Source organism: Oryzias latipes, chromosome 1 (assembly GCF_002234675.1).
Source record: "Oryzias latipes chromosome 1, ASM223467v1".
NCBI classification, from domain to species: Eukaryota; Metazoa; Chordata; class Actinopteri; order Beloniformes; family Adrianichthyidae; genus Oryzias; species Oryzias latipes.
Genome location: NC_019859.2, coordinates 32855787 through 32927107, shown reverse-complemented (window position 1 = coordinate 32927107; position 71321 = coordinate 32855787). Strand labels below are relative to the sequence as shown.

At 40.2% G+C, this 71321-nt stretch overlaps 4 protein-coding genes and 1 long non-coding RNA gene across 7 annotated transcripts in view; 2 read left to right on the top strand and 3 right to left on the bottom strand.

The window, feature by feature from the left end:
- Positions 1-21609: 21609 nt before the first annotated feature.
- Positions 21610-22277, top strand: LOC105354947. The gene is made up of 3 exons (XR_909459.3): positions 21610-21789; positions 21907-21941; positions 22130-22277. It is a non-coding gene; the product is annotated as an uncharacterized LOC105354947 (long non-coding RNA).
- A 2901-nt stretch (positions 22278-25178) lies between these two features.
- On the bottom strand, positions 25179-30721 carry LOC111948313 (zinc finger protein 697-like). The gene is made up of 4 exons (XM_023960754.1): positions 29722-30721; positions 29505-29638; positions 27624-27732; positions 25179-26866 (listed from the first exon to the last, which is right to left on the bottom strand). The coding sequence occupies exons 1-4, from the start codon at positions 30005-30007 to the stop codon at positions 25701-25703; spliced, it is 1695 nt and encodes a 564-aa protein (XP_023816522.1). The 5' UTR covers positions 30008-30721; the 3' UTR covers positions 25179-25700.
- A 1579-nt stretch (positions 30722-32300) lies between these two features.
- Positions 32301-40480, bottom strand: LOC101166450 (zinc finger protein 35). 2 transcript variants are annotated; one of them, XM_023960749.1, is made up of 4 exons: positions 39805-40480; positions 37733-37851; positions 36386-36491; positions 32301-35404 (listed from the first exon to the last, which is right to left on the bottom strand). In XM_023960749.1, the coding sequence occupies exons 1-4, from the start codon at positions 40058-40060 to the stop codon at positions 34257-34259; spliced, it is 1629 nt and encodes a 542-aa protein (XP_023816517.1). In that variant the 5' UTR covers positions 40061-40480; the 3' UTR covers positions 32301-34256. The 2 variants fall into 2 exon arrangements, with proteins under 2 accessions (XP_023816517.1, XP_023816513.1); XM_023960745.1 differs by having other exon boundaries at positions 37733-37866; positions 39805-40479.
- An 8036-nt stretch (positions 40481-48516) lies between these two features.
- Positions 48517-63120, top strand: LOC105354939. Of its 2 annotated transcripts, XM_020706046.1 has the most exons (6): positions 48517-49117; positions 56276-56451; positions 56544-56631; positions 56737-58358; positions 58392-59516; positions 59600-63120. In XM_020706046.1, exons 1-6 carry the CDS (start codon positions 48859-48861, stop codon positions 61334-61336), a joined length of 5007 nt encoding a protein of 1668 aa, XP_020561705.1. In that variant the 5' UTR covers positions 48517-48858; the 3' UTR covers positions 61337-63120. The 2 variants fall into 2 exon arrangements, with proteins under 2 accessions (XP_020561705.1, XP_020561703.1); XM_020706044.1 differs by having other exon boundaries at positions 56737-59516.
- Positions 63121-70136: 7016 nt separating this feature from the next.
- The window catches only part of LOC105354936 (von Willebrand factor A domain-containing protein 7), a 16027-nt gene continuing 14842 nt past the window's right edge, over positions 70137-71321 (bottom strand). The window contains exons 17-18 of the mRNA XM_020706039.2: positions 71007-71166; positions 70137-70827 (exon numbers count right to left, since the gene is read on the bottom strand). Of these exons, the coding sequence (XP_020561698.1) occupies positions 70447-70827; positions 71007-71166 (541 nt within the window). The 3' untranslated portion in view covers positions 70137-70446. The remainder of the gene's footprint in view (positions 70828-71006; positions 71167-71321) is intronic.

The following is a 71321-nucleotide window of genomic DNA, read 5'->3' as shown; positions in this document are numbered from 1 at the left end:
CATCTGTGCCCGCTCCAAGAACTCAAATTCACCTCCCTCTGGTCATCTGCTGCCTCTGACTATACCTAGTCGCCCATGGTCACACATCGCAATGGATTTCGTTACAGGGCTGCCTCCCTCCCAGGGGCACACAGTAATACTGACAGTCATTGATCGTTTCTCCAAAGGCGTTCACTTCATCCCTTTGGCTCAACTCCCCTCTGCTTCTGACACTGCTGACCTTCTTGTCAATCATGTGTTTCGCTACCATGGCATACCATGCGACATCGTGTCTGACCGCGGACCTCAATTCACGTCTCAGGTGTGGAAGTCGTTCTGCTCCGCCCTCGGTGCCACGGTCAGTCTAAGCTCAGGATACCACCCCCAGTCCAACGGACAAGCCGAAAGAGCAAACCAGGAGTTGGAGGCGGCTCTCAGATGTCTGGCGGCTCAAAATGAATCTGACTGGTCCAAGTATCTCATCTGGGTGGAATATGCTCATAACACTCATCCCTCCTCTGCTACAGGCATATCCCCCTTCGAAGCCTCTTTGGGGTACTCACCACCTCTGTTTCCTTCTCAGGAACTCGATCTGGCAGTGCCCTCGGTCCAGCTTCATCTACAACGTTGCCAGGACATTTGGCGTCAGGCCAGGGCTGCTCTCCTGCGCACCAGGGAGAGCAACTGTCAGATCGCTAACCGTCACAGGGTGGTGAGTCCCGCCTACCGTCCTGGGCAGAAGGTGTGGTTATCATCACGCAACATCCCCGTTCAGGCGTCATCACGTAAGCTGGCCCCCAGATACATCGGCCCTTACGTGATTGATCGCATCATTAACCCCTCCTGTGTCCGCCTACGTCTGCCTGCTGCTCTGAGGGTGCACCCCTCGTTTCACGTCTCCCAGATTAAGCCTGTCAGCGAAAGCCCTTTGTGCCCGCCGTCCACTTCCCCGCCACCCGCCCGGACCATTGACGGCGCGCCTGCCTTTACCGTCAGTCGGATATTGGACGTTCGCCGCCGTGGTCGCGGGTTCCAGTTTTTGGTGGACTGGGAGGGGTACGGTCCTGAGGAGCGGTCATGGATCTCCCGCTCCCTTATTTTGGACCATTCCCTGATTGATGACTTCTTCCGCGCCCATCCGGATCGTCGCCCTGGACCGCCTGGAGGCGGTCGTTGAGGGGGGGGTACTGACATGGTGCCTCTGTCAATTACCTTCCCCCTCCCCCGTTCCTGCTCTGCCCTGCACGCGACCAGCTGAGTTCACTTACCTCATCATCATCCCCGCCTACTTAAGGAGGTCCAGGACCTGTTTTCAACGCCAGTCCGTTGTTCCTTCCACGGTGCTTACGTCTGGCCAGCTCACGTTGTGTGCCCTTGTTCTAGTCCAAGCTTCGTTAACGTGTCATCTCTTCTCCACCCTCAGGAACTGTCCGCTTCACGGGTGAACCTCAGGTCGCTGTCCACCGCTCTCGCTCTCCTCCTTGGATTCTGCCGAAGTCTCGCTCTCTGGACCTTCCTGCCGCTTACCTCCAGTCAGCCGCCACGCCACGTCAAGACTCCTAACTACTGTGAATTAAACCATCTTAATCTTACTTCCCGACTCCTTGTGTCCTTCTGGGTTCCAGCGTTTGGGTCTGTCCGAAATCCCGCGAGATCATGACATTAAATCAACTAAAGGCTAAACTAAAAAGGGGGGTCTTGAGCCTCTTCTTAAAAACCTCTACAGTCTCTGCGGCCCTGAGGTTCTCCGGCAGGCTGTTCCACAGGCGAGGACCGTAATGGCAGAACGAAGCCTCACCATAAACCGTGCCCATGGATTGTTAAACCGTGTCCACAGATTAATCAATTTTGCTAGTACTGTTGTGCAACACGTTGCATGTGTCTGAGCAGAGCAGCCGGACTCGTAGCTTTGTGTTTGCAGGCAGGAAAGGGGGCTTTGTTACTGTGTGCGCAACAGATGAGGCTTCGGACCGCAGGCTGCTCTGCATGAGCCAGACCAATATCTTACACTTCATCGAACCAACGTACAGCCAATCAAATTATGTGAAGTCATCATTAGTCGCAAGCCGTGTTCGGGGGCCAAACATTTGGTCTGGACAAATTGGCAGTTCTTGTGTTTTTGCACTAAATTGGAAAATGACATTTTTATTCGTGCGATTTTCATGAAATTGCACACACATACCACCAGATCGAGTCTACAAACACCACAGAAGTTTTGTTGACCTTTGATCTTGGGAAGCGCCCGCAATCTTGAATTGACTAGCTTGGTTAGCATAATCAGCATCTTAAGCAATGTGTTTTTCTGAGTTAGTTGATGATGCTGATCGCAATGCTAGCAATTTTAGTCACATACAGCTCAGTTAGCCTTACAGAAAGAGAAGAGGGATTCAGATGTGCATAGTGGCTGCTTAGCAAATGGGTCTGGTCAAAGGTGGGTGGTGAAAGCGGCGGTAGTGGCTAGACCTGGGCAGCAAGGGCAGTGGTGGTGCGTAGAGGCGGGTAGCAAGGCTGAGAGTGGGTAGAGGTGGGGGGCGACGCCGGTGTAATAGCGCCTGCTGGCCATACAACAGCGCTCGAGGCTTTAATTGCAGTTTAGCTTTTCTTTAGCTCTTGATTTACAGAAGAAAGCTATCATGTTTTGTGTCCATGTTTTGAAGGAAAAGAAAAACTGATAACATAAAGTCCCATAATAGACGATTATCTTTGTGCAACTTTAAAAAAAGAGATAAGAATAAGTCACATTGTTAAAAAAGGGAAGCATTACTTTAATTACTTCAGGTCCTCAATGTGGGCTAGCATTGTACAATGTCAGTGGGAGTGAGTTGAATTAATCGACTGGTCAATAATGCCTAAATGTGTGGTCACTAAACTTTCATGATTTAAACAATGAAAATGTAAGTAATCAAATGTGTTAGTAAAATCATTATTGATTATTAATTTTTTTAATCTGTGTCATTTTCTAGGGCATAGTTTCTGCAGAGCATCAGCAGTTTGTTAGAAAATTACCGCTAAGTTGTGGGCACGGCGTAAGCCCGCCCACGTCTCATCATCCATTTGTTTATGTTCTCTTCTGTTATGCTGCAGCCCCTCATTCCCCCAACCTAAAATGAATGATCCAACAAAAAATGTGAGCGTTATTGGAGCTATCCAGCCGTACCGTTTTGAGCCAGATTCCAGCTCAGACAAGGAAAATGAAGACGTACCTGAATCTATTTGTCTGCAAGTGGATGCATCAGAAGGGAGCTGAGCACATTTTCTACATCAAAACTATAAAATTCTTACTATTTTATGTTTATTTATTTTTTGTCTGCTCTTGATTCAGAATGATTTGAATAAAAAAATACTTAGAAATGCAATTTTGAGCCTAATTTTCTTATTATATATCTATTATCTCAAAAACTCCATAAGAACATGTTCAAAATGCCCAAAACACTATTTTCATAGGAGTGTTTTGTATCTGAAAAGATACAAATAATCTACAGTCCAGACTAGATGTGCTTGACCATTCAAACTGCACATAAACTGTAGCTAGTTTGAAAAAATAAACTTAACTACACTCAAGTCTAACAAAAAGTCATAATATCTTCACGTTTTGTTTAATGAGTGTTATAAACGTCTCACAAAAATTAGGCCAATGTTATCCCTTCAAATGGGTGAAGTTCTTCAGATGACAGTTCTGTGGTCTGACAAACTTCATCCTTTAAAAAAAGAAAGCTATTGTTTGATGCTAGTAAAGAGCAAGAAGAAGCTCAGCGGCTTAGAAAAGTCTCATGCGACTAGCAGATGGCCCATAGTGTTTTCTAATTTCCCACAAGAGCACATTTCCACATGAGACGTATCCCATCGCATTATCAAAGCAGAAAAGCGCTAGGGTTCTCATTTAGACAGGAACAAAGACATCTGTATGATTAATGAACTCACTGCAAGTCGTAAAAGAATTTAAAGTGTTCAACTTTGAACCAGTGAAACCGTGAATAGCGTTTACATGAACACAGGTAGTTCAGTTATGCATGCACCACCAGGGCTGATACTCCGTCTCAGTCAAAGACATGGTATGTCTAGAGTACAATAAAAGAAGCAGAGGGCCTCCATGTGGACATGAGTATGGATCCATCCCAACCTAGCATTGCTGTGCCCCTTTGCTGGACAGAAATCCAGATCCAGACTCCTCCCACTCTCTTTTATTTAGACTGTTGCCTCTTCATTGCTAACTCGTTTCATCATTTTCTCTCATTTGGGCAGATAAGGACTAGTGGAAAGTGAGTGTGTGTGTGTGTGTGTGCGCAAAACAACTCCTCGGTTTTTCATTTATGCCTGCGTGTGAATGCCCACACTCTGAGGTGCATCTTCAAAAAACATGTAATTCTCTTAAAATCGGCGACCGGCAGCCATTTATTTCTTGTTGTGACTCATACTGCAGGCTGAACGGATGAAGAAGAGATGGTGGGATACAGTGATGAAGGAGGAGAAGAAGGCCAAGAGAGGGAACCATGTGACGGCGGGTGGTTTAAACAAGCTGCCTAATTGGGCACAAGAGGCCTCATGTGTTTGGTGGCTGAACACTTCAAAAGCACTTTTCTAATTACTACACATCAAGGAAATTGGTACAGATAATTACACATAGCTGGAAAAACAAAAACACATGCTGACTAGCAAATGCCATGTGGAAATATTGACATGCTGGAGTCTTGAACTTGGATGTTAATATTCAATGTGACAACAAAACACATATACACATTAGCAAGAAACCAATTCAAAGTTAGGAGATGGAGGATTTTTACCCTTCAGTGACACGTGTACATGTGTAAGCTTCCCCGCACACACAGATTTCCTCTCTCTGACACACAAGCTTCATGTTACAGGAGTCCCTCAGATCTCATTGCACTTGCATTATTTAACAGTACAGCTAGGATAGCCTGCAGTTTGTGTCAGTGTGTGTGTGTGTGAGAGATTCTCATCTTCCTGCTAAAAATACACCTGCAACTGAGAATCCCCCTGTTCACACACTGCTTCTTCTCCTTCTTCTCCTCTCTTTCTTACCCTTCTCCAAACCTCATCGCGACTTCACGCTTCACTCTTTTTCAGCAGCATTTTAAATGCATTTAGGTTCTGTCCAACTTTTTTTTTTTTAGATAAATTAATGTAAAAATTAAACAAATCCAGAGAGAAAAGGGTTTGTCAGCGTTTCACTTTTAACATCAAAACAGAAGTTCCCCCTTTTGTTTCTGTGCAGTACATGACACTCAATGGAACGCCCAGCATGAGATTCAGACTGTATTCTAAAGAGACTTTGAGGTAAGTGCCTAAATAAGAGTGTGCACCACTTGTACGTTTTCCTTCTTTACTTGAAAAGCTTGCTGCTGATTCATGAGCACAGCACCCCCTCCCCCCTCCCCCAGCCTTTTCCTCTGAAGCATGAGGGGATGTTTAATTGAGCGCATAATTTACATACTTATCTCCGGCTGGACAGGTATTTTTCACCGTTGCTGCAAAACAGGCTCACTAAAAGCAGTTCATTTCCCCACTAATGTGTTTCCACAAATGACTCTCATGTCTTGGGATCTTGTTAAAAATTATAGCAATCCGACGGCGGCGGCCATTTACCATGACAATCAACTCTTTCTCGTGTTAAAGACGGCGGCAGGGCTGACGGCTCAGCCGCTGACAGACGTGTCCCCAGAGGGGAAGGAGGAGTGCCGCTAGCTTGCTCCTTGTTGGTGTTGTAGAAAAGTTGAACATTTGCAAAATCTTCGCATCAAAATGTGACAGTGATCCATCTAAGAGTTGTCACTAAAAACGCACACTCCTTCCCAAACAAGCCTGACAGTCAGAAGTGCAGTTAGGAGATCTGTGGTGCCAATGGATGTCAGCAGACATCATCTTCTGAGGTCCAGTACCAGTTGCAGGCATGTGATAAAAACTGCTGAGAGATGGACCAAAGCATTTCCTTGTTGACAACTCACAGAGGCTTTTTTGCTTCTCACTCTGCTGTTGTTTAGCAACACACCTGACTTTCTTCAGTTTTGATCAAAAGTATCAAAAAGATGACACCACAACTAAGGGGAAACTGGCAGGTTTTGTCTTGTTAAAACACTTCATCTATTAAGAAGTTATTGCACAAAGCTGACAATTTTAACAAATCTAAATAGGTTTAATTCTTGTTTCTGAATATCTTTGGTCATTTCACGTGGGTGGCATTGCTAACTTAGTGTCACAGTGAAATGTTTAGAAATTTGCTTTCTGCTTGAACGGTGAGAAGGTTATAAATCTTGTTTTTTCTTGTACATAATTATTTTTCCTATATCATGCTTTTCTTTGCCTTTCAGAATAAACTGTATCTATATATATGATAACTTATTACCTTTGCCACACTACAGAACGTCTTTTTTATGAAATATGAGTTATTTTCGCTGTTCATTTTCTACCTGGAAGTAAGACGACTCGATCTCTGAGGCTCCGCCTTTCGCACCTTGTGGGTCCCGCCCATTTCATGACATCAACCTAAAGAAAAACCTCTGCAGCATGTCTGCATTTTACCCACGAAAATAAACATCCCAATTTTTGTAAAGATGGATGTGCAGATTGTGCGTAAAATGAAAGCACTGAGCCGATCACCGCTAGCTTCACATAGATAGTAGTAGTGTGTGTGTTAGCCTGGGGGCGGTGCTGAACCCGCTGACTGTTCTCACTTATCTACGTCACAATGTGTTCAGAAACCGCTCGTTTTTAATGGATGGGGAGGGGCTGATGCTCATAGAGCTGGTTTTTAGAGGAAATACAGAAATGCATGACTGGTTAAAAATTCCACTTTAGGATTGTTTTTACAACAGAGTTTTAGGGCCACCAAAAAAATGTAAAAAAAAGCAAAATTACGAGACGTAAAGTCGTAATTTAAAAAGGATTGTTTGTAATTACAGAAGGAAAATATGTGATAATGATGCTTTTTGATTGTTTCTATGACGATCTAGAGAAAGCCAACGAAGAGGAGTTTTGGTTTGTATGAGGAAAGCAGCAAAGTAGCAGTGTGGAGTTTTACATGGCACGTAACAGAGCAGCTAGACAGCAGTGAGCAGTGCTGTAGGTGTGACCGACCGAGGAGTTTAAGGGGAGGTGGGACTGCACCAAGAATCCGCTTTGAGCTAATTGTAGTTTTTTGTGAGGAATGAACATTATAATACGCCAAAATGCTCAAAAAGTTTAATTTGCATAACAATCCTTTTAAAACAGGCAATTTTCAAACTTGGCTCATTGCAGACGTCCCTAACGCGAGACGTCTTGAGCTGCTGCGACTTATATTCTGGAGCAACCCATAGTCTGAAAATTACGATGATAAAAAAAAAAAAAAGTTGTCACCAGTTTCCAATTCTTTTGCATTTGGGTCCAACTCCCAACGATTTTTAACAACCAGGATAAAGATCAAGACTTCTTTCTTTAAAAATGTAAAGTTCCAGCTAAAATCAATTTTTTTCTAACATTTGACAAACATAACAATAAAACAAACAAAGTCAGGCACAATTTGGGAATGCAAAATTATTATTATTATTTTAATTTTTTAAGATAGTTAAGATCAGTTGGTGTCTTAGGCCCTAAAATATGGGCTCTGTAAGATCTTTACAAATTGCAAACATTTTGGGGACATTTGAAATTACCTACCATATTTTTTTACAGTATAAGTCACAAGAGCAAAAAAATGTCAAATAAGGAAGAAAAAACATATTTTCTCCAGAGTATAAGCTGCACTTTTAGGAGAAAAGTGCGAGGCTTAGATCAATTCCGCCAAGCCTGGGGTAATGCTGCTTTTACACCGAATCTCATTCACATGTCAAATTTGTGTCCGTTGCCTCTTTTGATGTGTGTCAAATTCGACACTCAATTCTTGTTTTACATGGTAATTTAAAAACTCATACAACTTGGCATCAGTCTTCCTACTGTGGCTGTTTGTTATTCCTCTGTCTGGTTCCAAGTCTTCTTTGTTGTCTTTTCAAATTTGAAAAACTGTTTCTCTTAACTACATTTTGCGGTCCTCTAGCTCAACTTGGTGTTCACATTCTGTTTGTGGATTTGTGGGCTCAGTGTAAAGTAGAGAACAGCGCATGTGTGTGTTTGTTAACCTGGAAAAAAGATGCTTCTTTCCAGATAAACGAGGTATTCTTTGGAAATCTCCTCATAAAATGATATGACAGAGTATCTTCAACTTGTAAATACAGCATGACGGAGCTCTGATGTGAGTGCAACAATGTGCTTTACAACAACAAGCGTTATTTTTAAAGGTCCCTGATGGACAGCACTCCTGTTTAGCTGCTTTTAGACATCTTAAATCATTTGCAAAGGAAGAGAAGAAAAGTTGGGCAATGAAACTTTTACTAATATTCCTTTTTATATGCACATACTGTCCTTACCATGGGTCATGTGCCTTAAGGGACAAGTTAGCGAGAGCAATCCCTGATGTCATGCTTTGCATTTCAAAATCAAACTCTGCATAGGTCAGATTAGCTTCATAAATCATGTTTCAACTGGATAAACATTTGAACAGATTTGTTGTTTGTATCTAAATATAAATATCTAATCCTTGAACTACATTCATACCAAACGCGATACACGCTGCAAGGGCATTTAGTTTCAATTTAAAGTCAATATACAGACGTGGTTGAAGGTTCTGCGGCGTGATTTGAACATAGGGGTGCGTCTAGAAGCAGCGCAATTTGATTGTCGGGTGCGATTTGGAAGTTGTGGCACAATTTAAGTTAAAAAATGTGAACTTTAGCAATGACGATGAGTTGCATCAACCAATCAGGATTCAGCTTTGTTATAAACTGAGACGTGTTCAGTGATGCAATCAGTGGATGGAGTCCAAATCCAGTATGGGGATAATCTGAATAGTCTCCCCCTGAACTTTATGATATTCTTCCTATTTTCAATGAGGCAACGTTTAAATGTTCTTCTGATTTCATTCTTTTTTTTTAGATTTTTCCCCTTGTCAGACCTATGCGGGACAGCAAGTCTTCAGACTGGGTCACAGAGTGATGGAAACGCCGCAGAGAGCGGTCGTCAGCTCCTGTTGTTAAGGTGAGGCTCATCGTACTGGTAGAGTCTGAATGATCTCATGAACCCAGACATGGAGACGTGATTACTTTTTGAATGAATGAAGCTCATCTCTCTACATCATCCGTGCCTTCCATACTTTGTAAATGAGATACACACAGACACTGCTCTATGTAGAGATCAGTCTAAAAATATTTGGTGGTAGCTCTTCCCACACGCGTCTGGGGCGTCAAGCTTATGTACACATTTTTGGACAGGTGTCGACCAGCAAATTCCGCTGACGTGAAGTTGATACGCAAACCGCGTTCAGTGTGAACGCAGCATTATTGACATGTTTCAGTTTTTTCCAAGACAATATGTTTGAAAACATGATGGCCTTAGCCATATATATCATAAATGTACAGTGGTGGACAAAACTGTTGGTACCCTTCAGTTAAAGAAAGAAAGTCCACAATGCTCACTGAAATGACTTGAAACGTTCAAAAGTAACAATAAATTAAAATTTATTCTTGGACCCCTAATCATACATCATCAGTCTGACCAATCAGAATTGGTTAAAGTCCTCACTTCCTTGTTCCGATTTAGCTCGTAAAGTCTCTCAGTTTCAACAAAAATATCAGCGAAAGCTCGTCTCTAGCGGTGTAGCTCTCCGTGGGATCCGGTATCAGACCGTGGAAAAAGTGAACAATATTATAAAGCTGAGAGACGTGAGTCTGTCTGACATCACTACATCTCCCATGATGCATTGTGTTAATGTGACAGCGTCTCTGCGCTACAATGAGTCTTCCCTGTTAAACGTCTTGAAACCTCAACAAACAAACACACATAAAACAGTTTTTAGAGCCTTCTTGATGAAATCAGAGGTCAACAGTTTAGTTCTCCTTCAAGGTTTGTGTTTATTAACAGCCAAACATCCCAGAGTTTGGTCCAAGTCATCTTACTAACTGAAACACTTTTCTAAGAATGTCTAGATTGAAGGACAAATTCGCTTTCAGACTTTAGTTACTTTTAAAAAATGAAAAGTTAGGCTTAAATAGAAGTAACAACGACATTAAAGACACAGGATTAAGGTGAAGTGACCAACAGACACAATTAAACTAAATTCCAACAATTTAATCATCTAAAAAGAAATGAAACATTTTTGTTAAAGTTTTCAAAGACTTTATCTTTGATTAAGACGAAAGAAAAACTAATAAAACTTGAACTTGTTCACTTTTTGTGTAGCTACAGAAAACATAAATATAATGATAGTTTTTTTGTGCAAAATGTATCAAATATATTGTGATCAGATAATTGTTCAAAAATTACAGTTGCCTTTGTACCAACATTAAAAAAAAAAAAAAAACATTTATCATTATTTAGAAAGAATGTATTTGTGTTTTTGTGAGGTTACATAAAATTGCATGTTAATAAACTGAAGGGAAAAGCAACCGCCAGAGTAAAATGTCAAATAATTTAGTTGAAAATTATTACTGAAAACTAACTTAACTTTTATTACAACTTTTAGAAAAAAATAGCTGCAACTTCCAGCTTTTTCTGCCATAATCATCACAAAATGCACGTGAGATCATGGAGGGACTGTACATCAATACAGACTATAGAGTTTCTCCTTTTTTTAATTTTTGGATGCTGGTGTGCCGCGGGATTTCTGTCAAGGATAAAGGTTGAAAAACACTGTTCTACACCTTTCCTTTCATTTGAGCTATCACTCATCACACCGGACACTTTTCTCCGCCCATTCCAACCTGACTGCACACGCCTCTCCACCTCTTTCCCAGACTTTCTGTTTCTATTGTGCTCCCTGTAACCTCTCTGATCCACTTTAGTACATCTCCTTCACACATATACTCTGTCTTGTTGCAGCTGACCTTCATTCCTCTTCTTTTCAGAGCAAACCTCCACGTCTCTAGATATTCATCCGCTTGCTCTCGGCTCTCTACAGCTTAGTGTCATCTGCAAACATCATGGTCCACAGAGGCCCCTGTCTAGCCTCGTCTGTCAGTTTGGCCCTCACCACAGACACAAGAAGGAGCTCAAAGCTGATTCTTGGTGCAGTCCCACCTCCACTTAAACTCCTCGATCGGTCACACCTACAACACAGCTCACCGCTGTCTAGCTGCTCTGATACGTGCCATGTAAAACTCCACACTGCTACTTTGCTGCTTTCCACTCCTCTTCGTGGGCTTTTTCTAGATCGTCATTGAAACAATCAAGAAGCATCCTTATCGCAAAAAACAAAAATAAAGAAGGATTAAAATAATTATATCTAAAATAAGGCCGTTGAAATAGCAAAAAATTGTCAGTGTAATCTTAAAGTGGGCTTTAGGTTATCTGCCTCATTTTATAACTATATTATTACGGTGTACAGCCTATAGAAAGCGGTTAAAAACCTAAAGGGTAGCAGGATTTACACGGTACATCCTCACTTTGTGAGGATTGTGTCCAGTGTTTTGGTTTGTTTTCAGTGATGTTTTCTTGCCTGCTGTAATGTTTCCCCTCTCTCACGGTTTCACTCGGTAATTTTCCATAGCTGTATTTATTTCAGTTAATCATCATCGGTGTACTTAACCGTCTGCTTTGCAGTTCATGCTGGTCAGGTCAAATGCATCATCACCCTTTTTTGTCATAGTTTAGTCACATCAAAGCTGGTCTTCTGCGATTTTGGCTCCTTCAGTTCTAGTTCCTGACATCCAGTTATCCAAAATCCAGTTCCTCCTGTGAGAAACTTTGGAGTTATTTTTGATGAGGACTTGACTTTTAGTTTTCACATAAGTCAAATTTCTACAACTGCCGTCTTTTATAACCCCAACATTTCAAAGAAACCTCCAGTCTCAAAATGATGCAGAGAAAGTCATGGATTTACTTCCAAATCAGACTGTTGCAATTCTACCTGTGTGACCCTGCAACAGACTGGTGACCTGTCCAGAGTGTCCCCTTTGCCCATAAGTGGCAGGGATAGACTCCGGCAGCCCCGTGACCCTGAAAGGGACAAATGGAAGAAGATGAATGAATTAATCTTCCAGGAGTTTTACATATAAAGTCCAGTGAAGAATTTCAAGCTGATATATTGAAATCCATAAATGCGAAGTATATTTAAATGATTCATACGAAACAGATCTCATTTCGGTCAGATGGGGCACCTCACGAAAAACTCGTACAGTGCAATCCTTGAGGAAAGTGACAACCAATAAAACTCTTTTAGATGGTTTGTAGGATTAGCACAGAGCGATTCAATGTTAACGACATAATTAATAATGAATAATGGGCTTGTACCTATTCCCATTAGCAGACTGTAAGCAAAGCCACTACCAGCTGAAAGCGGGAGCAAAAATAAATAAAAAAGAACCATCATATAGAGCTGATGCTACCTAATTGGGATTTTTGGATGAACATGCCAGACTACCAGTTCAATCTAATGTGAAGGTGGTCAGGCTATGCACACTTCCTACTATTTGGTCTGAAGGCGGAAGCCGGCTGTACAGTCTCATCTGCTCGGGGGGCACAAAACCTCTCTCATTTCCTGAAAATGCCCAGAAATCTAAAATAGCCCTGATAACAAAAGTAGTCTTCACAAAAACAAGATTTTAATAGATCCTGCTTTTTTACAACCATGTACTTTTTTTCGTTCGGTCTTTTTAAAAAAAAAAAACATTTATTTAATTTATTTTTACCATTTGGCACACCGGAGGAGGCAGTTGATTCGACATGACAAGAGCACCTCCAACAGGCGATAGGCTTTACCTGCGGGCTGTCGACAAGGATGAGCATCACTTCAGAGACTTGGACTGCAGCGCACTGAAAGAGATTAGGAAGGAAAATTATTTATAAATTTCCCTTCAATTATTTATCGAGCAATTCATTTCAGGATTTACTCAGGGGTTATTAAATATTAGTCTGCAAAGCTGCTCTAAAGGCCGAATCCTCAGAGGAATCCCAGGAATCATTTTAATCCCAGCACTTACAAAATTCCAGGCTTCCAGACCAGTGTGCAGTAAAAAAAAAAAGCAGCTCTTTTTCGATATATATATCTTTTTTAAATTAACAAACAATTACATTTTCAAACTAAAGTGGGAAAAATAAGCATTAAAGCATGCATAAAGGCCTTCAAATAGAATGTTAATGACCCAGCTTGTTTCTCCTTCTCTGCATCAAGCTCCTGTTGTTTTTTTTGACCAAAACACTGGATCCTTAAAGGTGGAATGGGATACCATCTGTCTGGAACGTCACGTATTACCAAACTTATACAAAGACAGGACTCCCTTCACAGATATTTTGTTGTCTTCTGTCTGAATTTATTTGTCTAAAGCAAAGTGAAAATAAGAGTTTGATCCGTCAGTTAGGAAACTTTAAACTGCTGAAGCTGTCAAATAATTCTGGCTGACCCTCACAACGTGCTTTCACAGATGTCCTCTTTGTTTCTCAGTGCACTGAAAGGAATCACTACTTTTGGTATCTTTTGCTGTACGAGAAGAGGGAAATAAGGAACTAAGTGTCTGGGTCTGTGTGTTAGCTAGTATTATGGCTCCAGAAAAAGAAATAACAAAACGTTGCTATCATTCTTCTCCACTTCCACTCTTAGTATGAGTCTGTCTTACGTCATTTTACTTTGCGACCAGAATGATGTATTTAAATGTGTGGTAAAGACCAGGAAACCTGCAAAGAGGGCAGCAATTAGGTGGAGGTGTAAAGTAAATGTGTCATCTTCTTGATGGTGGAAGAACTTCGAGGTGTGTGTGTTTTTGTTCATCGGGTTCCATGTGAGCTTGCGGTAAAAAGGTTTACTTATCACCTCAATGAACTGGCAACAGACAGGACCAGTGGTCTAGCAATGGTTTCATGGAGCAACACTGACCCCTGCTGATCACAGCAGCCCATAGCTGGCAGTGCATTGATCGGCGTGTAGATCTGTTCCTGAAGAACTGAAGGGTTTTAAGGAACAAAGTGCTGCCAGATACAAAGGGGTTATGAGATTCAAAAGACGACTGGGCTCCTGAAAGTTGAGGGTGGAATCAGAAGTTTCCCTTGAAGTGTTTTTTAAGGGTCTATCCTTCCTTAATATACCAAAAACAACCATAGGATGCTCTGTTCATCAGTTTTAATCTGTAATCACGAGTTTTGATGAGAAGCTATAAATGTGAGGGACTTTCTTGGAGAACAGTTCTTTTTTATTTTTATTAATAAAATTCCCATTTAGCCTTTTTGGCTTCAGAGCTAAGAAAGTTTATTCACCTCCAGTCCAGCTTTCTTCAAAAGCAATGATTGTTTTGGAGGGTGAGCCAATATATTCCTTGCATTACTTCAAAGCATACTGACGACATTTTCAAATGGCAGTTTGAGGATCAGCATTGGTCTCTGGGCTGATTGAACCTCTAATGTCAGTCTGCTTTTGATTTGTGGTGGGAAGTGAGCGTGGGCTTTGAGTTAGACAGGAAGACAGCTTTGCTAAAATACCAGAAGGAGCGATTGGGGCGAGCTTGCTTAAATGTTTTCTTTTATCAGTAAATCTTCATACTAAGGCTCTTCAGGTTTTTTTTAAGGTACATCTGTATCTAGGACAGAATGGATGGGGCAATCTGTAGGAGGAGTTGAAAGTCTTTATTGCCTAGCAACAGCCCGAAAACATTACAGCTTTAGACAACAAGAGCTGTAATGGAAGAATGGGTCAAAAAAGCAGCTAGAGTGGCTACAGCTAATGTACAAATTCTTTTAAAAAAAGTGGAAATATATATATATATATATATTCTTAATATATATATTCCTAATATATATATTTCTAAAAAAAAATTCACCCTTTTTTTTAATCCAAACCATATGTGTTTTGTGGATTTGAAGAAGGCGTTTGACCGAGTCCCTTGTGGTGTCCTTTGGTGTTTCCTGTGAATATTGGACTCCGACAAGGTAGCCCTTTATCACCGGCTCTGTTCATTGTCCTTATGAGCAGAATTTCTAGGCATAGCCAGGGCCCGGAGGGGGTCTGGTTTGGGGACCACAGAATTTCCTCTCTGCTCTTTGCAGATGATGTTGTCCTGTTGGTTTCATCAAGCCAGGACCTGCAGTGTGCATTGGGGTTGCTTGCAGCCTGCCCCAGGTGGAAGAGTTTAACCCTTGTACTATCCTAGGCACTTTACCGTTGGGAGTTGGGTCATCTAGACCCACTAGACAGTGCGCTGAACCTTTTTTCTTCAATGATTTGTGATCTTCACTGGTGTCCATGGATTACATGAAATCTTTCCACCTTTATCCACCTTTATCATGGTAGGGAGAACACGTCAATGTAAGGGTGGGGGTCATCTAAGATAGCACAAGGGTTAAATATCATGTGTGAGGGAAGATCGGAGTGTGAGATTGACCAGGCGGTTTGGAGCAGTGTTTGTTGTTAGGTGGTAGCTGTACTGGTCCTGTTAGGACCCTGGTCTCCTCCCACACCTACCGGGGGATGATCTCCACACCTGCTACCCATCAACTCATCAGCCTGCAGCCTTCGTCTGGATTCCTCAACCTTCAGCCGATGTCAGTCCGTCTGCTTCCTGCGGTAGAGTACTGACTCATGCTAAGCTTTCAAGCCAAGCCTTATGCCAAGTTTTATGCCGTGTGCCTTGTGTTTACCTGCACACTGACCCACTCTATGTTTTGCTCCTTCAGGAATGACTACCAGCTTCATCTCCACCACTGTCATCCAACGGGACACCAATCAAGGCTCCACTCTATACAGTCTTCACAGCTTCCACCAGACCAGCAGCTCATCCTTTCTGTCATCCATCCAAACCACGAATCTTTCAAGCTAGGACCCTCCACCACTACTGGGACTCAATAAAGATTATTATTTCATCCACCTTCAGTTTCAGTCTTGCTTATGGGTCCAGCCTCATTGACCATAAAAGGTTTGTTGTGTTGAAGATAGAGCTGAACCAGAAAGCGAAGCTCTTAATCTACCGGTCGATCTTCGTTCTGGTCATGACCTCTGGATCATGACCGGAAGAACAAGGTCCCGTATACGCCTGAATTGAGCTTCCGCCGTAGAGATAGGGTGAAAAGCTCGGTCACCCAGAGAGAGCTCAGAGTAGAGCCGCTGCTCCTCCCCATCGACTGGAACTGGTTGAGTTGGCTCGAGCATCTGGTATGGTCTGGTCCCAGGGAAGACACAGGACACGCTGGAGAGACTGTGTCTTTCGGTTGGCCTGGGAACGCCTCGGGTTCCCCCCTAGAGGAACTAGAAGAAGTGGCCGGGGAGATGAAAGTGTGAGCATCTTTGCTTAGATTGCTGCCCCCGTGACTCGCCATCCGTGTGTGAATGGGTGAATGGGACTGTGACTGTACAGCACTTTGAGCCTTCAAGGAAGGTAGACAAGCAAGTATACGCTATTTACCCCGGGGCAGCCGTGATGCATCGGTAGGACAGTCGATCCCCCAATCGAAATATTGTAGGTTCGATTCCCACCTTGCCGGCGCATGCGTCAAAGCACAAGGAAGCCGACATTGAATCCCATCTTACCTTGGAAGGTTGGCACCAGTGTTCAGTAGTTTGGTTGCCACCAGTGTGAGGCTTAAGTTTATGAACCCATTTTTTGGACAAGCGTCGAGACAAGCGGAAGATGTGAATTTAACCATGGAATCGCATTTGCTGTGAAGTCTGTCAGTCTGTTTGTCAAGTTGTGATGAGCATCAGCTGTGAACTGATTTGTACATTTTAGGAACAAAATGCTCTGTGGTGTCCATGTGAATTCCACATGCTGATGATTGTTAAATGAAGTTGTCAGCGTCCTCCTTTTCTTAGTTTGAAACATCAAAGGCTGTGAAACTTTTCGTTTTGTTCAGGAGAACTCCTTGTGAGTTGTCAGCACTGTTCCTGGACACCACCGCGCTCTGCTCTGCTGCACTCAATGAGCAGGACTTCCAGCAAACACTTGACACAGGGAGTTATTTATTTATGAAAAAGAATTTTCTATCAGAGAAGAAAGAGTGATGCATGCCAGTGGGGTTTACACTGTCACTGACTTTTATCACTGTGTGTGTGGAATAATAGCTGCTCTGGACCTGCTCCCATATCAGTCTCACAGTTTGACGCATGTTTGTCCTTCGAGTCTGACAGAACCTTTTACAATCGTATAAACAGTCTTGCTGTGGGTGTCTCCTACACTCAACAAAGTACCAAAAAAAAGAACATTTTTAACAAAAAAATAAACCTAAAATATTTATTGAATCTTCTCTGCCAACAAATTAAAAAAGCTTACAGAATCATTTTTAAATGGGAAACTGAAAATGTGTTTTAATATGGAAACGTTTTTAACATAAAACAAAGGAACTCTTGAAGATTTTTGACATTTAGATATAATTTAAGACTACTTGCACAATGCATTACGTGAGGACTAAGGATCGTGATAGTTTAAATGTTCTTTTAGTTGTTTATCTGTACACTCAGACACACTTATAATTTTAACTGCCACTTTTGTAATTGCAACTTTCCTTTAAGCAGCTATGTTATAGTTAAAATCTATCACAAAATCTTACACAACAAACATATTTATCACATTTCATTAACCCTTGTGCTATCTTAAATGACCCCACCCTTACATTGACGTGTTCTCCCTACCATGACAAAGGTGGATAAAGGTGGAAAGATTTCATGTAATCCATGGACACCAGTGAAGATCACAAATCATTGAAGAATAAAGGTTCAGAGCACTGTCTAGTGGGTCTAAATGACCCAACTCCCAACATTAAAGTGCCTAGGATAGCATAAGTGTTAAAAAGGGAGCCGGTAATATTCATCATAGGTACACTTCAACTGTGAGCGATAGAAATGGTAAAAAGAATACAGGAAATGACATTGAAAGATTTTTTTTAAATGAAATAATTTGTCAATTCCTCAATAACACAAGTAATTGATCACCCACAAACAAAGCAAAAATGAATAACCTTCCTCCCTAGAGATTGGGTGAAAAGCTTGGTCACCCAGAGAGAAATCAGAGGAGAGACATTCTTTTCAGGCTGCCAATCGCAGGCTGTGATGGTACTGCAAATATCAGGTCCACTGAAATGCCATGATCCAGACAGAGTATCAGTGCAAAACAAGTTTACTGGTGCAACTCCTGAAATGCAAAGATGGAGGACTACAGGACAAAGACAAAGAGAGGGTTCTAGTTTCATTTTTGAGAGCTGGTTAGGATAGCAAATTGTGTTACGAGATGCTCTTAAACCACTAGGGGCCTATATCATGCTGTTTTTAAGCCTTTCAGAGTAAACTATATCCATATTAATGACAATATGTTACCTTTGGCGCACTTAAGAATACATTTTTAATGAAATATGAGTTATATTTGCAAGCTCGTTTCCTACCTGGAAGTAAGAGGACTCGATCTCTGAGGCACCACCTTTCGCTCCTTGTGAGCGACGCCCATTTCATGACATCAACCTAGAGCCAGGCTCTGCAGTGTGTCTGCATTTCAACCACAAAAATAAAATAAAAAAATCCAAACATTTGCACAGAAGGATGTTCACATTGTTCATATAGAATAAAAGGGTTTAGCCGATCACTGCTAGCTCCAAGGAGGAAGTGGGTGTGTTTGTTAGCCTAAGGGCGGGGCTGTTAGCTCAGACTCTTCCTGCAAGGGGCTGTTTCTCACTTATCCACATCACAATGTGAGAACCCACTCGTTTTCATGGATTGAGAGGGGCTGGTGCTAAGAGTGCAAATTTTTAGAGGAATGCTCAGAAATGTGTTAACGGATCAAAAATACCACTTTGTGGTTGTTTGTAGTGAGGAGCTAACATTAAATTACACTTAAAAGCTCAAAAAAACTCTATGTCACTTTAAAGGCTCGTTTCCACTGAGCGGTCCGGTAGGGTAACGTCCAGTATTTTGAACACTTCCATTGTGAAATGGACTTATTAAACCAGAGGTCTCAAACTCAATTTACCTGGGGGCCACTGAAGGCAGGGTCTAGCTGAGGGAGGGCCGCAACTTTAACACACACACACGCAACTTTTGAGTGTCTGAGAGCCAATAAATTTGTATGGAACATGTACTATACTATTAACTATACTCTATTATTAACTGTTTTCTGTACAAAATATACTCATAAACTCTCATTCAAATAAAATAAGTAAATAAAAAAATCAATAAGTAAATAAATCAGTAATACATTTCTGTTTATTTAGTCTTCTATATCTGTTGTTTTCTGACTTAACGTCCTTATTAACACAGTTCAGTTAACACTGTTGAATTATAACTATTAAACACAAAAGAAGACTCCAATTCTACAGTTCTGTAACCTCTATCAATGGGTTCTTCTGAACACGGCTTCTCTTGTCTTCTTCTTACTGATGGACACTTGGCAGCACTTCCTCTCCAACAGCTGAGACCCTCAATGTGGTATAAAGATGATTGTCTGTAAATCTGGACTGTACTTTTTGATATTGAAGGTGGAGAAGTCAGAGAGTATGTGCTCCCAATTTTGAGTCTGTGTTATTGTTAGTGTTATAGTTATTGTAGAGCAGCCGGTCAGCCACTCCTATTTTTTTTATAAAAAACGGATGGAAATTCATCTTGGCGACACCAAATACTAGGTGCAGCCAAGATGCACAATAAACGTGTTTGAGATCACCCATGTGGCCGAAACGCTGCGCAGATCACCTGGTGTGAAACGTATGTTTTTGCTCCAACATCACCTGTCAATCATCACAAAAATATCAGGAGAAAGGGGCGGGAGCAAGGCCCCAACCTGAGCGAACGCAGCTGGAAATGTAATACTCCACTGACTGCAAGCCGCCAATAGACTACAAAACAATGCATTGTGGGAAATGTGTTCTGACGTTTTTTGTAGGTGAGCGATCAATTAAAACAATTTAAAATACCTATTGATTTAAAAAAGGATACATACATTACAAAACATTAAAAATAAATATAAAAAATATAATAACACAGATCATACTAAGGGGGAGAGGCATATTAAAACTAAATTGAATGTTAAGAACAACTCGAACTTTCTGTTCTCCTTCAGTCTCGCTGTAGCTTCGGTTTCATCTCAAACACGTCTATCGTGGCATTTTCCCCACGTATTTTAGTGTGTCTAAGACTACATGTTGTTGCTCGCACGTGTTTAATGTCAGAGCCCCGTTAGCTGTCACGCATGTAGGTGTGTCACATTTATTCTCAGCAGCGACCCATCTCCTGCGGGAGCGGAGAGAACCGTTTGGTCGGGGTTGATACGCCGCCGTTCGCCTAACCGTAACCATAACCGTAACCCTCCTCCGGCTCCGTGCGACCCAGAGAAAAGTTCAGCACGGACTGCATGTAATTAGAGAATTACGAGCGAATAAATACGTTCTAAAAAGGATAGTAAGGAACTCCTTAATGTGGTCCGGGGAGGGGGCTGTCAGGTGTCCTGCCTTAAATGTTTCCCTGCGTTCAAGCCCGGTCAATGTCACGCCCCCAAGAGTCATTTACCCCACTGTGATTGGTTGGTTGGTCAGCTCCACGCACAACACTGAAAAGGTGTCATTAATACAGACTTTCATATTAAGGCGGGGGCCGCAAAATTCCATCTTGGGGGCCGCAAATAGCCCGTGGGCCGCGAGTTTGAGACCCCTGTATTAAACAGTACCGAACCATACCTCTTGCGGGCCCCCATCAGTTATAGCTCCATTGAAAAGTGGAACGGTTGTGGCAGAGCCGCTGTAGCCACCCGTTGATTTGCAGACAATGATAACGACATTAGAAAGCGTCAATTTAGTCCTCTTTTAAGCTAATGTTCCTGACGTTTGTAAGCATTCACGTTTTTATGGTTTCATGTGTACTCTTTTGGCCCTAAGTCTATAATGAAAATGCCGGCAAACAGCAGCAAGGCCTAGTCTGTAGTGGAATGCAAATGTTCCTTGCAACCCTTGGCAACGGTGTGATGCAGGGTGAGCCTAAGGGATTGTTGTTGCTTTTCTAGTCGTAGCACTACAATGACGCAATGACACACCAGAGGTCTACACCATGCATGCGCCGGGATAACAAACCGCTCAGTGGAAGCCAGGCTAAACTAAGTGTAAATGATCGCCAGAATTAACTGGACCATACCGTACCACTCCTTACCGCACTGGACTGTACCGCTCAGTGGAAACAAGGCTTATGAGAACCAAACGTGTCCTGTCTGAATATATCATCACAATGTGACAAACTAAATGCAGCAATAATGTGAAGTAATCTAGCATATAGAGTGTAAACTTTTAAACTTTGTTGTGGCAAAGATCAAAAATATTTTGTTTTAATCTATTGATAGACTCAGCAATGAAACTAGATGTTTTCTCTACAGTCAGGTTGGTATGCGTCAAGCGCTCTGTGTAGACATATTCTCTTTTGAATTCGCACACAACACAGGAGAGATATCATCAAGAACACAGGCGCTGCCTTAAATCTTTTCTTTAAACACACAAACACACTCAAAGATTAGCATCTGCTAGTTTTTTTCTCCCTTTGAAATGAGCTAAGAATGTTATCGGTTGTAACACCTGCACAGAGCTGCTATGACTCGCTTTACAACATCAAGCTCAAAAATTAACTTGTGTAACCCACACTACAATTGGCCGACACATTACAGGAAGGAGTGTCTAGAAATGCATATGTGACAGACAGAGCTGTGGGTGGTGGTTTGTCCCTCATGGTGTTCCATAGTTTAACATTCATGGCCAGCACCTGTCTGTTGAGCTGTGATTGGCTCACAAGGCTGATAAATAGCAGCAGTGGGAGTTCCATCTAGATGCTGGTTTCCTGGTTTGGCCTTGGTGGGTGAGCTTGACATGTGGACCGTTTTTACTAAAGCTTTTAATCATTTGAGTCCTTTTACTAAAGTTTTTAAGCATTTGAGTTTGCAACATTTTAAATTCTATTTATATTAACAGGTGGTGGCATGAGTTCTGACCCTGGGGCATGAGAGGTAATATAAGGGTTTGTAAAACATGTGTTTGTCCCAGGGGAGAACTAACTTATTTTTCTTTTTCCAGCAGAGTTGCCACTGCTGTTTTGCTTGTAGTGTTTTTAGTCATTGTTTTTAATTTTCTTTTAATCAAGCTTGACACCCTTGCTTTTATCCATTTTTTTAAACTGTTCTGTGCTCATTTTTAGTATCTTGGTGTCTGGACCTGGCTGAAGGTGGCTGCCTCCTCCTTTTATCCTTATGGTAGCTGGTGGGTGCCATATATAGTATTGTGTAAGGGGGACCCCCCTGTTTTCAGCCCATAAATTAGTGGTGACCTGCTCAGGTGCACCTCTCCTGTTTTGTATTTTTTTTGTTTGCAATGGGGCAGCCGTGGTGCAGCGGTGGGGCGGTCGACGCCTGATTGTAAGATTGCAGGTTCAATTCCCGTGTCGAAGTGACACTGAACCCCACCTTGCCTCTGGTGGAAGGTTGCTGCCGGTGTTCGGCAGCAACCTGGTCTGGTCTGAGTAGTTCAGAAATATCAGCAGAAATAGACTCATCAGACCACACAATGTTTTTCCAATCTTCTATTGTCCAGTTTTGGTGAGTGTGTGAATTGTAGCCTCAGTTTCCTGTTCTTAGCAGACAGGAGTGGTACCCGGTGTGGTCTTCTGCTGCTTGAGTCCATCTGCATCAAGGTTGGGTGTGTTGTGCGTTCAGAGATGATCTTCTGCATACCTCGACTGGAACCAGTGGTTCTTTGAGTTCCTGCTGTCTTTCCATCAACGGGACCAGTCTGACCATTCTCGTCTGACCTTTGACAGCAACAAGGCATTTCCACCCACACCTCACCCACTGCTCACTGGATATTTTCTCTTTTTCTGACCATTCTCTGGAGAACCTAGGCAGGGTTGCGGGGTGAAAATCCCAGTAAATGAGCAGTTTCTGAAATATTCAGGCCAGCTTGTCTGGTGCCAACAATCCCATTCAAAGTCACTTCAATCCCCTTTTTTCCTCATTCTGATGCTCGGTTTGAACTGCAGCGATCGTCTTTACCATGTCTACATGCTTAACCCTTGTGCTATCCTATGGGGTTCAGATGACCCGATCCTTAAATTGACGTGTTATCCCTACCATGACAAAGGTGGATTAAGGTGAGGAGGATTTCATGTAATCCATGGACACCAGTGAAGATCACATATCAGGCCATTTCAGGATAGCACAAGGGCTAAAGGCATCAAGTTGCTGCCATGTGATTGGCTGATTAGAAATTTGCATTAACAAGCAGTTGGTGTACCCAAAAAAAGTGGCTAATCCGTGCATATACTGTACTGTATACATTTATTTAAACCAGAGCAAAAAGATCTCCCGTAAAAACCTTTATTTGGCTATTAAATGTCGAGAATCCAAACATGCTGAATCGGCAGTACAGAAGCTGGGGAGTCATTACGGCGACACTAATGTTGGACAGATTGTTCATTGCATCGATGGTAGGTTTGCTGCTGATCAAGTCATTTTTCCGGATGGTGACAATGATTGTGCAAGATAGTAAAGAGTTCCCTCGTCTATGAAAAAAACACCAATCAACCTGATGACAAAGGCCGAAGACAGTAATGTCAGAGGGATTCATGAGGTACTCCAATAATCCAACTCTCCATCTCAGTCGGCAGTTATGGTGGAATTAGAGCCCATGACAGCGTTCCGTCCCTAAAAGATGATCCATCATCTCCTTTATGCAGACCCTAAACCTGATTGGTTAAAGAATATTGACGATTACACCCATAAATCAAAAGAGCAAACACAGCAGCGCTGTAGCTAAAAAAATGAACACGACTTTTTACGCACTTGATCTGATCTTAAGATTACACTTTTCTAAAGAAAGGACGCTTTCACCAAAAAGAGCTCAGCATTTTTTTTCCCATCTCCATGAGATAACTGTTAAAGGAATTGTCTTTATGACGGTAAATACAAATACAATCGATAAACAGATATTGCCTAATGGGCTTATGTCAAAAGAACACTCACTGTGAAAAAAACTGTGATTTCACTGAAGAGGCTAATTATTTGATCAGCAGTTTAAGACATTTAATAAGGAGCCAGTATAGCTCGTGCTGGTTTGCGGTGCCTTCCATCCGTGAAACCTGGGTTCAAATCCGGGCTACTCCCTGTTCCCAGTCCCAAGCCCGGTAAAATTGAGAAGATTGCGTCAGGAAGGGCATCCGGCGTAAAACATCGCCAAGTTAACCGTGCGACTCGTCCTCGAAAGAGAGATTATTTCACTGTGCCGACCCCTGATGGGAAAAGCCGAAAGAGAAAGAAGACGTTTTATGAAGGTTCAGGTGTAATTATGATCCTAGAGAAATCTGTCTCTTACAGCTGTCACACAGCCACGACGTACATTTTCTACGTATAGAATATCGGATTTTTGTGATCCATGCGTGATGCACATAATTCTAAAGTGTTCATCAGTCGTTGATGTGCGAAGATGTCCGTCGAGGGCTTTAGCTGACAAGTTTTTACGTGAATTCGATTCTAAACTGTTCAAAATTTCTGGTCAGTTGAGAATTACAGTTTATACTTATACGCAGTTTTTACATAAATCGTATGCAATATTGTGTAATTTATGCGAGATGCATTTGCAAATTTTGAGGCTTTCCACGATTGTTCCACGTATGTTTAATGAACTTTTTTTTATCGCAAATGTACAACTTTTATATCAGATATACGGCACACATATCACGTTTAAATGACGTAATTGACGCACGAATCACTAATGAATTTCATAATAACAGGGCAATAATCACACACGGTTCATGTTGTATGTGGATTTATGTGTTCTTTGCATGATTTATTCGTACTTCTTCCGTGGATTGAACGTGGTACAGTCATGATACATCTGTAAAAATATCACATGAACACGACAACTTTTCTCACTTTTTCCGCGTATTTTCACGTATGACCAACTTCATTCCTGCAATAAGCGCAAAATGAACATAGCGCTGTGTGAAACGGCCTTTACTGTCAAAACTGTTGACTTGTTTTGTTAGAAAGATCCTCCCTAACAGGATTTCAAAGAAATTAAACTTCCAAAAGTTGTTTAAAACAGAATAGGATGAGGCTGGGCGTAAAAAATATTCTTCCATCGATTCTTCTGATCAAAGCATTTTTACTGTGAGATGAGAGTTCACTAAAATGAATAGCAATCGTAATTGGAATCCAATGAATTTTAGCTGTAATATTCATCAAATCTATGAATTGTTTTAAACAGTTTCTTTTATTTTTAGGCAGTAAACAAGTTCCTTGTGTTTTTTTTACATAGGAATTGACACTTTTAAGAACAGATTGTTCCACTTGTGTTCACTCTAGAGAGCTACGTATGCAAAAACATATCTATTAGCAAACCACATTGTTTTCAGAAAGGAAATCTGACAAGTAAGTCGATATTTGTTCAATCAGTCATCGAAATGAATGAGTATCGTCTGAAGAAAAACCAAATTGATGAAGTAGTTTGACCCAACGTTTTAGTAAATGTTCCTGATGCTGCGATGCAATTCTATCCAAATATTTCTGTGTAAACATCTGAGCTGACAAAAGGGGACTCTTTCTTAAAAAAATAACAAGAATTCAATCTGAGCATTCAAAACATACTTGAATGAGGAGTTTACCACTTCAACAGACACAAATGTTACGCACATACGTTATAACTTAAACATTTATGATTCACAACGCAGTAGATACAAACACCAGAGTATTTCTAGACATCTCTGCTCTCCACCATCATACATCCAGATGGATCCTCTGGTGTCGTTTTAGGTTACATTTTTGCGTGAACCTTTTACCGCAGGCTAGGCAGCAGTATGGCCTCTCCCCGGTGTGAACCCGCCGATGGGCCTTCAGGTTGCTCAGCTTGGTGAAGCTGCGTCCGCAGAGCGAGCAGCAGAATGGCCGCTCGCCCGTGTGCGTCTGCAGGTGGGCCTTTAAGTTGCTGGGGTGAGGAAAACACTTGCCACACTGGCCGCAGCGCAGGAGGTGTCTGGAGCCAATGTGAGGGTGGGATTCGGCGTGGGGGGCGGGGTTGGAGTGCTGACAGGTTGCAGGCTGAAGCTGGGATTTAAGGCCCACCCATGAGGCGTTGGTCCGGTTCAGGTGGAGCCGCTGCACGGAGAGGGCGGCAGAAGGGGCAGCTTTGGATGTGGAGGGAATCCTGTTGGAGTTACTGAGGTTTCCAACCAATGAGAGAGCTACAGACGGGGATGCAGAGGTCCGAACACTTGGGGGCTTTTTCAGCGGTCGATGGATGTGCTCTATAGCTTCATGTAAGCTCAAACCTGAATCTACTTTAGACTGAGGCTTCATACCTTCCAGCACAGAGCCCTTATTGTAAGAGCTGTTGAATTTGTGCGTTTCCAAAATCACCCGGTGCGGTTTCCCTGAATCAGATGCAGATGCCCTTCCGGGTTTTTTAAACTTTTTTTCTGCTCGTTCGCTTGGCTCAGACCCTCCTGAACTGATCAGGGCCTCCTTCTTGACAGCCACACCCAGCATGCTGCTGTGCTGCATCCTGGCTTCAGGGGAACCCGAGGATGAAACGGGATCTGCACCCAAAGAGAGCTGAACATCTGCTCTCACAGAGTCACACACCTCAGGCTCTTCTCGAGCTGCAGAACCTTTGCTTTTGACCGGATCGCATTCCTTGTCGGGTCTGTGGCTCTGCAGCAGACCGGGAAGACCAATCCAACCTGTGTCCAGTTCCAAAGAGGAAAAATGAGGCTGATCAGCGGCCGAGCGCGCCTCTGGCTGGTCCTCGGGATACTGGTATGCAGCTGATATGTGAGAGTCTTGCCTATTAGAGCTCTTCAAAAAATCGTCACCGTTTTCCTCAGCCTTCTTGGGTCTGACTTCGGCTGCTTCACATGCGTTGCTGGACTCGGGTCCTGTTCTGTCTAGAAAATGAGTGCAGAAAAAAGATCAGCCACAAACAGTGTCTAAATTATATATTTTTTAAACTTTATGTCTTTCAAAATATACACACTTTCATTTTATGCGTAAAGTATTTGTGGACTAAACAGTAAAAATACCAACTAGAACAGGAGTGGGCAAACTTTTTGACTGGTGGGCCACAGAGGGTTCTACAATTTGACAGAGGGGCTGGACCAGGAGCAGATGAGTGGAGTGTTTTGGTAGTCCACCTCATCAGAGAAAGAAATAACATGGAATCTGGATGAAAACAGGCTTGAACTGATCAAAAATGTATGTCTGTATTTTAAAACTGAACATTTCGGATGATTTTGTTCTGATTTCAGAGCCACGTGCACCGATAGATTCTAACTCAAAATGCTGCATTCATGTGCGGTTGGAATGATCAGAAACATCAGAAAAACCACATGAATCCTGAATGTCTTTCTACATCCAAGCAAAGGTGCCTTTATTTGCAGAGCAGCATTTATGAGTGGAATCCAGAATTACAGAGAAAATAAAACCTTTAGAAGGACTATCAATATTATTTTTTCCAGTTTGGCGGCCAGATTAACGGGCTGATTTGGCCCCTGGGTTGTAGACTGCCCACCCCTGAACTAGAACTATTCAAGTGAAAGGAGACAACTGAAACTGAGAGAAAACACGGACACTGAGGGAACTACTGATTTGGACGTGTTTAAGGCTAAATATCAAGCCAACGTAACAAGAATGAGGATTCCTCACCATCAAATGTACTTCCCCAACTGCTCAGATGATGAGAGGAACAGCACGGGGCGTTCACTTCTTCCTCTTTCACATCCAAAGTAGACATCTGATCCTCTGGTTTTGCAGCCTTCGGGTACAACAGCACATTAGATACTAATCATAACATATTCTTAGTAAGAAAGTCGTAGCCATTAGATGATGGAGATTTAAACCACAGATCTTGGTGAATTAAGACAACAACAGTATGATATCATTAAATATTATGAATCATTTCAGCATTCTGGGGAAAGATGTAGTAGGATGTCTGTGTTTAATATATTACCATCTTTATTAAGGCCCGTACACACCGGGACGAATATTCGCCAGGCGTTATTCGCCAGCGTTTTTCGCCACGTCTTTTGTGTTCACACCCAGGCGATTTTCGCTGACGATGAGCCGAGCGAACATGCAATTTCCTTCCCTGACATTAGATGGCGCTTAATGTAAACAGAAATACTCCTGTACACAAGGTGGCGCTGCGCAACTTTACGCTTCTTAAAATCGCTTTTCACTCAGAAGAAGAGAGCAAGTATTTACGCGCTTGTCAGAATCATACAAAGAAAATATGAATATTTCAAGCATCAGTAGCTCCAACTGGTGCTTGGTTCGGGGATATTTTAGAATGTCCGTCATTATTTCTTCGCGGCTGTGTAGACGCTACTTGGCGTCTAACTTCTTCGCTGGTATGTGTGCTCAGCAAGACAGTTTTGTGTTTGAGCGCCCCCAAGTTGTGTTTTACTGTAACTTCAGAGGCTCCAGACACGTGTGCAAAAGCGCCATTCTCATTGGTCGATTAAAAAATTTTTTTTAAAAAAAACCGAACCCGAGGCGGTTTTTTTTTTTGACGCTTTGGCGCTTGGCGTTTTTTCGCCTCGGTGTGCACACTCACATTGGTGCCCTTTGTTTAGTCACGAGGCGTTAAACGTCTGCGAAAATCGCCGGCGAAATTCGTCCCGGTGTGAACAGGCCTTTAGACTTGATTAATGCTGATAATGTCTGCGGCACATTGCCAAAAAATACCCTCCAGTGTTTTATTGCTTTGAATGTCTTCCAAGATTATGATAAAGTGAACAAACTCGTGTTGACAATATTTGATTACATAAAAAATGACAATTGTATCACTTTCACCTACCTATCTATTAGTACTATTACTAATGCTATTATTAATTCATCTTCTAATCCAATTTTTCCCAGGGTCATGGGGCTGCCGGAGCCTATCCCGACCACTTGTGGCCGAAGGCAGGGGACACCCTGGACCCAGTCTGTCAATCACTCACACCTATGGACAATTTAGACTAACTATTTAAGCTATGAAGCACGTTTTTGGACTGAGGGACAAAGCCAACGCATGAACGGGGAGAACACGCAAACTCCACACAGAAAGGTCCCCCATTGGTGTTTCAGGTCCCAAGGCCTTTTTGCAGTGGGGCAAGTGCGCTAACCACTGTGCCACCGTGCACTACTATTACTATTATTCTAAAATGTTACTCAATTTCCATGTTGGTAAAAGAACAAAAAACGTGTGTTTTTGGTGGCCTTTTCTGACTTTGAGCCCCTGCCCCTCTGAATTGCTGTGCACGTCTCTGATTGGGAGGGGCTGGTACTCAAAGAGAGCTGGTTTTTAGAAGAATGCTCAGAAATGTGTGAATGGATCAAAATAACACTTTGGGGTTTATAGTGAGGAATAAACATTATAATACATTTAAAAGCTTGAAAAGTTCATTTTGCATGAAACCGGCCCTTTAACTTTGTTTTTTTTTATCTTTGTGCTTCAAGTTTAATGAAAAGCGCCAAAAGCTTTAAATTGAATTGATGATGAACAGGTAGATCAGTCTGATCTGTTGTTAACAGCGGACTCGCCTGCTGGTCGGGGTCAGGATTCTGTGCGGCCGCAGCTTCATCCTCTGCACCCGTTCTGTCGTCTCGTCTGAGGCTGGACATCCAGCATCCAACAGAATCCCGCGGGGTTTTCACATCACAGCCAGAGGTCGTGTCTGGAAACGAAGGACATTGGTCTGGACTGTTGGTCTGTTCCACACACACTTCCCCTTCCTCCTCTCCAGGTCTGAGCTCTTACCCTCCTCGCAGTCTCCAGTTTCCTCACAGTCGCCCGCTTGGTCCACACCGTTCCCCGAGCTTTCAAGGAGAGTCTTGGATCTTGCTTTGTCTCCCCTGAATTGCTCCTCATTCCGCTGCAGCTGCATCCTCAGAGACTCCAGCTCCCGCCTCCTCCGCCTCACCTCCACCAGGAAGACGTCCTCCACCAAGCGCGTGACCTCAAACATCGCCGTCTTCACCACAGTCTCCATCACATCAGACAGCTGGGTCTGGAAGGCCACAACGAGGGCGTCCAGATCCGGCATGGTCGACTCTCACCTCTCGGTCTTGACTATCGTGTCTGTTACACTGCGATTGTTTAGTCTGCTTTCCTCTCAGGGAAGCGGTGCCTTTGCTTTGATGTAAAACGTCTCCTAGGGATTGTCGTTGTACATCCTCTTTGATGTTATCCGCTTCACAGAAAACGGGGTTTGTTTAGTGACGTGCGCATGCGTCGGTCCCAATATTTTTGGCTGTGACCAAAATTCAGACTTTTATGAAACTCAAAATCTCACAGATGTGATGCTCATTGACTGATATATTGGCTAAAATAGCTAACCTAGCGTTAGCACCCGCATGCTGATGCTAATCTCTCTTCCGGCGTCGCGCGACCTTCCGCAAACCCTCCATTCCGTAACCGATAGACACTATACGTTTATCTTCTTTAAAGTTACTCTTTAGTTTTAGGCTAAAGCAACAGCGAAACACTCAAATGCTATGAACAGAGATCAACACCCACTTGTAGCCGTTGTTTTGACTCACGCCGTCACGTGTTACGCAGTACGGTGGCCCGGAGGGATGGCACGGCAAAACGCACGTGATGTTTCAGCCACAACAATCTGTTGCAATATTTTGATTCATTATAGTCCTCACCCTAAATCAGTGTCCACTACTCCTTCTAAGCTTTTAGTACTTCAGTCTCGCGGCTCTGGTATGGAGTGATTTTTGTGCCATTAATCCAAGTGTAACACACATCGTTTAGACTTTAGAATGTTAAACATTTTGTGTGCTCAAAAATTAGCTTGCAACTGAAACAGAAAAATGCACTTGAAACTCAAAAATATGTGCAATCAAAACAATTTTGACTAAAATGTTCTCTCAATGTGCCACAAAAAGCCACCCAATTACAGACATGGAGATGATGATTGGTCAGAAATTCTTCCAATTGTGCCCAAACCTGATCCCGTCTACGAGCTGATTGGAAAACTTTCTGACCAGTCAGCATTGACTTTCTCACAAGGGAACATTGGCTATGTCCCAATTCCCATCCTACTCCCTAACTACTAAAAAACTATACAGTGTAGCACTATCTAGTGCCCTGGATTTTAAAAGCAATTTGGACACATTGCTCACTACTTTTTTTAAACGGCGGATATAACGTCATGGATATTACAAAGTTAAAATCTAATTAATATGACCGTTTTGCAACGATTATTTATGAGTCCACTGTCTTCTGAAGATAAAAGCATCAATTTATTTAAAAAAATTTAATACTTTTTTTCTGCAAAAATTGTTCTGACGAAATGCATTGTTGTCTATATTCTCCAATCTAGTGAGCATCATTGCACACTGGTCACTGATCGCAGAAACTTCAGGGAATTTTCCAGGGCACTCGATTTTGGAATTTTAGATATGGACAGCACTACAAAATGGCGAACGCACTTTATAGTGCGCTATTTAAGTTTCGAGTGTAAAACAATTTTTTGAGAACACAAAATTGTTTAAGTTTACCACTAAAAACAGTGAATGTTGCCCTGGGAAAAATGGTTTTCATCACTGTCCTATAAATGTCCTGAAGTCTTAAGGGAAAACTCTGATTTCTCTGTTCAAGTACTATGTTGAAATGATCATGTTACGTAAGGGGTAATGGGCGACAAACTGTGCATTATCAAAAATTAATGCACGCTGTGGAAGCCTGAACCGTCCGACACAAAGCGAAGGACGATTGCTTTCGTGAAGTGTGTTAATGCACACTTAGAAGGCCATTAACCCGCTTCTACCATGGTCACTTACAAAAGATTTAAATATTCAAATTTTAGTATTTTATTTGTGTTATTTTTTCCGTTTAGATCACTTTTTTAACAAAAAGTAGAATTTTTCAAACGTGGCGCTGCGCGTTGTCACAGTAAACATGAGATGGCGCCAAAGGAAATCGTAATATATGCTGATCACCACATCAGCAGGCATCAGTTCAGAGAAAGTTAACCTCTTACTGCTTCTTTTTTTGTTGAGATGATGAAGCTAAAGTTTCAGAGAAGCCAGCGCAGTGATATAGAGCATTTAGGCTATGTGACCATAACTTCTTTTTTAGTGTGCATTATCCCTTTTTAATCCACACCCAGCAACCAATCAGAATTGAGTATTCAACCAGACCATGGTATAAAATCGAGAATCCAAAGTGATAATACATGTATCAGTTCAGTCTTTCGCAGGGTGCGGTAAGTTCTCATAAAGCACACTTCGTTGGACATTATCCCTTACTATATCCACAACCGGCAGATAATCAGTATCGAGTATTCACCCAGTCTTTAGTAGAAATAAAAATAGCCACACACCGAATCCAAAATCTTCCCTTTTAGGGTTTATTCATAAAAAAAATGCAAAAAATCTAACATGTTTATCCCTTTGTTTAGTTTTTGTAAAACTTGTTTTAAATGCAAGTCACACACAATTACAGATCCTCATGTTCCTCGTGTTCCCAAACCTCTGCTGTTAATTCAATAGGTTTCAAGAGTGGTGCTTCAAATTATTTTGTTGTTTTGGGCAAAGAAAATGAATCTCGTTTGCAAAAATCCCCATCAATATATAAGACCTCAGGCAGCTTTCTAAAAATATAAAGAGCAAATAAAAAAAATAGCTGAAAAGCTGTTTGTGGTTATCTTGTGAATCTGTAATAGACTGCCTTTGATGGAAATCCTCACAGGGACAGCAACAGTTTTGGGGTGCCAGCGTTTTGGGAAGTTACCATTTATTCATAGAACCTTCTACGTTGAGATGCTGCCAAGAAGACATAAAAATTACAAAGATCTTAATCATGTTTTATTTGAAATCACATTCACAAAAATCAGGTTTGTTTGTTTTTTTGTTACCCACCACCAGAGTGTTTTATAAAAACATGAGAAATATAATACTTATCTTCAGCCTTTTTATGTCCACTAAAACTAAACAATATAGAGAGAATATTAAGTCCATACATTCATATTGAAGCCTAAAACAGACTTAAACGAGAACCTTTCGAACTTTAAATATCACCCAATACAGCTTTAAATAAAATATTGATTGGTAAATAAGCATTATTCTAAAAACAATACTTAGTAGAATCCTTATTTTGTAGTATCACTCATTTTGGGGGGTGGAATTACCGGTAAGCATATTTGGACAGTGCTCTTCATATCTCGCTCAGATTTGAAATTAGATTCACGTCTGGACCTTCCTGTTCCTTTCAGACCTAAATGTTTTTCTGGTAAAGTCCCACTGTTGTTTACGGATGTGTACTATTTGAACTGTTGTATTGAAAAATAAACTTATCTCCAATTGTCGTCCTTTGTGCTTACAATGACTGCCATTTGAAATGATTTAGAATTCCCTCCACCTTGACTGAAATAACAGGTAGCAAGATGCTGCTACCACCACCATTATTCACTGACGTGCTTTCAATGACGTGCAACGTTGCACTAAAAAGAACTTTTGAAATCAATGACCATAAAAAATGAAATGTTACGTTTTATCACACCGTCACAAGTTTGCCTTATGTGCTGTTGTGAGACGCTTTGAGTGTTTGCCAGGGCTCGGATGTTTTTCTTTTGAAAGACGAGACATCCGCCTTGCAACCTCGCTCCACAGAACAGGTCTGTAAAAAATACGACGTCACAGACTTCAGAATTAGGACTTTCCAGAAGCAGTTGCACTTCTTTTAATGTTACTGTTGGTCTGCCAACTTCCTGCAATCATTAAGCAGTTTTCTGTTCATGTTCTTATCCTAGGAGGCACATCTTCATTCTGGTAATGTTGTAACATTAATTGATAAAGTCTGCGCTCTGTGATTTATCAAATGTTGCAGAATTTATTGTCCATCGTTTGACCATCCATCTGACAATGCCAAAGATCTCTGTAAACCATACATTTTTCTGTTAAATGCAACTCAAAAGTCAACTAAAACAGCTGTCCTTTGTTTGGAATTGCCATTTTTACTGACCGGGTTTGATGTGGTTGCTGTGACGACAGCCACACCCACAGGTGTCTATTTTTGCTACTATAGCCAACCTGCTGAGACATTTGACATTTTAACGAATCTCAACAGTATTCATGTCCCATTGCAAGTGGGAAAACATTTTTTGAAGATTTATCATGGTCTCACGCTCTTATATGGCAAAACTCATGATTTAAATAGGGTTGTGGTGATTTTTGTCTTCAGTCAATGTGCCTTTTATCAGAAAATATCAACATTTTACAAACAATGGTCTTTGTGTCTTCACTAGACAAATAAACGATCAAAGCAGCTGTTGCTGTCGAGCCTCACAGGTTGATGTGTTTGCGCTGATGGGACTTCAGGTGATCCAGGCGTTTGAAACTGAGGTTACAAACAGAACAGCAGTATGGCCTTTCTCCTGTGTGGGTGCGCTGGTGAATCTTTAGTATGTCTGCCCGCGTGAAGCTTTTGTCGCACATATTGCACCGGTGGGGTTTTTCTTGAGTATGAATTCTCTGGTGCAATTTCAAATTCCAGAGGCGGCTGAACTTGTTCCCACAAACAGTGCAGCAATAAGGTTTATCCCCGATTTGCCCACATTTGTGACTTCTTAAGTCTTCAAAGGAAGAAAATCCTCTGCCACAGTGGCTACACAGGTGGAGTTCCTGAGCTGAGTGAGTCTTCTGGTGGGCCTGGAGATTACATGCTTGAGAAAAACTCTTTGTGCTCTGGTTGCGGGAGAATGGCACCCCTTGTTTGGTGCTTTTCTGTGTCCGTTTATGGGTCTTTAGGGAAACAGAATTGGGAAAGGATGCGGAACATGAGTTCGATGCATCTCTCCTCCCTCCTTTGGATGCAGTCTGATGCTGTAAAGTGTCCGATAAGTTTAACGTACCACTGCATGCATTGGAAGATTCATACAAGCCCTGAGAGGAAGACTGGTTAAATGGAATGCCTTGCCCACGAAAACCCAATAATATTCCTGCATCAGAAGATGCATGAGGTACATTCGTGTCTTGCAAATAACCCTCTTCATCAATTAGCAAACAGGTGAACGCTTCCTTTTCATTCAAGTTGGCCTTTTCAGGTGATGCTGCCGGTGGAGACGGAGCGAGTCGTCTTTTCTGGGGGATGACTGTCTGGTAACAGTGGTGATCAGCTCTTTCCGCCATTTCCATTGCGTTTTTATCAGTGCATTGGTTCAAGTCAGCCAAGTCACCCCCCAGGTGGGATGAAGACCCTTGCATGTGACTGAAACTAGCCATGCCCATCATGCTGGTGTTTTCATTGGCAGCCTCCTCCACACCCCCCAGCTGATCCATACCATACCTGCTCTGGAACAGAGCTTCAGAGGAGTAAGCAGAGTGTCCTTCTTGGCTCGGTTCTGCTCCCTGCTCAAAACCAGTCTCCCACTTTGCGATCTTCGGCTCACTGAAACGTTTACTTGAACCTTGCAGGCTAGAAGGATCCGCTTCTGCAAAGAAAAGTTTTAAGACTATGACTCTCTGGTTTCATCTTCTGCTCTGCCATTTGGCTGCTCCCCTTAAAATTTGCTACAGTGAACCATCTATTTCTGATTTGGCTTTGGTTCTATATATGATACAACTCTGCTTTCATTCGGATAAGGGAGCAGGACGTGGGAAAAACGGCAGTGGGCTGAACTTTAGGAAACTGAAATGTGAATGGATTTGCCGTGAATTCTTGTTTACTTTTTGTTTGTACACGTATTTCATTTAGGCATAAATTATCTTGCAAGAAATACAGGGAATCTGGAAAGCCCATCGAGATGACTGTTGTTTTTGGGTTATACAAATAAAATTGAATTGAATCTGGAAAACTTCACTTGCACTGTTCAGGACCAGCTATTTATCCCTTAGTCACACTGATTGAAGTATTGACTAAAGATGTCCTGGATCCATTTTAGGTCAGTGAATCGGATTGTTCAAAATGAACCAATATCGACTATGAATCGAACCAGAACCACAATTATGTTATGAATCGAAGCATTGTTAAAATAAATCGTTACAATTCTGAATTTTATGCCCCTTTTTTTAGTATATATGTCTTCCATCATCCGAAATTTTTCACAAGAATATGTTAGAAACACTAAAAACATGATTTTCAACAGAGCAGGTCTTTGACATGATGCCTTCTCTGGATGGGATGTTTAGGTTTATTGGACAGCTGATCCTAAGGATGTCAATCAGGGCTTATAGATGGCGTTTAGTCATTTGTATTTTGGATCATTGTTCTGCTAGAAGTCCTATTTTCTGAGATCAAAACTAAAACTTCAGACAGAATCCAACATTTTTCTCTCTTAGAGATTTCAATCAACCTGCCAGACTCAAAACACCCTGTTCCAGATATAGAAAACCAGCCCAGATTATAATGAAGCACAACAAGGACAGTCTTCCTGCCTTGGATTATGAGTTATGTAAAAGGGATGGAGCCTCACCTTGTGATCTCATGTCCCATTCTTGCACCTCATTGATTTCTGTCATGGTCTGCAGCGGCTCCTCCTTGAACTGCCCACCAAAATGATCATCTTGAGCATTGAGTGGCTGACAGAAAAAGGGAAAAACTGCACGTAAGACATGTCCTGTCAAAACGGGTCCATTGTGTACACAAGCACATTCCTATTAACCAAAAGAGACAATAGTCTTTAGTGCAGAAGGATGGATGAAATACACTGTCTGTCCATGAAAAATGGCCATTGTTTGGTGGAGTTACAGTGTTGTTCAGGTGTGAATAAAAAGCATTTTGATGGTCTTCAATGTTTCACATGTCCCTTTCTTAACTGGATTTTATCCTTTACTCATCATGGCACTTTGTGATACACTTTTAAAAGCCAGCTAATTTATCACTGAATAAAGTCTTATTCTGATATTATTTTTCTGTTTGAATATATATATCTCATCTCAATTTTTGATTAGAGTACATAGACAGACTTCCCAACTTCACATGAAGGTGTTTCATCGAAATGCCAAAGAACAATTTTTTTTTTGAGTCAGGCAAACTTTTCAAGGAATATCACCTTAGTCAGTTTCCTTGTCCACTAAATAAATTATGGCAATACTATAGTGCATATTAGTAGTTAGTAGTACTTCTGTTTTGCTGACCAAAAAAATCTGTAAATTCCCTAAAAATTAACTTTAAGCAAGATATACTGAATTTTTGACCAGTTGAAATCTTTATTTGTATTAAGATAGTTATTTAGCTTAAAAGGCAAAACTTGTTCATATTAAAATCACCCACTAATGGTTACCATCTATACACATCTGATATATTGATATTGCCGGCTGGTTCTGGTCACGGTTCTGCTCTGAAGCCTCTACAGTTGATGGTTCAAAAAAAGATGTTTTGTAAGACAAATGACCATTTTAGACTTTAAACATTCTCCTCAACAGCAGAGTTTCTCAGTCACACTGGCCAATCCGTGACATCAGTAACCACCTTTGATAACTCTTAGAAGAACCCTCGAAAACTACAACTACAATTAAACTTTCTTCTAGGGGATAAACTAACTATTTTAGATGTATTGAACCGGACTAAAGCATTTTTGTTTGTATTTAATTGCTTTCATTTAATGAATACCTCTGATTTATCCCGTTTCAGAACTTCATATTTTGAGAGTCAATCAAACTTGAAATAAGATAAGAAGTTCCTTATATGTTGTCCGGTTTTCTCCATCTCCCAAAACAGCAATTAAAGCATCTGATGTTCTTTTTCAGACAGAAAAGCAAGCTGAATGAAATTGCAGTTACATGGTTCAAAGTTAAAAATAAAGGATCCTAAATCTTACATGCATAGCATTTCCTGTGCAGTGAGCTTCTTCCATATCTTGGTTGTGAACTTGTGCAGAGTTTTCCAGAGATCCAGCTTCCTCTTCTGGAATCACGCTCTCCTGCTTCAGATTCTTCTCTGGTGAAGAAAATTCTGCAGGTAGATAAGCAAAAATATAAAAACTTACAAACATATACTCATCACTTACGATGGTTGTTTGCATAGCCTGCACTGAGGATCTTTGGCTATCATCAGTAAATGAAAACCAATGACTGTAAAAGAGAACTGGACTGAGTGACCCCTCCCCCTCACACTCCAAATAGGAAGTAACTGGCGGCTCCAAGATCCCATAGACTTCTATTGAGGAATAAGCAGCTATTAGTTATTATATTTGTTAGAATAATTATTCTTGCTCAACTATTTGTTTTTAAATAAACTGGCTACTCGGATGCCTCAGTAAAAGCATGCTGTGCCCACTAGCCCCCGCCTCAAACATTCAAAACATTTGACTGACAGATTCTTCCAAAGCTCACTTTGGGTGGAAGGGGTGTGGACTTCAAAAAGCTCACTCCCGATTCGTGACAGGAGCTGCCATAAAAATGTTGAAAAGGCAAAAGTAATAGCTTTATTTTATGTCAGCTATCAAGCTAAAGCCATGTAGCAGCTAGCTTACCAAGTTTATCAAGAAGTCAGCTGGGGTTGGTTGTCACATGTCACCAACCCCTTAGAACTGTGGGTCTTCAGGCATTGATATCACACATACAGTTATCACAACTGGAATTGAATGACGCACAGCCTGTTGTTTCCAGCTTTACAGTTTCCTTCCTTACAGATGATGATGTTCCCAGATGTTTAAACATAATAGGACATCTTTTAAAATACCAGTTTATTTTAACAGTATCAATATTGTTGAGAATATCTCAGATGTAGACCTTTTTCAGCTGTTTAAGCTTCTTTTTTCTTGTTGTTGGGCAGGAAGTTTTAGCACTGAAAATTGTTTTTTTTTTTCTTTTTTTACCAAAACACAAAACATTTCAAGTAACTGTTTGCCACCATTAGTCCTATTATTTAACATAAGGGGCATTGATGACAACTATTGAGTGGTATTCATGGTAAAAAGGATTTGCCGTTTATATCTTAAAAAAACCTTTTTAATGCATGTTATCTTTTAAAATCTTAATTCATCGCTAGTTGCTTTTCCATTGACGATGAAAGTGTGTAAATTGGATTTGCAATAATAAATTTGCCTAATGGAAACAATTCAATTCAATTTCAATTCAATTTTATTTGTATAGCCCAAAATCACAACAACAGTCGTCTCGATGGGCTTCGAAACAAGAAAATGAAAAAAAAGGTTTTTGAGTTGTATCGAAATTGGCATGAAGAAGACGCCGACGTCTTCTTTGATAGATGATGAGCGCTGGCGCCGTGGCCGAAATTTGAATGGATCTGTGGTAAATCATTATCCGCCGCCATGTTTTTGAAGGACTTATCGCGCGAGTTTGTTTGTGTTAATTCGGATAATTATGAATTTCTATAAAGTTTTGGATGTGTCTGATGGAAACGCAGCTGCTAGTGAAATCCTATTGAGCTTCTCTAGGGACAACCAACCCCAACGAGCAGTTGGTTGTCACATCGTATCAGAATGTTTTGGATGGTTTATTACTTCTTGTTACGATGAATTCTAAAAAAAAAAAAAGCCAATAATTTAAATACACTTTTTTTTTTTTGAAGATTAGCAATGATCAGAAATAAATTATGACTACTAACCTGTCTCCCCCTAGTCAATGGTGAAATCATAAAGCTTGAGACCGAATCATTCTTGAATCAATTAAAATGTTATATTTAATTTTTGTTTTCATGGGTAGTAATATTTGATGAATATATCTTATTATATAATATCTTCTTTGCATTTTTGTGGTTGCGTTGAGGGTTTTTTTTTTTTTAAACGTGCGTGTTAGTACCACATGTTAAAATCACTGTGAGTCAGAGTCAGACTGTGGTCTACAATTGAAAGGCCGACAGGTTGGCCCCCTTTAGCCCGGGGGGAGGGGGGTCTTCTCTTAAGACAGTAATGAGCACGTGACCCACCTGCGGCAGCGGGTTTGTTCGGGCCTGCTCTCCCGCATTTAGCACAGGTGTCCCGCGTGTCGTCTTGCTTTTCTCTGCTGCGACTCTCCGCCCACCTCAGCCGCTTTCTCAGGGACTCGACCTGCTCCCTGCAGCGGGTCACCTCCTCCAGGAAGCTGTCCTCCACCAGACGGGTGATCTCAAACATAGCAGCCTTGAACACCGTCTCCATCACTCCAGAGAGCTGGGACTGAAACGTTACAATGGTTTCAGCCATTTCCCCCCGACGGTACGCTCGACGTGTTCACGGAGAACGTTAGATTAAATATAAAAAACGACGCTGTAGACGGCGCAGCCAAGCCTTTATCAGCCACATGGATGTTAATTTGTCGTAGATGCGACACTATAACGTCTACAGGTTGGTGCGTTCACTGACTGTACCAGCGCGTTTGTACCACGAAAACCTGTTTCCTCTAGCATAAATAGCTAACGATGTTAATGCAGCTCCTTTACTGCTTTGTTAATTATTACGACGTGATATGAACTTTGCTCAAAATGCAAAATTCCAGACGCATCATAGAAGAAAACCCAAGAACGTGTCAGAGGCTTCCGCTGCAATTTGTTTTTGCTGGGCAAGTCAATCCGCGGAACATGAACCTCCTCAGATTCCGTCAACAACGCCACTTCCGATACGGATTTACGGGTCGCACTTTGGGACAATCTTCATAAATCCTCGCAATTCTCAGGCGGATTTGTGTATAAACTATGAAACCTGTCCTTTTTAACTAACAAAATTCAAAATACTACATGCAAAGCGTGGTACACATACATATAAAAGTTGAACAATATCTTATAACAAAATAAACAACCCAACATAAAACGATAATGTGAAATAATAAAAATAAAAAATGATTTAAATTAAAATCGTGGACTGGTAATTAAAAATAACAAATTTAGAAAACCTTTAATAGACTATTTTTAAGATAATTTGTAATTGAACATTTTTTTCCTATGGCCAAATATATTTTAAAATATTTTTCTTTAATTACTTTGTAGTAAAGGCACTTCAATTGACCATTTCCTTTGAGTCATCAAAGAAAAACAAAATCCTATAATGCAAAGATGCCTGTGAGATATGTCTGCAGATCCTTTTAAGAATACTTTTTACAAACAACAGGGGGAACTTTACATATTTACTGGATAACATCTACGTGCAATTTTTACCGTAAATCCTTTGATTCTGTTATTGATAATGTATTTTTAGGGTAAAAAGGATTGTATTCCACTGACTTTCTCAAGTTAAGGCCATCTATGTTGACAGAGACTAAACAGTTATCTAAATGAGTTCTAATGCTTGTACCATTATCTTTTTCTTTGGGCTTTTCCTTTCAGGGGTCGCCACAACAACTCAGCTTCCTCCATCTAACCCTGTTTACTGCATCCTCTTGTCTAACATCAGCTACCATCATGTCTTCATTCACTGCATCCATAAACCTCCTCTTTGGTCTTCCTCTAGCCCTTCTCCTTGGCAGCTCTGGACTCCGCACCCTTCTACCAATATATTCAGTCTCTCCTCTGGACATGTCCGAACCATCTTAGTCTAGCCTCTCTAGCTTTATCTCCTAAACCTCTAATACGTGTGTGGCCCCTTTGATGTAATCCTTCCTGATCCTGTACATCCAGGTCATTCCCAAAGAGAACCTCAATATCTTCATCTCTGCTACCTCCAGCTCTGCCTCCTGTCTTTTCCTCTGTGCCACTGTCTCTAGGCCCAATAACATGGCTGATCTCACCACGGTCTTCTATGCCTTTTCATTTGAGCTAAAACTCTTCCATCACGCATCGCACCTGACACTTTCTCTACCCGTTCCAACCTGTCTGCACTCACTTCTTCACTTCTTTTCCACATTCTCTGTTATTCTGAACTGTTGGACCTACAGTACAGTGTATACTTCAATTCCTTCACATTCTTTATCTCTTCTCCCTGTAACCTCACTCTTCCACTTGCATCCATCTCATACACACACATGTTCCCCGTCTTGCTGCAGCTAACCTTCATTCCTCTTCTTTCCAGGGCAAACCTCCGCCTCCATAGCTTCTCCTCCACCTGCTCTCACTACAAATCACAATATCGTCTGCAAACATTATAGTCCACGGTGATTTCTGTTAAATCCCATCTGTCAGGCTGCTCATCACTATTGCAAACAGGAAGGGGTTCAGAGCTGAGGGCCCCAATTGAAATCCTATTCTGAATTACATTTAAATTTTCAAATTTTATGTTTCGAGCTAATAAATGTGAACAAAGTGGAATTGTTGTAATAACCAATTTGAAATCTTTTTGAGCCACAGCGATGTTGTATTTATTTAAGGAATGATTATATGCGTACTAATATCCTTTATCATGAAGTAATTGATCAACAGTAATATTTTTTGTAACATACCAATTATGTAAATACAAGCGCAGAGCTACGGGGACGCAAAGCTATGCCCCCAAAAATTTTGAGTCGATTTTAGTATAAATTTCGACAAAGTTATCAATACAAGCTCTTTAAGCATAGCAAAAATAACAAAAGCAATATTTTTAAATGAAACAAAAAGACTATCTATAGTAAATTTGTTAGAAATATGTAATTTTGATCCTTTCATTTGTAATGGTCTACCACTCTGGTGTTTTGCCACCTTTCCAAAATCATCTGCCCCCATATAAACTATTCTAGCTCCACCTCTGTGTAAATGTAAAGTCTATGAGTTGTTCCACAAAAGACAACTGTGAGAAGAAAAGTTTAAATAAAAGAGTCCAACATAATAGAACTTTCTGATGAAAATTAGCTAATTTGACAGAAGGCTTCCCAACAGAAAGCTGACATTTCAAGAAGAAATTTATACCACTCATTTTACCATAGGGGGGATTTGGGAAAGTATCACATAAACTGTTTGGATTTTTAGCAAAATACTTTAATCCAATATTTTTTTAGAATTTGATTTAAGCCTGTAAATGTCAAAACACCTAAACCTGCATCAACTAAGGAGTTTGAGAGAACAGTTTTTTCTGACTTTGTGAATTTTGTTTTTCTGAAGATAATTGAATAAATCTTGTCCAAGTTGGAACATTGAGTTTTGGTGACATCTAGTGACAGGAAAACATGAGAAGCTCCAGACATCCCTTCTGCTTTACTTAGTACTCTGTAAAGTATTGATAAGTCCCTGGTTAAGCAGCCTTTAAACTTTGCTTTGATAGTCTCAGTAATAGGTGTAAACTCATCATCCATCTTTGTTTTATTTTGATATTTTAATATCTTTATATGTAACACATTTTTCACAAGAATACCACAAACTCCATTAGCAGCACATTTTTTAAAATTAGGTTTAACCCAGATACTTAAAAATGTAGTTAGGACAGAAAGAGCCAGGGGAATTTCGGGAACATCAGTTGAGAATGAGTGATAATATTCTGAGGTCCAACCATCATTGCCTGGAGGTTTGCTGGGTTTGAGAATTTTAATTCCCCATTTTATCTCTTCAATTGATCATTTTGATCACATTCCTGTTTCAAAATGTCACTTGCTTTTTTACCAAACCAACAATCTTCTGATCAGGGTCCACCGCTCTGCACCATGACCGCTCTTATCTGTTGATTTTATTATTAGCTGATGTTATTATTTGGTATTTTTTGAGCCATGGTAACAAATCAATCTTCTCGTTGTGGAATCAAAGTTTTATCTACAACCCCTTACTACAAGGGGGAAAAAAGCAATGTTTTAACTCTAAAGTAGGAATTGGGCTTTGTGACTCAACTTTCAAAACATTCTTATTGTAGTTTTGAACATATGAACAGTTGTTTAAAGTTCCACTACAAACACCTTTTAATCTTTTGTAAAAAACATCCCCAGTGTTTTTTTTATTATGATTGCGCCATTTCTAGTCATAATTAAAAACGGGTGTTGTTTTCTAGGACATAGTTTCTGTAGAGCTGCAAGAGTTCATCAGCCATTACTTTTGAGTTGTTGATTAACAGAATTATTTAAAAAAACAAACTAATGAAATAGGGCTGGACAAAAATAATGGTACCTCCATAAAAGACTGAGAACTAATTGCCGAGGGGGTCATGATGAACTCAGGTATGTCCTTTAATTGACATCACAGCTGTTTTCAAACCCATAATCAGTCAGTCTGCCTATTTAAAGGGACACAAATAGTCACGTTGCTGTTTGGTGAAAAGGTGTGTACCACACTGAACATGGACAACAGAAAGCAAAGGAAAGAATTGTTCCAGGACATTAGAAACAAAATTATAGACAAACATCGTAAAGGTAAAGGCTATAAAACCATCTCTAAGCAGCTTGAAGTTCCTGTGACGACAGTGGCACATATTATTCTGATGTTTAAGACCCACGGGACAGTAGCCGACCTCCCTGGACGAAGAGGAAGAGGAACATAGATGACAAATTGAGGAGACGGATAGTTGGAACTGTATCCAAAGAGCCCAGAACTACCTCCAAAGACATTAAAGGTGAACTCCTAGATCAAGGTACATCAGTGTCAGATCGCACCATTCATCGTTGTTTGAGCCAGTGTGGACTTCATGGGAGACGACCAAGGAGGACACCAATGTTCAAAGGAAATCATAAAAAAGCCAGACTGGAATTTACAAAAATGCATTTTGACAAGCCACAAAGCTTCTGAGAAAATGTCCTTTGGACAGATGAGACAAAACTGGAGCTTTTTGGTAAGGCACATCAGATCTATGTTGGTAGACTCAAAAATGAAGCATTCAACCAAAAGAACACTGTCCCTACTGTGAAACATGGAGGAGGCTCAGTTCTGTTTTGGGGCTGCTTTGCTGCATCTGGAACAGGGTGTCTTGAATTTGTACAAGGTAAAATGAAATCTCAAGATTATTGAGGCATTCTGGATAGAAATGTGCTGCCTAGTGTCAGAAAGCTTGGTCTCTGTCACAGGTCATGGGTCTTCCAACAGGACAACGATCCAAAACACACAGCCAAAAAACCCCAAGAATGGCTAAGAGAAAAGCGTTGGACTATTCTGAAGTGGCCTTCTATGAGCCCAGATCTGAATCTCATTGAACATCTGTGGAAGGAGCTGAAACACGCCATTTGGAGAAGACAGCCGTCAAACCTGAGAGAACTGGAGCAGTTTGCTCATGAGGAGTGGGCCAACATACCTGTGGACAGGTGCAGAAGGCTCATTGACAAATACAGAAACCGTTTAATTGCAGTGATTGCCTCAAAAGGTTGTGCAACAAAATATGAAGTTATGGGTACCATCATTTTTGTCCAGCCCTATTTCATTAGTTTGTTTTTGTAAATTCTTCTGTTAATCAACAACTCAAAAGTAATGGCTGATTTTAATTATTCAATTTTCAATAAATTTTAATTTATTGTTACTTTTGAACTTTTCAAGTCATTTCAGTGAGCATTGTGGACTTTCTTTCTTTAACCGAGGGGTACCAACAATTTGGTCCATCACTGTATCTTCTGGTCCTGATTCACCCCAATTTCAATAAGGAAATACTCAAAAATGAAGTTTTAATCTTGACTTTTGTCTTCCATCATGAGAAAAATGCTCAAAAAGCATGTTTAAAAAACAAGAACATTTTCATTGGAGTCGGTCTAAAAGTCCCATTTGTTTGGGAAACAGAGACGGAGCTTTCTTCACACTTCACAACAATCTTGTATTTAAGACTTTGGCTCAGACTAAGTTTATATTCCTTACCATTACACAACTGATAGAACAACTTTGCTCAGATTTAAGAAATGGAATTAAAAAGTTTACATTTTTAAATTTATGTCAGGCTTCTAAAATACTTTAAGTGGTTTCTGTATTTAAACACACTTCAAACAGAGCTTTTAGAGAAATAAACGTGGAATATTGAGAGGTGTACAGACACCTTGAAGTTAAGGCTGGGAGAACCTCTTGTAATATCATCACCCATCATAAATACTTTGAAGAACTTCATGATGGTCCAAGTCAGTGGAGGAAAATACAGTGGCCTTGAATCAAACCAACAAATCACTCGACACAAACATTTTAAAGATAGCAACAAAAATGAAAATAAATAATTAAACACCAGTTTAGAAAGATTTTTGAATTAAAAACAAAATTCCAGAAACCCAAAACACAATCCCCAAAAATGGAAAAAAAAAAAAAAAAAAAGGGAAACAAAAGCAGACGTTAGTAGCGGGGAGCAACTAAAACATTGTTTCAAGACCGGACCGAGGGAGCTGAGTATTGTGTCCATTTCTTCCATCGATCTTCGAGTTTTTGTGCCTCTAGCCTATGTTATCTTCTCCATTGAGAAAATTTCCTCCATAATGTGTCTCCATTGCTGCAGTGTCGGCGTTTCACTTCTCAACCAGTTTCTTGTTATTGCTTTTTTACAGGCTAGTATCATCACCTTGAACAGGTAATTGTCTTCTGGTCGAATGACGTCCATCGATAGGCCAAAGTACAATATCTGTGGGTCCATGACTATCTCACATCCCAGGATATCCCGAAAGGTTCTGACCATAATTTTCCAGAAAGGAGAAATATTTCCACATGACCAAAAGATGTGTGAATGGTTAACGTTAAAGTCCCCGCACAGCCTCCAGCATTGTTGTGAGGTTCCCAGCTGTTTACTCTTTATGTAAGGACTAATAAAAAACCTTGTCAAGTTTTTCCATCCGAATTCTCTCCATTTTCTAGAACATGTGGAGCTATGCTGTAGTCCACAGATTGAATGCCATTCATCTTCTGACAGTGAAATTTGAAATTCTGATTCCCACTTTTGTTTTATAGACAGAGAATTATATCCATTACAGTTTAACAAGCATTTGTACAGTTTGGAAATAACCTTTAAGTGTAGCTTCTTATAAGACCCCGTCAGCATTTCTATTAACTTACTTCCGTCTTGACTAAGATGTTTTTTAATCTCCGTATTGTAGAAGTGCCTTAATTGGAAATACCTGAATATGTCAGACGTTGTATTGTTCTTACAGGAAAAGCTGTATTCTGTGTTAAGAAAAATATCTAAAAAATAAAGTTACAAAAATGGAAAAGAAAAAAAAACACCTTTCGGAAAACAAATTTAATTTCCAGAAATTCAAACGAAATGTTAAAATATTAAATAATTAGAAACTGAAAGATATGTGTACTATGGGACATTGCTGAATAGACTATGATGCTTGATTTCTTTTTTTTTAATGGACTTTTTTTTTACGTGTCTTCCTTTTCTGGATTTTAATAAAGGTTTTATGATCATGTGGGGCATTTGCAGTATCGCTTCATGCCGAATAACTTTCGGTTGAAATGATGGACAAATGTCATCATCCAATCAGCAATGTCCCTATCTTTTCCGGCTTCTTTTTGGGTTTGATTTTTCAACATTTCTGTTTGATTTCTAGAAAGTACTTTTGTTTTCTAAAATGTTTTACTTTTTACAGAAACCCACCCCAAAAAATGTAGGTAATGTGGGACACCTGTGATTGGGCAATGATGTTTGTCTGTCATTCCTCTGTACTAATAATAAAACGTTTTAGTGTGCAGACAATAAAGATGTACGACGTAGTATTAGGGCCAGTTCACAATCAAAAATTTGTTTTCATTTTATTACAGTTTTAGAGTCGGAAATGTACGAGAAAAAAATCGTAACTGTTAAATTTACGACTAAAAGTCATAGGCTAAATGTATGACCTTTTTGATCATAAATTTAAATGTTTTTAGGTTGTAAATTTATTACTATAAATGTCTTAAATATACAAATTTTAAACACATCAATCTACATGAAAATAAGACATAAATTTATGAGTGAAAATTCATATATAAACGAGAAAAACCCCCAAAGTTTTCTGTTTATCTGAGCCGTGCTCAAAGATGAAAGACGTGGAGCCTTTCGTGAAGCTTTATTTCCTTTTTATTTCCTTCTGAACCTTTTGCCGACTCAAAATAAAAAAATTTACCAGCATAAGAACATTGAAAGAAATATGCTGAAAACCAGGCATCCTCAGACAGTAGCATCACACAGACTTAGAAATCCTGTCATTCGTGGAGGAAGGAAGGATTGGAAGTTGACATCTTCAGGGACATCCATGGCTTTATCAACGGGCTGCAGAGAGCAAGCCACCCGGCAATGAATAAAACATCAATAAACCGTAAATCAAACAAAGGAGCTTCCAAACTTTTGTAATTTTACCAGCAAACATTCGGCTTTCCTGTTCTAATCCGAGACAGTTTGGCCAAATTAAGCATACAATAAGTCGGTCTGCTACTGCATGGTGTTTACTGGCTGTTCTGTATGTTCACTCTGACTGTATTCTCGTAATATACGTTTTTTTTTTTTTCCTGTAGTCCTAACCTCGGAAATGTATGAGAAAAATTTGGTTCTGTTTTTGTAAAATATAATTCATCATTATTATTTTTTAATACTTGTTTTGCTTTTTTGCTGTAGTTGTAATCTTTAAAATGAGTTTTGCTTTGAGTGATGTGTTGATGTGATTTGCACTTCCCGCAGAATGAAACACATACTTGGATGAAGCTCATCTTTTTTTACATTTGGATTGTCACAGGATGAGTCTAAAAGTACAAACTCAAAACTTAAGAGTTCCTTAATAACAATCCTAATGGTAATGACAAGTCAAGCTTTTTTTTACCGGCATATTTTTACGAGTTTCATCTGGTTTCTGAAAACGATGCACACTCCATCCATAAGGGGCAGTACTGCGCCGCTTAGTTGCCAATGTCACCCGTTAACAACCCATTAGAGGAAGAAGGTGGTCTAAAGCTGCTTTGGGTGTGTTTGTTCCTTTGTCAACTGTCCTTCGATTCTTTGGCGATGGAAGTCAAAACGGACACAAGAATCCATTATTGAAAAGAGCTGAAGTTAGAAGTGTTGTTCTTTACATATTGGAGTCTGATCCAGACGTCGGATTGCCTGCGTCACAAAAGAGAGAGCGTGGCGTCCGTTCATGGAGGAGCCATGTTGGTTACAGCTCGCTGTGTTCTTGTTTTAATTAGGGCGCGTTGAGAACGGTACTCTAGTCTAACTTCAGCCCGTGGGACCCCGGGAACCTGTCAACGATGTCTGCGGAGGATTTACACAAGACGTATGCCTCTGTAATGGAGAGCATGTTGAAGAGCGCAGTGGCTGAGACCACGAAACTTTTTGAAAACATGGTGAATGAACTGAAAACAGAAATATCCCAGATGAGGAAGGAGAACGAGGATCTTAAAAAGAGATGCATCCAGATTGCGACTGCGGATGGCCACTCGAGACACAGCCTGTCCGCTCAGGTGGACGGCGACGTTTCGACAAAATGCGACAGTGCCGTCCAATGTGGTACGTTGGTAATTTAAAATAATATTACGGAGTGGATTTTGATTCTGTAGGCGCAGTAAAGGGATTTGGCGCTTTGTCGTCGATCTTTTCCGGTTGCGTAACGAGCACGTGACTGGTCTTGCAGCGGAGGCCGCAGAAAAGGGAGGGAAACCATACTGTAGTTTCGCCTGTAACAAACGTATTCGGGACACCCGAACCGGAAACCGAATAACACGTCCGTATTGCGGCGGATACGGATTTTTTTCACGCTTTTAACCTATGTGGTGATCATTCCACAATGTATTGATAGTTCCTGTCGATTGACTCCTTTTGTTTTGAACTGCATGACGCCAGTTAATCCCATTTGGCCACTCAAACCATTTATTTCTTCAAAATATGTGATCTTTAGGTGAAATAAATCTGCTTGAACAAAGGGCATCTGTTTAAAACCGAATGAAGGCCTCACATTTGTGTGATTGTTCAGTTGCAGTTTTGACTTTGTTTACCATTTTGTCGCAGTGATATCTAAAGTCTCAGGGGCAATGGTGTGCTGGTAAACTTAAAGGTTTGATAGGGTACAATGCATTTCTAATTATATGCAATAATATCACTATGTTTTCAAATTTGAAAAAAAAAGCCCATACATAAAAGACACTTAAGACTTTGTGTTTACTTTTGAAGGTTAAAATACAGAAAGTGGCTCTGGGGGTTATTCCAGAAAGCAGGATATCTAGCTCCCATATATAGCTCCCACGGTAAGTTCGAGGCTAAAGAAGTGTACAACCACAGCTTTCGGTTCCAAAAACAGAGGTATGCTTCAGGGTATGCTTAGTTCCCCTGGCAACTCATGCTTTGAACATAACCTGGTCTGGAGCAGGTTTAGTTGAAGGTTAGTTTGTTTTCAGAGAGATGAAGCAGCATGGCGTGTCCATTTGAAGATGATTTAGTGAATGAAGAAGCTCAGATAATACTTGGTGCTGCTGTTAGATCGGCACCGCAAGGAATTGTGGGAAACCATTCCCTTTGCCTGTCTGGACGGATTTGGGTTTAAGTGTGGGTTTTTTGACCAAATGTGTAGTTGTTTAGCTGTTTTATTGTGTTTTGCCCAGTTATTTGTACTGTTATATTTAATTCTTTCTGCACCATGAGTGAGAGGGAGGGAGAGGATGATGAGTTTATATCGCACCCCTACTGTGAATTGGTGTCATGATAAATTCAGAGATATAATATATGGTTACATGAATCAAATCCATTTTGTTTCATTCATTTTATTGTTATAAAAATGAGAATATCTGCAGGTTCAATTTAGACATGAGAGTTCAAGAATTACAATAAATTAAGATGGAAAAAAGATTGGAGTAATATGACATTTAGTTAGATAAATATGTAAATTTGAGTTGTAAAAAATATTGAGTTGGATAGACGTAAGAAATTAGGTTCAATGAAATTAACTCAATTACTTGTTACCTATTAAATTAAGTTGGATAAGTTTTATATATATATATATATATATATAAAAATCACAATGTTCGCGTTTACTTTGTTCTTTTTCTACAAGCAGAAGCTTTTGCTGACGCCGCCGTAATACTTTTTTGATGGGTGTATAATCTTCATACGCTGTCATTAAAACCTCACTGAAGTATAGCGCTATTTTTTTCTAGTTTTTTAGTTCAGGGTTAAAGTCAGGGTAGTTAATACATGTTTCCTGGAATACGATTGCAATCAATTTTTACCCTAGAGGCCCATTGTCTGGCAATTTTTCACCCGAGCGAACTATTTACGTGGATTTCAATATGTTTTATGTCAAGGAGTCTGTGCCTTCACAGCAGAAGTCCCATATGTCCCAACAATGGGTGGACCAAAGACAAAGTTTCCAGTATCATTTTATTATTTTTTAGGAATAAAAAATTCCTTACAGGAATAACAAAATCCTAATTTTTCAATGATTTTTTTTGAGCATGTTTCTAGGAACTTTCTGTCTTTCTCATTTTGTTACACATACTACAGTTGAGAATAATAGGAAACCAATCTAATATATCATGTTGTCATGTTTTGATCATTTTTTTTAATGACGAGCACCTTTTGTTCGTTTATATTGGGTAAAAATCACCCGGCAAAAGTGATGTACCTTTTTATAGCAAAAGTGTTTAAGGGTTAGAGAGCCTATTTAATGTTTTTCTTAAGCGTTTCAGAGTAAACTCTATATATATATATATATATATATATATATATATATATATATATATATATATATATATATATATATATATATATATATATATATGATAATATGTTACCATTGGCACTCTAAACGCAAAGTTTATATGAAAAATATGTTATTTTCTAACCTAATTTTACTACCTGGAAGTAAGACGATGCGATCTCTGAGGCACTGCCTTTTGCTCCATAAAAAACAAACAACGTCCAAACTTTTGCAAAGATGGATATGTGTATAAAATAAGTCTTTTTGTTGATCACCGCTAGCTGCACGGTGTGTGTGTTAGCCTGGGGGCAGTGCTACTGTTCAATTAATCTTGAGTAGTAGTAGTATTATTATAAGTAGTATTTTGGAGAGAATGTATTTTACCTTTGTAGTCACTTTGAATTTTCAAAAATCAGAATGAACTTTAACGAACCAAAACCTGTGTTTTCATTAATCTCTTTGCTCTGCAAGATAATCTGAACCTGAATCAAGTTATCCTGATATATCTATGGAGATTCTCATTCATCCAGATCATGTGTGTCTTCAAATCGTGTTATTGCATCTGAACCATAGTCTTATTTTTGAAGCATTTCAAAAGAAAAGACTGAACCCGATTACCATCATTTCCGAATAGTTAAGTAGTATTTATTAGTTATATAAGCCACGAATAATTGAATATAATTTTGTACATTAGCTGACAAAAGTAATCGGAATAAACGCCTGATTGGAATACAAAGGCATTACGTAACACTGTTCAGAATACTTTGCCCCGATCAGACTCATTCAGATCAAAATTTCTTCCAATCGAGATGGGTGAGTTATGCTGATTGTTGATCTGATCGTGGTGCATGTAAACAATTTAGTCCCATTGTGGTCATTACCCCTCTGGCTTTTACGTCATGCATTGATGGTGTGGCATTCCAGAGGAGGTTTTGCAGCGCGACTAGGACTGACCGACTGTTCTGCGCGAGAAAACCATGTCTCTGAGCAGAGCATCGTGTTTGAGGGCAAGGGGGGGTTCTTTGTTACAATGTGCGCTCCAGAGGAAGATTCGGAGTGCAGTCCATCCAACTGCCTGACTCAGGAGAACTGTGTCTCAATTCAATTTTTTCAATTCAATTTTATTTGTATAGCCCAAAATCACAACAACAGCCGTCTCGATGGGCTTCGAAGTAAAATATGAACTCAAAAGGATCAGGAATACAAAGAGTTCAATAGGAAAATACTAAAATGAACTAACAAACTAAGCTATACTGGCATCCCTGCCTTAGACCCCCCTTCGCAGTAAGGAAAAACTCCCAAAAAAACGGATTCCGGAAAAAACGAAGAAACCTCAGGGGTGCCCACATGAAGGAGGGATCCTCCCCCAGGACGGACAGGCATTTTACCAGAACTCTTAGAGAAGAATTAACTTATCTAAATCTACAACTACATATATAAAAGTCCAGCAGACGAGCTTCATCCAGCCGTGGTTGTGGGGACAGTCAAAGGTGCGAGTTGAGCCGGAGACAGGAACTACAGCCAGGTGTAGGAGCAGGAGCAGAGACGAGGTACTTGGTCAGGTACAGAGCAGAGACAAGCCAGAGATGAGCCAGAGGCAGGTGTAGGAGCGGGAGCAAAGGCGAGGTAAACGGTCAGGAACAGGAGCACGGATGAGCCAACTGGAGTCTGGAAGCACTCCCACTCCCCGAGGGAGGAGAAGGAAAGAGGGACAATACATGAATCGCACTGTAGCAAACAGAGGCATGGAGAACTAAATGATAAATTATGATCAAGAATAGAGGAGAGGAAGGGTAGAAGTAGAAGAGAGAAGAGGACAGAACCCCGAAGCACCATAGTTACCCCAGCTTCAACTTCTAGCAGCCTTTTAAAAGAAATAGTTATTATTAAGTTTAATTTAAACAAATTAACATTAAGTTAAATAATCTCTGAATACTAACTAGTCTGACAATAAGCCTGTCCAAAGAGGAATGTTTTCAGTCTAACTTTGAATGTAGAAACTGAGTCAGCCTCTTTTACATGAGCTGGGAGCTTATTCCATTAAACAGAGGCTTGGTGGCTAAACGCTCTACCTCCAACCATACTTTTACTATTTCTAGGAACCACAAGTAGTCCTGCATTTTGCGAGCGAAGTGTTCTCATTGGATGGTAAGGGACTATGAGGTCCTTAATATAGGACGGGGCCATTCCATGTAAGGCCTTATAGGTTAACAGGAGGATCTTGAACTTGATTCTAGAATCAACTGGGAGCCAATGGAGCGAAACTAACACTGGAGTGATGTGATCTCTTCTGCTAGTTCCAGCTAACAATCTAGCAGCTGCGTTCTGGACAAGCTGGAGACTTCTTAAGGAACTCTTAGGACACGCTGCTAACAAAGAGTTACAGTAATCCAGCCTCGACGTAACAAAGCATGGATGAGTTTTTCAGCATCATTCTTAGAAAGTATATTTCTGATCTTAGCAATATTCCGCAGGTGAAAAAAGGCAGTTCTACACGCCTGAGATATGTGAGCCTTAAATCATAACTCCTGGTCAAATAAAACCCCAAGGTTTCTAACTGTGGAATTGGGGGCTATACTTATGCCATCCAGGGAGACTATCTGAGCAGACAGAGCATCTCTGAGGTTTTTAGGACCAAGTATAATGACCTCAGTTTTTTCTGGGTTCAAGAGGAGGTAATTAATTGTCATCCAGGTTAGGGTTGTGCCGATGGACGATGATATCGTCCATCGTGATGGGTGACTGACATCCCGATGGAGAGACCACCATCGTGATGCCACGCCCCCGCCACGTTGCGCGTCGACACCATAAGCCGCGGTTACATGTACAAAATATCCTGATGGGATCAATGGTCGGGTTAGAATCCAACCGTGTAGATGGGCCCAGAAAAATGTTTTCAGAATATAAAAACGTTCACTAATGTCACAATTTCAGTCGGAATAAATCATTCGCACATGCGCAGTATTCGCACATGCGCAGTTTGAAAACCGGAAGGGGATACAACTTCCGCCGAGCGGCTTTTTTTCCAAACTTTATTGAATGTAACAATTCAATACAAAACCATAACAGCACCGAGCGGCTATACATGTCAGCTCGGTAAAATACGAGATGATCTTCTAAACGTGCTTTTAATAATGTTACGGTTATTATCAAACACCTGTTCGCTCATCATTTGAATTTTAATCCGTGTGGTCAGTGCTTTTTCTGAACGGAGCCAGGATTAGCAGTATGCTAACACGGGCTAACAACATTAGCTTTGGGTGGCGCTGCTTGCTGGCTGCACGTAAACATGTAAGAATAACATCAGCCTTTATATAGTCGGGACACGACTGGAAACACAAATCCGCGTGATTGTTTGAATGTTTTCTAAGGACTGAGCGACATTTCTGCTTTGAAGCTCAAACCGCTGTGTGTGCTGACGATCCGAGCTGTGCTCAGACACACGTTTAGACCCGGTTCTGAGTTCGGTTGCTTGTACCCCTAGAGCTGCGGGACGGATCGCAGTCTTAAATCTCCCACACATACCGCTCATGTACCCCCCCCCCCCCCCCCTCCCATCAAACGCAAAGCTTTAAGTCCGCGTGGACCGGTCTGCCGGTCCACTTCACTAATTAAGTGCGGGAGCGACTACACTTCTTTTCTATCTTGCTTGTTGACAGCAAACATCGTCAACGGCCAAATTAGGGGACATCGCCCAACCCTAATCCAGGTCTTGATGTCACTGATGCAGGCGTTCAGTTTCTCTATCTGGTCATTCTGGTCAGGCTTCATGGATAAATACAACTGCGTATCGTCGGCATAACAATGAAAATTAATGCTGTGTTTCCTGATTATGTTTCCTAGGGGTAGCATATAAAGCGTAATGAGGATCGGTCCCAAGACTGAGCCCTGTGGGACTCCATAGTTGACTCGAGTGCACTGAGAGGAATGGCCATTTACATTAACGAACTGATACCTATCGGACAGATGGTTGCACTGAGGTCCAACAGGACCAGAAAAGAAAGTAGTCCCTTTTCTGAGGCCAATAACAACTCATTAGAGACTCTAACTAGTGCAGTTTCCGTACTGTGGTGGGGTCTAAACCCCGACTGAAAGTCTTCAAAGTGGCTGTTGTCCTGTAGGTGGCAGTAAAGCTGCTTAACTACAACTCTTTCTAGGATTTTAGAAATAAAGGGCAAGTCTCCTGGGAGAATTATGCCTCTAAGTAGAGCGGCAGCTTTGGGGTGGTGTGTGAGCTGGCAGAGGCGGCTATCTAATGCAGAAATGCCATTCCGCACAGTCTTGAGAAACCGTGCAAACATTCGTGAATTTTTGTCGCCAATCTTGTGGAGACAAAATAAAGGCTCATGTTATTCATATTTACGTGCAGCCAAGTTGCACAGTGCGGCAAGGACCGCATCAATTTTAAATTCACCCAAAGCTAAGTTTTGTTGTTTGAACTAACCTAATCCTAACTAACCCTTTATCCGGGTCAGTGTGACCAGGAAAAAAGCTCTGGGCACACATATTTAGAAAATTATGAGTGAACGGGCACTTGATAATAATCATAACCATAATAAAAGCACATTTAGAATTGCTCTGTAGTCGCTATGTGCCGCAGCTTTCTTTATTTTCTTTCTTTCTTTGACTGTTTTCATTATTGTAGATAGTACTGCGCATGTCAAAATGATTTATTCTGTGTCGAAAAGTGTAGCACATGTAAACGTTTGTTATAATTGGATAACGTTTTTTTCTTGGCCCATGTACACAATTTAATTGTAATCAGATCAAAGACATTTTGCACATCTTCATTTTTTTCTCAAATGCTCAGGTATCCTTTTTTTTCATTTAAAATGCATCACATCAAAGAAGAGACTGAAAATGGAGATGAATTGATGGAAAAGGCGACAGGAGTTGTACAGTTTAATTATATATAATTTACATATAGAAGTTGTTTTTTGATTTGCCTTTTTTCCTCTTTGTGTTTAACTTTGCAGACTTTGTTTCTGATGACACAAATGGAGTGGAGCAGTGTCAACCATTAGAAAACCCTACTCTGCAAAGTGCAGAGTACCAGTGCCCCCGTGAACAGATCATATACAATTTGCAGGAGCACAACTATGTTGTTCCAAGTAACGCAATATCAGACATGAATATGGATGTCAAACAGGAGGTCAGACAATTAAATTTTTTTTGCATGTAGTTCATTTTATACCATATGATTTTTTTTTCTTCCTATAAAAATGTTTGTCATCCATCTTGCAGGAATTATATGGCGATTCTCCGGAACAGTCTTTCTTGAAGCTAGAGAATGTTGAGTTTGCTGTGATCACTGGACAAAAGAATGATACAGGTGATTGTTTTGAATCATTTTTTGACAAATTGTCTGAGTTTTCTTTTATGTTTCAAACACAAATGTTCTTATTTCTTTATTTCTTTTCTTTATTACATTGCCCAGGTTCAAAAGAGACTCCTGTCTGTGAAGCTGAACACATAGGTTCTACAACCGCGGAAACCCAAACAAAAAATGAAATTGATTTACAGGAAGCTCATAATCAGACATATGACCTTCAGAATTCTATCGTTATTTCACTTAAAGATGTATTTAGGGGTGACATTAAAGAAGAGACTGAAAGTGCAGACGAAACTATGGCAAGGGCAACAGGGGAACAACTATCAACGTCTGAAATTCCTAATTTTAACCTTCAAGACAGTCAACCAACCATAAACAAGTCAGCTGTTGATGATCATCGTTACACAAAGGGCGAGTTAGCTCATTCAACCAAGACTATAGTCAACAGAGAAGTGGAGGAGAAAGGGCCTGAAGATTGTGCAACAGAGACAAATTGTAAACCAACTTCAGCTGTTCGTGGTAAAAGAGGTCGGCCACCAAAGAAAAAAAGAAAGCAAAGAAAACAGGCCAAGTCTGTCTCATCCAAAGTTCTGCCAGTCCAACCAGACTTGGACGACCCATTAGTTAAAGAGAAGGCAACTAAGGGATTTCCTATAATTTATACAGAAGATAGTGTCACATCACAGTCTTCAGAAATGCTTCAAACCGAGCTTCAGCCAATTCAAGAGAGTTCCAACACTTTAGTCAAAAGCAAGAAAAACACTGAAGTCTGTTACTTACCAGTTTCTGTTGAATGTAACGGGAAGGGTCCTAAAAAGCAAAAACCCACTGAATCTAAAAAGGCATTAGTAGAAGTAAAAAAGACGACACCTATAATCTGTGGGATTTCATCCACTTTAGAAACTTCAAATACTCCACCGTTTAAGTCCTTAGATCTGGAGTCTTCTTCCCAAAAAGAGTGTCACACTTCTCCTAGTCTTCAAGATGCAATCTTACTAGTTGAAGCCATGAATCAATCAACTGTGGAAAATACAGTACCCCCACCTCAGAACGTGGCTCAATCACAGACCCCCGGTTCTGCCATCAAGCATACTACAAATGCTGTTGGGCAGATGGCACCAAAAATATTGCTGCAGCCTTTGAAAAGTCTGATGCTTGATGCTTCTATCAATAAAAGTGCAACAACCTCCAGAGAGTCTATTATCCCCAAGATAATTATAGTACCAAGAAGAAATCAAACATTTGCTCATGATGGCGTTTCTCCGGTGACAGTATTGCCAGAGAAGGCACTAATTCAAACCAATGCAGTGTCACAAGCTCCTACACAACCCATAAAAATATTGCAAGATAGCAGAAAAACGAGAATCATACTTGTGCCAAGGCATGACCGTGGATTGGCCTCTGCAAAGACAACTGGAGTATGTCCTTTAAAACTTTCTTCCTTTACTATGACAGATCACCAAAAGAGTGACTTGCCTGAAAATTCCACTTCTGTGGATTTACCTCTTTTACCCCCTTCCACCTCCAAAGCTCCCAAGAAAACAGTCGACGTTTGTTACAAACAAGTCTTTCCAGATGTGAATTTGCTGACAAAAAATTTTTCAACCCATCAGCCCATGGCAATTTCTCCACAACTTAAAAAGCTTGCTGTTGAAAGCCAAGCAGCACCAGACAAACCGCAGTCGTTGGAGAGCCCTAAACTAGTTGTTCAATCGGAATCATTTGAGATGCCAGAGTCAGTTCAATCTGAACCATTTGAGATGCCAGAGTCAGTTCAATCTGAACCATTTGAGATGCCAGAGTCAGTTCAATCTGAACCGTTTGAGATGCCAGAGTCAGTTCAATCTGAATCGTTTGAGATGCCAGAGCCAGTTCAACCGGAATCATTTGAGATGCCAGAATCAGTTGTTCAATCGGAATCATTTGAGATGCCAGAGCCAGTTGTTCAGTCTGAGACATCAGATATGCCCGAGTCATTGGAGATGCCAGAGTCGGTTGTTCAACCTGAGACATCAGATATGCTCGATTCATTGGAGATTCCAGAGTCAATGGTTCAGTCTGAGTCACTGGAGATCCCTAATTCACCGGAGAAGCCACAACAAGTCGAGAAACAAGAATTTGTTGATGAACCAAAGTTATCTGAGGAGACAAATTCAGCGGTTTTTACAGAAAAGCGGGATACAGAAAAAACAACTAATGTGGATGTAGCTTCATCAATGCAGTTTAGGACCACATCACAGGAGGTAAAATTGTCCTGTATAGATGATATGACATTGGTTGAAAAAGTGGATGCAATTCACAGCAGTGAGTCTTCCAAACAGACTGTTTCTCCTTCCAAAGTAGCTAACATTTCTACAGAAGTATGTTCAAGTTCGGATAAGTCGGCTGCACTACCAGGATCTATGTCTTCAACATTGTCTGTTCCCACTAAGCAAAATCTATCACCAGAGATTCGATTAACTAGACTGCCATTTTTTGTTTCACCTAAAGAGACATTTTTAGTCTCAAAATTATCATCAGACAGATTCATAGTAAGCAGGAAGGACAAGGTAGGGCAAAGCATCGTGCAGAACAATTCTGACATTTCCACTTCAACTGCCTCTCAAAAAGCCCACAAATTAAACAAGTCAAAAGTGTCATTTAAATCATCCACCACAAGAGAAGAAGCACCCATCTTGAATGTGGAGCAGGGCAAACCTTTCTCAGAGTCAATTAAAGGCTCAGTAAAATTATCCGTTGCCTGCAACAAGATAGACTCTTCACATAAACCTGCTATGAAAAAACAACCATCAAAAAGATCAGCTGGTCACCCACAGTCAACTTCCATTCCATCCAAGAAGGCAGTTGATCAACTGTCAATATCGCCAATGACAGACCTTCAAGAGGTAAACATCTTTTATCCGTCTTAGCACTATGTATGCATTTTTAAGAAGTTAATATTAAGGAATTTGTTCTGTATTTTTTACAGTCATGCACAAGGAATGCTGATGGTGCCATAAAATGCAGAAGTGGCATGGAGAAATCCCAGCAAAAATCCTCCATATTTTCTCGCCTTCAAAGTCATCTGAAAGCTCACATGGAATCAAAAAGTGCTACAAAACAACCATCATCTGACACAAAGACCACCACCAAAAACTCCAAGAAACCCAGGTTGGACAATGACTGTGTTTGTGATGGAAACACTAGTTCAGGACTTGATTGCTCTTCTAAACCAGATGCATTAGATAGCATTGCTTCCCCAGAGAAAACAGCCAATTGCCAATTTTCTGTTCACTCCAGATCTGTATTGATTGGGGATGCTATTGAAGATGGTCAATATCAATCAGATTTATGGCATCATAGATATGGGTCAACAAGTGACAGTGGGGATTTCAGGTCTAATTTAGATGAAAATGGTGCAATTTCAAACAATGTAAATTGTAAGTCTGTTGGTTGGAGAAAGGTTGAATCCACTAAAGCAAAATCAAATCACAAACATCTGGAATCAGTTTCTATGAGTACTAGACATTCTGTATTAAGTAAAGACAATAGAAATTCAGAATTTGGGAAATCTGTTTCTAAAAGTCCTGTCCAAATGAGAAATGAAACTAATCCTAAATTTGTGAAAAAAGTGTCAAGCATTCAAAATATAAAATCCAGACAGAGTCCCAAAAAGTCTGATGGAGAACAAGTCAATCCAAAAAGCAAAAAATCAGAATCTCCGACTTGTGATAAAAGGTTTAATATGGATGAAAGTTTTTCCACTTCTGATGGTCGTAATCAAGGCAGTCACAGTGATAAACAGACTACAGAAAAATGTAGTAGTTCAGAGAGGACTATCAAAAAATACAAAACAAAATCTAAAGTTTTAAACGATAAACAAGCAAAAGTTACAAACAGTATTAGTCCAAAAAGACTGGTGAAAAAGGACCAACAAGGTTCTACAGTTGTAAAGAAATGCATTGGGAAAGTGTGGTATCCTCCCACCTTGCCACCCAATGAAATGCCTTCAAGAGAGACGACGAAACCCCCTGCAAAGGTGAAAGACAAAACTCCATTTGAACCATTCAATAAAGCACCTATTGTATCGCCATTACAGCCCTTGGCTGTATTTGGTAAATTTTTGCTGAGGAATCAGTGTGGGGTTTGTGGTCGTGTCTTTAGCAGCAGTGCTGCTTTAGAGACTCACGTCAGCCTCCATGAATTAAATAAACCTTTCTCATGCTCACTTTGTGGTAAAAGTTTCCTAGACTCTGCAGGTTTGAAACGGCACGGTCGTGTACACCGCAATGGTAGGATCCATGTCTGCCATCTATGTGGAAAGGGGTTTGTCTACAAATTTGGTCTCTCCAAACATCTTGAAATGGTCCACGACAAGATAAAGCGCTTTATATGCCAGACATGTAATAAAACGTTCTTTACTAAACGAGACGTAGAAATTCACATTCGAAGTCACACAGGAGAAACGCCCTTTCATTGTAACCTTTGTGAAAGACAGTTCACATCGCAGGTGAAACTGAATGTGCACCTGCGCTGGCATAACGGTGAGAAGAGACACTGGTGTCCATACTGTGATAAAGGATTTTTAGACTACAATAACCTCAAAAGACACAAATATATTCACACAGGAGAGAGACCATGTTCCTGTCCATACTGCCCCAAGAATTTCACACAGATTGGTCACGTCAGGAAACATGTTAGAAATGTCCATAAAAAATGCATTTAAAATGTCATCTTTTTCGTTTGTATTTGTGGCTAAATATCTACAAAATATTTGTAGTGTCATTTTTTAAGTAAAAAAGCCAAGACAATGTAGAAGTTTTTGAGGAGGGAGGGGCGGGGGGTAGTCGGCCTTCCAGTAGCTCTTTTTGAAATGTTTTATTACAAGATATTTGACAGTTTTATGTATTAATGGTTTGATGTCTAAGAATATGAGTTTAAAAGAGAAAAATTGCTAAAAAAAATAGGGGTTTCTGATATACTTGAGCACGTTATTACTGATGGAATTTTTCTGTGGTAAATGTAAAATATTGGAGGGATTTACTAAAATGCTCAACAAGTTGTGCACTTCCACTACATAAAATTCGATATGGTTAATAGTCTTTAGAAATCAAAGTAATAGATGAATTATGTGTTGGCAGTAAGAAGATGTTTGCTTTAACTTTGACTTGGGTTGCATTGTGTCCTCCTTAACCGACATGGGAAAGGTAATAGGATATAATATTTTTAATCATTGTATGTCAATAGCTAGAATGTATGTTATTTGATGTGTAAATAAACATGTTTTTAAGTGTGATGCAACTTAAACGAACAATTATGAAATGAGTTGTTTCAAATGTTGGTAATCATGAAATGTTACAAATGCCATTAAGGGGTGATGTGGTTGCTTTTGTAAAATTGAGCATAAGATTTAAAAATTGTCAGACGAATGGGGCAAAGTTATTTATCTTTCGTTGATTTGATTTTACCTGAATCCTTTTTTATTTGTACAATTTTTTTAACTGTTTAAAGTGACAGTTCAAGCCATAACTTCACCAACAGGAAGACGTTTTATTCTAAAAGTAGAGCATTCATGTTCATAACAAAGTTTTATTGTTTACATGGTAGATTTAATTGAGTAGGTTTTGCTGAATAAATACTTTGCTATTGCAAGAGAATAATAAATGTTTTAAAATGTGGACTTGTTTTCTTAAACAATTTTAATTGTGTTTTTAAATGTGTGTTTTCTTTAGTCCATGAAATTACGCAAAAGTTACATTTAGTCAGTGTACTTAAACATGGTCACACTATCTGAACTATAAATTCATACCTGACTGATTTGGACGGCATTTGCACTTGTGACAGGAATTGCTACGCCTTTTTTAGGTTTGTTTTTAGTTTTAGTGCCACAAATGAAGATAGAGCTGCAGTAGGCATGGAATGCAGAAGCAAAACAAATAATGTGGATTATTAAATAGATTTTTTCCCCCCTAAATCATTACTTCATGAAAGTATGCAGTTCCATCTACTAAGTTAAATAAGACTGTTTTTAAAAGTATTGAGCTTTAGTTTGTTGTTCACCTTCGGCAAATGCGCTCAGGGTTCACCACAGCCAAGCAGCTTATACAAAAAAATGTATGTACCCTATATAATATTTTTTACTTCTAATTTGATTAAAGAAAAACAGTACATTCATCAAAGCCAATAACTTTTGTTTTAATGTAAAAAGAAAAACTGATGAATGATTTTTTAAGTGGCAATTGAACATAGGTTGTTGTCCCAAGATGCACAACATGCAAGCATCACGCTTTATTTTGAAGGGATAAAGGATTGTTTCACTGAAGAAATGTTCTAATGCGAAGCAAATGTCTTGCTTATTTGAATGTACATAAAACAACAAAGTTTGTGCAGTCTTGCAGATGTTTTAGGAAATGATTGTAAAATAAAATGAACTTGAATTTGTGTGAAAAATTAAATGTATGCTGAAGAGATTTGATGAGAGGAATTGCCAATCATTATAGACTTTGCTCAGTTTTGCTTCCATCCTTTTATTTTCACTGTCACGTCATTAAAAGAAAATAACCGCCAGTACAGTAACAAAGGTTCATGTCTCTAAAAACTTTCAAAAGGATGTTTACTAAATTTGTTTGTTGATTTTATAAACCAGTAGAAATTTAGCTGAAACCAAAGAATGATGTGAAAAAGTATCGAGTCGTGTTTCTTGCTGGCTGTTCTCTTCAGGCATCACCGCAGCGATTTATCTAATCCGTAATTTTTCTAGTAAATCTATCATGTAGACATCCATGACAATGTTTACAAAACATACATAAAAAAACAAAGTTATTGAGTTGTCAATTTTCTTCCAAAAGGAAGTTTGAGGCCACAACACATAAGAAAACAATTATGGGATTAAATTACATTACTGAAAAAATGGGGATATCATTTAGCGCTTTTGCTTTAATTTTTATTGAAATAGTGGGGTTCACCTTTTGCGGTCCTGGTCTTTCTGATTTTTTTTTCAGTGCAGTTTTGCATGTTTTTTTTTTTCACAGCACACTGGGTTCTGCATTTTGAATAGCTAATGACATTGTCGATCAATCTCCTCCGTGCCGTGTCTTAATGGTTTCAGTTTGCAAAATTTCCATAGATCTTTAATTATGATCAGATCTTTGTTTAAAGTCTATATTGGTGGACTTATACTTTTGTGAAGGTTTAAACAAGAGAAACAATTGTGAAAAAGTGTATGTCCTTAGAGGTTTTACAGCCTAAAACATCTGTAATCCTTTGCAGATTTCACCTATAGGAGGAACGAGGGACAACTGTACTAAAAAAATCTCTTTGATATTACTAATAATGAATTGTAAAGAAACGTTTTCATTATTTTGATATTTATTAACTCAAAAAGTAAGAAAATAATAAAAAATGGCCCAAATAACCTTGATAGCCACGTCCCATGCTCTTTAATAGCCTTGTTAGTGTAGCTCAGTGCTTCTCAATTATTTTTTGCGAGGTCCCCCCCAAGGAAAAATAAAATGTTTTGCACACATTAATATAGTTATGTTTAATGGCTATGAGCACGTTTTGCGGAGCACGGCTTTTCAAAGCGAGGTGTGAAGTATGACACGGTCAATGTTCAGCTGGGACTTGTACTTGGTCTTTAGTGCAGCAATAGCAATGAAGCCGATCTCACAAAGACAAGAAGAATGCACATAAATCAAATCAACCTTTATTTATATAGCACTTTTCCAACACATGTCACTCAAAGTGCTGTGCATAAAACACAATCAAAGTCAAAAGCAAAATGACTAGACAAACAATGCCGACCCCCCCCCTACACACACACAGACAAACATACATACCACGATATAAAGAGTGATAAAATGATGGAATGTAGAGACCTGGCTTTGCCCTGAAGTGGGGAAACGATATTTTGGGGACATGTCCACATCAGCCCTGAGGTTCTCTGGGAGGCAGTTCCACAGGCGAGGTCCGTATAAACTGAATGAGGCCTCGCCGTATGATTTAGTTCTAACAGAGTATCTAAGAGTGGATACTGCCTCTCTACACTCAGCCAGAATTCACTTAGTGTCTGTGATGTGAAGCTCAGTCTCAGAGTGGAGTCAGACGTCATGTCAATGAACGGTTCCTCCTCTGCAGAAGTGAAACCAGCTGGAGCTGGTGCATTGAAAGGATCTCTCAGCCAGTCATACTGGGAACTGTTTTCAGGAAAGTACTTTTTGAAGAATCCCATCAATGATGTAATATGCTGCTTGATAACTGGAATCACTGAGGTGGCATCATAGTCAGTGGTGTCAACAAATTCATGCAGATTCTTCACTTTTTCCTTCATCAAGTTGCTTGCCCCACATTGAAAGCTTTCGAGTGAAAGAGCTGATCTTGTCTGTGACCTGAGGGAGTTTTTTATATTCCCTTGTAACTGTAAATTTAGTTCATTTAGCTTTCTGTCAGATAAATGCATCTAGACATTAAAGAAAAACACAATTAGGAACAACAGACCACAACAAGAATCAAGTTTCAAATACATTTAAACAATGACAATAATAAAACAATTTCATTCACACTTTCTAAACATGTTACTCAGGTAGGCCAGTTTCGCCAGGAAGTTCTCGTAACTAAATGTTGCTGCATCTTCACACTCATCTTCCTGCCCCAAAAACATTTGTATCTCCTCTCTGAGCTCAAAAACATGGAAAAAGACTTTTCCTCGTGACAGCCACCTTGCTTCACTGTAAAAGAGGACAGCCTGGTGTTCAGCTCCCATCTCATCACATATAGCAGAGAAGATTCTGGATTTTGGTAGTCTGGTCTTTATAAAATTGACTACACCTATAATGTCAGTCATAACCTCGCCTAATTCAGAGGAAAAGTGCCTTGATGCCAGTTCTTCTCTGTGTATGACACAGTATGTCCACTCAGCATTAGGAGAAGCCTTCTTGATGAGTGCTTGCAGTCCTTTTCTCATTCCTGCCATAGTCTGTTCACCATCACTGCAAACCCCAATGCAGTTCTCCCACTTCAGCCCATTCTCAGTTAGGAAGCAGTCGAGCATTTTGAACAGCTTCTCAGCTGTGGCTCACTTTTTGACATGTATACAGAAGAGCAAATCCTCACACAGGGAGTTTGTCATGCCAAAAGGCACATGAGCAATGAATAAACAGTCTTTGTTGCTGTCAGTTGCTTCATCAAATTGTAAGGCAAACTGTTTGTCTTTGAGTTCATCTATCAGCTGTTCCTGGAGATCATTTGCAATGTCATCCATGCGTCCAATGACAGTGGGATGGTTTTTAATTTTGCAGCAGTCATGTTGTCAAACATGACAGAAACCATGTCTACTGCTGCTGCAGCCAGTATCAACTCCTCAGCTATTGTGTGTTTTTTTTTTTTTGCTTTGCGCAATCTGGTACGCCACTTTAAATGAGGCTAAAAGTGCTCGCTAGTTTAATGTTTAATTGTTCTCAAGGTGGGATGATTGTTGGCCATACTCCGCACATTTTCGCTGAAAAAAATCAAGCGGCTTGTCGACAGGTTGAGGGTGTAATGTCTGTAGGTGACGTCTTAATTTATTTGGCTTCATGTTGTCCGCCGCCAACAGTTTCAGACACAGCACACACGGGTCTTTCCTTAACTCCCACCGTCGTCACCGTGAATCTCAGCGCTAGATAAGACTCATCATACTTGTCACTACACAACAATGTAAATAATGTATGTATCAATACTGTGTTATGTTTAGCCAAGTTTTTTATACACAAAAATAGGTTACAGAAATGTCACCCCAGCTTTAACTTATTTAACAATGAGGTCAATTTATACTTGAAATCCATAAAGTTAATCGATTCACCTAAAGCCATGACAATTTATGACACCCTGAGTGATATTCCAGGTATCTGAGACAATTTATTTTTCTGTTGTATCCCCCTGCATTTTGTAACACTATACAACTCTGAAATTGTTATTTTCTTATGCTATACTTTCCCCTAATTTCTCTATGATTCTGAATATAGATAGGATTATGTATACATACTGATAAGAATTTTTCTTTTCCTTTTTGCTTCCTTTCAAATTCCAGTATTCTCTTTTGTATTCGCCATATTTTATAAGTTTTATGTAAATGTTCTGTTGTTTTGTATTGTGTTCAATTAAAAAGAAAAATTAATCATACTTCCTTGTCTTAGCTTTTAGGAAAATTTTATTTGTCTGGTTACCTCAGTCTCTCTCCACCCTTCTCTTTATTATTGTGACAAATTTCTCCATTGTGTCTTTTGCGGGGTTTGCTGACAGCAATTTGAAATGTTTTAAAATCTCACGCAGACTTTGGCAGTAAGCTCGCAACTGCGCCACCTGCTGTCGTGGATGTACAATTACACTTTAGACGGCAAAAAGCGAAGTCTCTTCCCTGGGGTCTTATGCGCCCCCCCTGGCCTTGCTTTGGGCGCGCCCCACTATTTGATTAGTACTGGTCTAGCTAAATGCAGTTCTACCAGGTCAATTGGGGGTGGGGTGCAATCATCCAGTCTCTGCTTTAGCTGATCCCAGACATGCCCCACTCATGGTGCAAAAAAAGAGTTCTGTCTATTGAATGTAGAGTGGAAGGCTCCTCTTCTGTCTCCTGGCTGGGCCTTTTCCCGTTGGCAAAGAAACTTTCCAAAGACGTTTGTTTTTTGTTCATTTTGCTAGCTCCTGGGTAGGCCTGCACAATATACCGCATATTTATCGTTATCGCAATATCAAGCTGTGCAATATGCATATCGCAAAAGACGGTGAAATTTGCAATAAATGGTTGCCTTAAATGTGCCAAAACAATCTTATGGCATATTGAGGCATTAAATGAATCATATAAATCCCTTTATGCATTTGACCAATGGGATGGCGGCCGTGGTGCAGCGGTAGGGCGGTCGACCCATGATCATAAGATTGCAGGTTCGATTCCCGCCTTGCACGCCCATGAGTCGAAGTGTCCTTGGGCAAGACACTGAACCCCACCTTGCCTCTGGTGGTAGGCAGGCGCCTGTGTTTGGCAGCGGAGCCGCCATCAGTGTGTGAATGTGTGTGTGACTGTAAAGCGCTTTGTCCTTGTAGGAAGAAAGGCGCTATACAAGTATACGCCATTTACCATTTACCATTCATGTTGTTGACCAATCAGATGGAGCCCTATTATGTTAGATGTTTGCCTCCTATGTTGACGAGGGTCATTTAAACTGTTGCACTGAAATGGTAATAATGATGTTTTTGGTTGTTTTGCTCATTGCTTCATATACCGCAAGTTATATTGTTATCGCAATATTAATCTCTAATATCGCATATCGCAAGTTTTCCTCATATCGTGCTGCCCTACTCCTGGGTTTTATTTTAGCAGTAACCTATAACGTGACCGAGAAGAGCCTGAGTCAAGAGTAATATAGACGGATGTAACAGAGAAACGGGCAATTTTTCAAAATAAAACATCTTTCAGATTCCAAAATAAATAAAACGGAAGTACTGTAAGTTATTATTCTTTCTCTGCAGCCCGGTACCAAATGACCCACCGACCGGTTCCGGTCCTCGGCCCGGGGATTGGGGACCACAGGTCTAGATGAACCAACTCTCAATGTCAAAGTGCCTAGGATAGCACAAAGGTTAAATAAACTGTTCACTCTAAATTAAAATACATTTGCAAGACAACATGGTGGAGAATGCAGTAAAAATGCAGAAAGCCAACAGTTTTTCATTTTTCATGTGTGTGCGCGTCATGTACTGTCTGAACAACAGCCCTGCCCCCCGTGCACACAAATAGCCAGACAGACCTCTCCTCTTCAGCGAGAATAGCCAAATTAATATCATCATTAAGTAACGGAAAATTGACTGACTTGGTAAGTTAAACATGGCAAAAAACGTTTATATCTCGTGGGACACAAAAAAATGCGATTTCTCCAGTACCGATAGCAGAACCGTTGAGGTCAGATCTTACCAATACTGCGGTCTTGAAAAATTTTGCCCTGGGGCTCGTTCAATACTGGGGCTCGGTACCCATCCCTACCTAAAACAATCATCTGGCATTCAAGTCAAAGCATAGGTAGTGCCCCTAGTACCCCTCACATCTGGTAAACGGGCCTGCAGCTTTGTGGCTTTTGCTAAACCATATCTGGGTGCAGAGGTCCTTTGGTATCGGTCATCGTTGTGATTTGTCACTCGCAGGATTCCACTCTGTCTCAAACTGTCAGTTCTGTGTCTTGATTCAAGTCTGCTGATGACACATAAATGTACCATCCGACTGCCCACTTTCAACCTGAAGGCGCTATGAAAAGGTGGTGCTGCCCGTCCCTTAAGCAATGTCATGTGTTCATGGCTGTTTAACCCTTGTGCTATCTTATATGACCCCACCCTTACTTTGACGTGTTCTCCCTACCATGACAAAGGTGGATAAAGGTGCAAATATTACATGTAATCCATGGACAGCAGTGAAGATCACAAATCATTGAAGAAAAAAGGTTCAGAGCATGTCTAGTGGGTCTAGATCAGGGGTGTCAAACTCATTTACACTGAGGGCCACATCAGCATAGTGGCTGTCCTCAAAGGGCCAGATATAACTTATACATGCAACTAAATGTAATGAAAAATAAATGCAACTACTCCTTAATGTTAAATTACTCATTTATTTATTTATTATAACCTTTTAAAGTGACAAAGTTGCATAGAAAACATATGTTTGCTTGTTACTATAGCATAAATCATTTTACATTTGATTCTGTCAGGTTAGGTTATATGGACAGTGTTAAAGTCCTAATGTATAGCTGCCCAATTCGATATTTCAAGTCCAATTCCCCCTAAATAGTAAGAAATACACACCAATTTTCTTTTTTCTTTTAAGAAATTAAAAACTTTTATGCTCTCGCGGGCCACATAAAATGACATGGAGGGCCACATTTGGCCCACGGGCCTTGAGTTTGACACATGTGGTCTAGATGACCCCTCCCAACGTTAAAGTGCCTAGGATAGCACAAGGGATACATGATGACCTCGGAATGAATTGTGTCTGAAGGTTGAAATTGATGCAACATTGAAATGAGTCTGTTTTAATAGAATTTTGGGGTTTTGGTCCCAGCCCTAATAAGTAAGGCTCACTGTACGCAGTGAAACCATCACGTGGAAAACACAAAATGAGGTGTACCTATTCCCCTAATACCATTTCTTCCTATCCAGAAAATCTGTGAGATAAAACAAACACTTCTAAACCTGAATTAAATTTTTACCATTTTTTTCCCCTTGAGATTTATCTTTTTTTATTTTTCCAACGTCCATTTTTGCACTCATTCAGTCCGCTTTGGCCTTTGGGGATAATCGGGTCATAGATCAGATTTTTGATCAGTTGTCACTCCACTGTATTTCATATTTTGCTCTTTGGATTTGTTTTATTTCAAGCAATCTTCAAACACACAAAAATCTAAAGGCAAAGAAAGAAATGTTTATGTATATGTACATCAAACTTGGGATATTTGGTCATGATTGGTTGGAAAATGAAAAAAAAAGCAAAAGAAGATTAAAAGAAGATAAATACTCACATATATTTATACATCCACACGTCCATACATACATGTGTTTTACACACATTCATAACCACATTTACACATACACTTGTAAATGATGCCAGTTTAATTACTCTTAATCATAAACAGAAATACATGCACTTATATATACCGTACATGACACACACACATTTGTCAAATAGAGTTTAATTGCTTGAAACAGAGTGGGAGGAAGCACATTTACATAACTCCACCTCTAAAATTTGTAATAAACTTTATTTAGTCAATACCACAGAATATCTGTACCAGAAAAAAAAAACAGTTAGTCCAGTTCCTGTCAAGGTTTCACTGAGAAGACTGAGACCAGCAGGCCAAGCCACAGCAGCAGTGACAGATGTAGGGCAGGAGGGCTACCTGAGCGAGCTATAGAATGGTAGCACCTGCCTACATTTCCAACTTTATCTACAGCCACAATCTCTACAGTCTGCGAGCAGCAGGAGGCGCTGTAGACTACTTGGACAACGGGGTCAGGCAGCACGGTGTGTGAGAAGTTTCCATTACCCTGACGCAGGGAAATGCTTTCAATTCCTGTGCCATTGTCATCAGTGATGTTAGCTGAGAGCTCCCAGCGGAAAGGCCCACACATGTACACATTATCTGGGCAGTTATGAGCTGCAACTTTAATGTTTTCACATTGTGGAGGGGAAAAGTCTGTAATCTGGAAAAAAAACAACAACATTAAAGATCTGGCAATACAGTAAATAGAAAGCAACTTTTAACCATGCTTTTAAAAGTCATTATGGTGACGTTCGAAAAGATTTTTTATATCAATATATATAGGAATCGAGGTATTTGAGAAAGGGTTTTAAAGACTAATTGTTTTGAGGATAAGGTTACCTTTGTGACGACAGACAATCTCAGAACCACATAATTGGAGTCAGCTCCACTGGAAGACTTGGCATCAATAGTCAGAGTTATATCAGTGCCTGACTCTGTGTCGGCAGGTGGCTGAACAGTCAGCGTAGCATTGGTATATTGTCCAGTTGCTAGAGTCAGGCTATTGAAACAAGAAATGAAAGTATTTTACTTTTCAATGAATTTGCACCTTTTCAAAGGGGTGGGCTGCAGTTTCCAAACTTTGATTTTGGGATGAATTACCCCCTCTCCAGCTTATTTTTATGATTTTCCCACATGGGATACATTAAGTTCTGT

What these genes read in the sequence shown, in the direction of transcription:
- LOC111948313 (XM_023960754.1), bottom strand. Translation starts at nt 30,007, where the DNA reads ATGCCGGATCTGGACGCCCTCGTTGTGGCCTTCCAGACCCAGCTGTCT. An exon ending in AACTGGAGACTGCGAGGAGG is followed by an intron (nt 29,639 to 29,721) that starts GTAAGAGCTCAG and finishes CTTCGTTTCCAG; the next exon opens with ACACGACCTCTGGCTGTGAT. An exon ending in ATCCTGACCCCGACCAGCAG is followed by an intron (nt 27,733 to 29,504) that starts GCGAGTCCGCTG and finishes TTGTACCCGAAG; the next exon opens with GCTGCAAAACCAGAGGATCA.
- LOC101166450 (XM_023960745.1), bottom strand. Translation starts at nt 40,060, where the DNA reads ATGGCTGAAACCATTGTAACGTTTCAGTCCCAGCTCTCTGGAGTGATG. An exon ending in GAACAAACCCGCTGCCGCAG is followed by an intron (nt 37,867 to 39,804) that starts GTGGGTCACGTG and finishes ATCTACCTGCAG; the next exon opens with AATTTTCTTCACCAGAGAAG. An exon ending in ATGGGACATGAGATCACAAG is followed by an intron (nt 35,405 to 36,385) that starts GTGAGGCTCCAT and finishes TTTTCTTTGCAG; the next exon opens with AAGCGGATCCTTCTAGCCTG.
- LOC105354939 (XM_020706044.1), top strand. Translation starts at nt 48,859, where the DNA reads ATGTCTGCGGAGGATTTACACAAGACGTATGCCTCTGTAATGGAGAGC. An exon ending in TGGACAAAAGAATGATACAG is followed by an intron (nt 56,632 to 56,736) that starts GTGATTGTTTTG and finishes TACATTGCCCAG; the next exon opens with GTTCAAAAGAGACTCCTGTC. An exon ending in CAATGACAGACCTTCAAGAG is followed by an intron (nt 59,517 to 59,599) that starts GTAAACATCTTT and finishes TATTTTTTACAG; the next exon opens with TCATGCACAAGGAATGCTGA.